Consider the following 72,089-nt stretch of genomic DNA (forward strand, 5'->3'; position numbering starts at 1 on the left):
AAGAAGATAGAATGGCAATTTTAGACTTGTTATAAAATAGAAGACTTAATGATAAAAAGTTAACTTCATTAACAAGTACTATTCCAAAAGCCAAAAAAACTAAAAATTTTGATTTTTTTTCTTGGGTTAAAATTTCAATTTAAAATCAAGGTTTGGTTTGAAAAATACTTTTCAATCTCAATGGTAAACACACACTTAGTTCGTCAATGAACTTGACAATTTTTTCAATTTAGTTTTTAAACTCTTTTTTTTATCTACATTAATCTTAGAACTTAGCATTTTTTTTTCTAATTTTGATCCGTGTGATGATATGTCATTTGATATTATCCACATCATCATCTAAAAATTATAACTTTTATAAAAAAAAAAATTTAAGTGATGTATGACACAATGTCAAATTGCCAAATCTTCATATGGACCAAAAATGAGAAAAGTTGTCAAATTTAGGGATTCATGTGTAAAAAAAGTTTAAGGACCAAATTGAGAAAAACTGTCAACTTCAGGGACTAAATGTTCCCTTATCCCTAATATTTATATTAAAACAGCCTTAATATTTCGTAAAAATAAAAACACTTCAGTAATATCAGCGACTTTTCCTTTTTTTTTTTTTCCTCTCCTTGGTCAAGAAAACAATGAACTCCCTCACATTCTCAGTTTCAGGCACAAAACAGACATTGAAGATCTCATCTTTTTCCCCCGTCTGAAAACAAATGCGTTACTCAAAGAAATCGAATTCAGCTTAAACCCTTTTGTTCTTTTTTTTTTTTTTTGGTCTCCAAAGCTATTTCTCTTTTGGTTCCTTTAGTAAGTTCAAGAACAGACAGGAAAACATCATTTCTTGTATATATTCATTAAACAAAAGCACGCTGCTTCATCTGTTAACTGGTTAGGGTTTCTTGTTATTGGAGGTCAAGTTCTTTGTGTTTCAGAGTTCTGTCATGATTCTTTTTTCCTGCTAAGGAAGAAGTTTCTGAATTATAAAGTTATGTTGTTTTCATTTTCCTCATTGAATTCCTTCGTCAATCATGCAGACTGAGCTGAAAGGATTGGAATTTAATGAGATTTCATGGAAGCAAAAACAACTTGCTAATTTGTGACATATCTTATTCTGGTCAGTTCTCATTTTCTTTAGCTCTATTATTACTTTTTGGTGTTGTGTTCATATACAATTTACTTGATAATTATTAGTTAAACTTTCAGATTTCCCCCTTTTTTTCTGTTTGTTAAAAATTCTATTTTGGGGGCTTTGGTTTTTCTTTTAGGACCTTTTTTTTTCTCTACTTACTCCAAATGCTGTTAAACTACTTTTCTGTAAAATCCTAAACATTTTCTCTTTTTCCCCTTATTTTTCTTCATAATGCTAGATGGGATAGTTTACTTTTCCCAGAAATAAAAAAAATAAAAAAGAGAAGAAGATATGAGTTGATATCAAGATGGAGATTATTTTTATTGTATCTTGATCCATGGTCATGATGGAAATAAAAAGAAATCTTAATTTATGGTCAGTAATTTTCTGGGTTGTAGCCAATACTTGATTCAGAAATCCTTAAATTTAGGGTCCTAATGACCAGTGAACAAGACTATCAATTAGCCAAAGACTTATCTTCTAAATGGTATTAAGGTGAAGCCTTTGTTATTGTTTTATTAAATTGGACTAAATTGTTTTGTTTCGTTTTTTCAGAAAAAAAAAAAAAAAAGGTTCAGTCATTCAATTACATTCAAGTATGAGTAGATCTTTAGAAACTTTCCAGAAAGCAAGATATTTTCATGTCTTGTCCTAGTTTTACTGCTGAGATGTTCTGCAGTTTTGTCTCTAGCTTGTTCTGCAAACACAAACACATATCCATGCAACTTTCTTTCCTAACATTTCTTCTGTTTATATAACCCTGCTGCTTATAGGTCTAATATGTTGGTTTTGAGCTTAATTGAGGTCAAGGAGTGGTATATATTGGGTTTCCAAGGCACATTATGCTAAAGTGAAATATAATACACACAATTACTGAAATGGAGGTTAAAGAAGCAGAGAGGATAGTCATAGCTAAACCAGTAGCTTCAAGGCCTACTTGCTCCAGTTTTAAGTCTTTCTCGGAGCTCCTTGCTGGGGCTATCAATGCCTCACCCCCTAATGCTTGCTCCGAAAACATAGTGCCTGCGATAAGGCCAAAGACGGTGAGGTTCAAGCCAGTAGTCAATCGTGCTCCATCTGCTATGATTTCTTCTCAGGTTTTCTCTTACTTCAACTGGATAGCTTTCTCATTGCAGGATCTTTCTACCTCTCATCTTTTACTTGTTTCACGATTTCAGGCAGAGCAGTCCGGAATAGGTATTTCTATCTCATCTGATAAGGTTTCAAAATCCAATGTCAAGCCTACCGTAGTGTACAAACCGCAGGCAAAGCTTGTATCAAAGGCAACTGTTTCTCTGTTAGCAAACATGGTAAAAATATTAACAATCAATGTCTAGCATTTTCTTTTGCTTTCTTGACTATTTGATTGCTCAGTTCTGTCCCATCAAATGCTCATGCCGTACTCATGGAGATGATTGGATTTTCTTTACAGGGAAACTTCAGTGCTAGCAACCAACAAAGACTGCAATCAAAGGAGGTACCAGTTGAGTATGCAAACTGGGAGAAAATGAGAGCCCAAGTTAGACCAAATCATCATCAGAATACTCCATCACAGGCAGAAACAGATCAGACAAGTGAACCTTCGAAGGTGGGATCTCAAAATATGGAGGAGGACCCAAAAGTATTACCTGCGGTGGCAAATAGCGATCGACCTTCTTATGATGGGTATAATTGGAGGAAATATGGACAAAAGCAAGTGAAAGGGAGCGAATATCCGCGAAGCTACTATAAGTGTACGCATCCGAATTGTCCTGTAAAGAAGAAAGTCGAAAGATCACTTGATGGCCAAATAGCTGAAATCGTTTACAAGGGTGAACACAATCATCCAAAGCCTCAGCCTCCAAAACGAAACTCGTCCCAAGGATTAGGATTTACTAGTGATGGAACCGGTCAAGATGCCAACAACTCCTTGTGGAGTAATAATCATAATGAGAGGAGCGAAGGTTCTGAAACTAGAGCTGAAAATCATAGTGAAGTCGGGTTGTCTGTGCTTCCGGCTTATCAAGTCAAAGCTTTGGCACCTTACGAACATGTTACCACCTGTGGAGCTTCTGAAAATTCCGTTGGTCTTAGTGGGGAATGTGAGGAAGCGAGCAAGGAGGGAGCAGATGTTGAATCTAAAAGTAAAAGAAGGTAAGAATAACATGATTTTCTTAAACCGAAAGCATTAAGAGAATCGAACTGAATTATGTTGAATAACCATGACCAGGAAAAATGAGAATCAATCAAGTGAAGTGGGCACCTTAGGGGAATGCATACAAGAACCTCGTGTGGTAGTGCAAAGTTGTACTGATTCTGAGATTATGGGGGACGGATTTCGATGGAGAAAATATGGGCAGAAGGTGGTGAAGGGAAATCCATATCCCAGGTTGAAATTCAGCTTTGTTGAAGTTATCCATCATATATATATATATATATATTTAAGTTTTAAGCCTTGTATTCTTACTGGTGATGGTAATTTCCCCTGCAGAAGTTACTACAGATGCACTAATGTAAAATGCAACGTGCGGAAGCATGTGGAAAGAGCATCAGACGATCCAAGAGCTTTCATTACAACATATGAAGGTAAACATAACCATGAGATGCCACTTAGAAACACAAATCATGTGACCGCCGCCTCAGATCCCGATTCCAACTCACCTGCAATCAAAGACAAGTGATGATGAGAGCTTCCAACTTCATATTCGGTTTCGTTAAAGGCTCTAATCGAGTACACTGAGGAGATTGACGACGGAGCTCACAATATATATAACAACTTTGTGCTACTAAAGCTGCTTGATGAAGGGCAGTTTTTCAGACTTCCTGCCTTCACCTTATTACATTCTTTTCTCTTTAATTAATTGTTTTCTCCATTATATAATAAGTAACAAACTTCAGTACTGTCGTGTTTCAGTTTTTCTACATCCTAAACTTTTGGGTTATTGTTATGCCAAGAATTTATGTAGATTATTATGATGCTATATATGTACATACTAATTTTTATTACAACAGCTACGCATGTCATAATCTCTTCAATTTATTTGATAAATTTTATTAAAAAATTTATATGATAGTTGGATTAAATTTATATTAAATTTAAATTTAATTGCAAAATATAAATGAGTATAATCAAAATTTAAAGCATAGTATTGATACAAATAAATATGTAGTCTTTATCTAATTTTATTTTTTTTCTACATGTATTTACAATGAATTATTTAAAATATAAATATTATAATATTTTAAAATAGAACTTTATTAATTAATTTGGAGTAAATAATATTTTAAAATTGTACTTAATTAATAAGATATATAAGATTTTACAGTCGTACTTACAATTATTTTTTATTATCAATCATTTATTTTAATGTGTTATATAATTTATTATTTTATACATAATATTGTTCACTTGTATTATAAATTATTTATTATTACTTTTATGCTTATGCTATTAATTGGTTATAAAATATTATTATTTACTACTATATTATAGAATTAATTATCACTTAAATTTCTAATTTAAAATATGCAACTTAAATGATTTAACCTACTAAATATTATATTGCAGATTAAATTATAGTTTTGATATTATAAAGGTTATGATACATAATTTATTCTTTTGCAATAAATCATGTACTATTATAGCATCTTTTCTAAAATTTTGTCAGCTACTATGTATATTGGTAAGACACCAATAAACCATATCTAAAGCCAACTGTATTGCATCCTTTAATTATTTTGCACCTTGTTAAAGTAATCTAGAGAAGTTGGTTAGGATCTGTTAAGTTGTTATGAAGGCTGTTAACAACAGTTATTTCCTTTCTTTCATTATAAACAATGAAGTTGATAAATGAAGAGGTAGCGTTTTTTTTCCCTCAAAGAAATCATTTTTTAGTTTCTGTTAAGTATTCTCTAAGTAATTCTTTCATAGTATCAGTCGCTTGAATTCTGGGGCCTTGTTTTTACTCTGTGCGTTCATAACGACTTCTGATTCTGCCTCTGCCTCTCGTGGTGGTTCGTCTTTCGTCAGTTCTAGGTTAATCCAATCTTTTCCTAGGCATGATACAGTCAAGTTGGATGAATCTAATTTTGTTCAATGGCAGCAGCATATAAGGTTGATTATTGAAGGTTATGAGTTGACTAGATTTATCGAAGGCACTTTACCAACTCTGCCGCGGTTTGTGCCGTCGCTAGAAGGCTCCTTAGTTCCGAATCCAGAGGCTTTGGCCTTTTTTCAACAAGACAAATTACTTGCGTCTTGGCTACTATTCACTATCAGTGGATCTCTATTATCGTGTTTTACAGATGCTAAAATTGCCTGTGATGTTTGGAGCACGACGACTCGTCTGTTCGCTACCGTTACCAGTGTAAAGTTGTCTCGCCTACGTCATGAGCTTCACTCCATCAAGAAAGGCCACATGACGATTAAAGAATATGTCACAAAGATTCAAAATACCTGTGCGTTGCCGTACAAATTTGGATCGCGAATTTCAGAGGCGGAGAAAGTGGAGATTATTTTGGCGAGGCTTTCATCGGAGTATAATGTCGTGCTCACACTTGCTTTGTTCTTATCTGAGCCATTTCTATGGAAAAAATTGGTAGATGTGTTATTAGAATATGAGACATATCTTACTTATGTGGTGCAGGAAACACCGATTCACGCTCATCTGGTGAAGGTCACTCAAGTGACGGCGGAACATGTTTGTGGTGGTCGCACTTCCACTGGTGGTCGTGGGAGGGGTTTTCGCCCACAAGTTCAAGGTTAAATTTGTGGCAGATTTGGCCACATGGCTCAACGATGTTTTTACCATTTTAATCACGAATATGATAATTCTCCTTTGGCGACAACTCTAGCACCAGTGACCGGTGCTACGTATGGTTCGACTACGGGGTTTGGTGTGCCTACGGTGAGTACTCACGGTGGTCCTGTTGGCTTCGTTTTTCCCTCGGCTGTTCATAGTCAAGTCGGGTCGTGTTTGCCAATAGCCTCATCGAGGTTTGGTCTAGGTGGTTGGTGGGGTTATGCTCATTCTCATGCGGCCACCCGAATAAAGATTTTTAGGGTTTTTACTAACTCTCCTACTGTATGGGATAATAATGCAGGCCATCATTTTGGGCCACTTGGAGGCGTTGCTGGGCCAGTTGGGGTAGGCCAAACTACTGGGCCATGTGCTGGTGCGGCTAGGCCGATTTCTCCAGGCTTTAGTTATGGGCTTCTGTCGTCAGATCAATAGGTTGGGCCTGTTCATGTTCCTACTGGGCAGCAGTAGGTTGGGCCTAGTCATGGTGGTACTAGGCAGTAGATTAGGCCTACTAATGTTGTAGCTAGGTTTTTTGGTCTATGCCACTATATTGGGTCGAATGTCAATTGTGTTGCTTTTTAGGGCCCTCTTTGATTTTGGCCAAGGCATTGGGTCATCCACTAGAAGTGTTCCTAAACCACGTAATGGGTCTCGATTACCGTGGTCCACAAAACTGAAGGCGCGTGTTATTCCTAGGCCAGTTCCTGATTTTTTTGTCCTTTACCCTGTATTAGATTACCTAGAATTCTCGATCTGCGTGTATTTAACTTCTCAAACACTAGTGGTTCTAATGTAAACACGGCCCAATTTGGGTCTAATTTTGATAATAGTGACTCATATATTCTTATGCCTGTAGGGACTTTATCGTGGTATCCTGATTAAGGTGCTATACATCATGTTTTCAAGGAAGCTTCTGCCTTGAATGTGTTCATTCCATACTCAGGTAATTCTTCTCTCTTAATGGGCGACGGGACTCCTGCAAAAATTTTATGTGTTGGGGATTCTGTCTTGCCTATGCATAATAAATTACTCTGTTTATCCAATGTGTTGTGTGTGTTGAATATACGAAAGAATTTGCTATCTGTTTCTAAATTTGCTAGAGAAAATAACGTGTTCTTTGAGTTTCATCTAACTCACTGTGTTATTAAGGACATACAGACTCAAAAATCTTACTGCGATGCCACATTCGTGATGGGCTTTATCAATTTTCCTTTGTTGCTCCTGTTTCGGTTGCTGAGTTTCCGTCTATTCACAACTCAATTCCTCTATCTACATCTAATGATTGCGCTGCATTTACCTTATGGCTCTATCGACTTGGGCATCCCTCTGATGTGATTGTAAAGTCTCTTTTGGATAAATGTCAGATTGTGCCATCTAAGAAAGTTTTTGATGTTTCGTGTATTGCTTGCAAAAAGAAGAAATTTCATAAATTTCCCTTTACAAAGTCTAATACTGAATATGTTGATCCATTTGTCTTGGTTGTCTCCGACCTATGGAGACCTGCGTCTGTTGTTCATAGCAATAATTGGTACTATGTTTCTTTTGTTGACATGTGTAGTCAGTTTACTTGGATATATCTTGTTTGTCATAAGTCACAAGCTATTAATTATTTCATTCATTTTCAGAAGATGGTCCGAACATAGTTTGGGAAGGAAATTAAATAATTTCGGAGTGATTGGAGTGGTGAGTTTCACGCTTTTTATAAAATTTTAGCAAATAATGGTGTTGCCGAATAGAATAGTATTGCCGAATAGAATGGTGTTGCTGAATGTAAGCATAGACACATTGTTGAGATAGGTCTTACTCTCTTGGCTCAAATGAATTTACCCATGAAATTTTAGGGTTATACTTTTTATTGTGTTGTTCATCTAATAAATAGGCTACTAACGCATGTGTTGAAAGGTCAGTTTCCTAATAAGGTTCTTTATGGGCAGGACCCGTCCTATGATCACTTGTATGTGTTTAGTTGTTGTTGTTTTCCATATCTACTTCTGTTTAATAATCATAAGCTAGAATTTATGATAAACTATAATTCATACATATTTTTATCCCATACTTAGCACATTTATGGATGATTTCTCCTTAGATTTGGTGAATTCAATGCTCCTAATCCTTTAATTTCATGTTTTATACTTAGGTGAGCATAAGAAAGTAAAAAGAGAGAGAAACTGGCTAAAAACGAAAAAAATAGGCCAATATGGGAAATCAACACGGCCTGGACTTCCTCACACGGGTAGACCACACGCCCGTGCCTATTTAACAGCCTTGACCACGGTCTGAAGTAATCGCATACGGGCGTGTCACACGGGCGTGTCCTTGTCAAGCTCAAGTATAGTCCTATTCGGAAAAGGCCACTTTTGAGGGCTCTTAGGCATTCTAAAGCCTATTTAAACACCTAAGGGGCACTTAGAAAAGGACACATGAAGTAGGAGGCAAGGAATTACTCAAGGAAAGCCGATTGATCCATCTTAGAAGCCGGATTCATCGTCAAGACTGAAGATCTCCCTTCAATTTCCTTTAGGAGTTTTGGGTTTTCTTCATGTTTTGTTATCTTTATTCTTTTGAGATGTTTTCTTTCATAATTATGAACTAAACCCCCTAAATACCTAAGGGGAATGAAACCTATGACGGGTCTTGTTATTATTTTCTGAATTGTATGATAAATATTTGACTTGTTCTTAATTATGTGTTCTTAATTCTTGTTTTAATATTCTAGGATATTGATTCAAGTTAATGCGTTTATTCAGAGGAGCAAAAGTCTCTGTCTAAGAGTAAATTTGTCGTAATTAAGCGGAGTTGATTGCACGCCTAGAAATAGGGTGACAAGATTTTGCCAGATTAGGGTGAAACCTAATAAGGTAGTCCATAGCTCGAGTTAATGCAACACTAAGGTGTTAATTAGAAAGAGTTTTCAATTAATCAACCTAAGGTTAGACATTATTAGTCTCGAGAGAGATAATAATACAACTTAGGGATTTCTGCGGATCAAGTCAAATGAATAAATCGTCTGATTCAAAGTTAAATAACAAATGAAGTCTAGGTGGATTTTTCCTTGAGTATTGTCTTAATCAATCGAGTTTTCCCAAAAGCTTTTCCCCAATTTTCTCTCTGTACACCCTTAGTTTAGTTAATTAGTTTAGATAAACAAATCCCTTAATTTTTAGGCTAGATAATAAAAAGAAAGTAATTACTAGTACTCTTGGTTCCTTTGGGTTCGACAATCCGGTCTTGCTAAAGCTATACTAATGTTCGATAGGTACACTTGCCTTCATCGTGATAATAGTTAGTTTCAAGAATGATTAATTATAATTTTTTTAAAACCTGTCGTGAATATCACGTATCAATTTCACTCTCAGCCGTGCACTTTTTGGGGTTAGTCGAATAGAATTTCACTTGTGTATTTAGTTATGTGAATTTTGACTTTAGGAAGTTGGTTTTCTTGGACATATAGTATAGTCTGAAGGCATCAGGGTAGATCTGAATAAAATTTCAACTACTGTTAACTGGAAACCGCTGAAAACTGTGTCTAAAGTCAGAAGTTTTATGGGATTAATCGGTCACTATTGGAGATTTGTACAAGGGTTTTAGATGATAGCTTTGTCAATGACATGGCTGTTACAGAAAGATGTGAAATTTGAGTGGTCTGATAAATGTCAGCAAAGTTTTGATCAGTTAAAAGCCTTGTTGACTAAAGCACCAGTTCTAGTTCAGCTTGAATCGGGTAAGGAATTTGTAATTTACAGTGATGCGTCATTGAATGGTTTAGGTTGTGTTTTGATGCAAGAAGGTAAAGTGATAGCCTATGCTTCAAGACAGCTAAAGCCACACTAAAAGAATTACCCGATACATGATTTAGAATTAGCAGCTATTGTTTTTATGCTAAAAATTTGTCGACATTATTTATTCAGTGAAAAGTGTCATATATTCACCGATCATAAAAGTTTAAAGTATCTGATGTTGCAAAAAGATTTAAATCCAAGACAACGCGAATTGTTAAAAGATTATGATCTAGTTATCGATTATCATCTTGAAAAAGTAAATGTGGTTACAGATGTTCTGAGTAGAAAGTATTTATTTGCTTTACAAGCAATAAATACCCGATTGTCATTGTCTGATTAGGGTTCAATTTTAGCTGAGTTAAAAGCTAAACCGATGTTTCTGCAACAGATCTACGAAGCTCAAAAAAGTGATAATGAGTTGCAAGCTAAATAGGTACAGTGTAAATCGACTTTTGATTCAGAATTTCAAATTAGACCTGATGATTGTCAGTTATTTTGAGGCAGAGTTTGTGTACCAAAGAATTAAAAACTTGTACAAAGAATTTTACATGAAGCTCATAATGGTACTATGTATGTTCATCCGATGAGTAATAAAATGTATAGTGATTTGAAAAAGATGTACTAGTGGTTATAAATGAAGCATGATATTTCTGAATTTGTATCTAGATGTTTAATATGTCAGCAAGTTAAAGCTGAACATCAGGTACCTTCAGGACTGTTATAGCTAGTGACGATACCGGAATGGAAATGGGAAAGAGTTACTATGGACTTTGTATCAGGGTTACCCCTATCTCTGAAAAAAAAAAGATGTCATTTGGGTAATCATTGATCGTTTGACAAAGGCTACACCCTTTATTCCGGTACTATAGGTTTCTCCCTGAACAAATTAGCAGAGTTATATGTTTCTAAGATTGTCAGGCTACATGGAGTGTCAGTTTCCATTATTTTAGATAGAGATCTGCGGTTCACATCCTTATTCTGGGAAAAGCTATAGGAAGCTCTGGGTACGCGGTTGTATTTTAGTACCATATTGCACCTTCAGACTGATGGCCAATCAGAGCATGTGATTCAAATTCTTTTCAAATTCTTAAAGATGTGCTTCGATACTGTTTACTCAAATTCAAAGGCAATTGGGAGAAATATCTTCCTTTAATCGAATTCGCATATAATAATACCTATCAATCATGTATTAAAATAACACTGTACGAAGCTCTGTATGGTCGTAAATGTAGAACTCTATTGTATTGGATTAAACTCAGTGAGAAAAAGATACATGGAATTGATTTGATTCGTGAAATCGAAGAAAAGGTGAAAGTGGTCCAAGATAGCTTGAAAGCAACTTCTGATCGTCAGAAAGCCTATGAGGATCTTAAACCGAAAGAAATAGAATTTGGAAAAAGTTCTTCGGTTTGTCTATAAAGGAAAACTGAGTTCATGATTTATCAGGACATATAAGATCATTGAGAGAATCGGACCTGTTGCGTACCGATTGGCATTACCGCCAAAGCTTGACAGAATTCACAATGTTTTTCACGTGTCTATGCTACAACAGTATCGGTCAGACCCTTCACATGTTATCTCTCTGACAGAAGTCGAGATTCAGCCTGGCATGACTCACAGTGAAGAACCGATCAAAATTTTGGCACGTGAGACGAAAGAATTGAGAAATAAAAAGGTAGATTTAGTAAAAGTTCTCTGGAAATGACACAGTATAGAAGAAGCTACTTGAAAACCTAAGAAAACAATGAGAAAGTAATATCCGAACCTCTTTACTAGTAAGATTTTCGAGGACGAAAATTCTTTAAGGGGAGAGAGTTGTAACAGCCCATTTTCAGTGAAAACAAAATAGTGGTTTTGAGACCACAAATCTGAGTCCAGAAGGAAAATTATTTTAATATTATTTCATTATCTGCATTATGATTGAAATATCGTATAAATTTTTTGTTAAGAAAATTTTACCTATTACATGTTTAATTGATAAAAGGACCAAATTACATAACATGTAAAAGTTGAATTCTAGTAGCTAAAGGGATGAAATAGCTATGGAATTCAACATTAAAGGTCCTTATATGGCAAATAGACCATTAATAGGAGTTAGTAGATAAGTATGATGACTCATTCATGGAAAATTAAATAAAGAAAAAGATGAAATTGGAAAGATAAAATAAATAAAGATGATAATTAATAAAAATCTAATATATCATCATTTATCATCATCTTTCCCAAATTAAAAACATGGAAACCTTAGTCATGAGAACTTGAGCTCTCGCAAACTTATTTGGCTCAAATAGGTATGTATCATTGTCCTGTTTTTAGTAATTTTTATATTTTCGAGATCGTAATAGCTTAATTTAGCTATCTCGGGGATTAATTGGTAAAGTTATCAAAGAACTAAGGTTTTACCATGGATAAGTATGCATGAATTACGAAGTTTTATGGTATAACATGAAAGGTTGTTGATAGATAAATAACTTTTGTAAAGTGAACTTTGATGAAATTGTGGTTTAGAGACTAAATTGAAAATATGTAAAATTTATGGAAAAATTCTAAATTTTATGAAATACATGGGCTGCTATAGTTATATGTGAAAATTGGCTAGGCTTGGAACAAGGATTAAATTGTGTATTTCATTTTCTGATCCTAGGAACGAAATTGTAATTAAATGAAAGTATAGGGGCAAAATAGTAATTTTGCTAAAGATGTGAATTGAAATGAATTTGAATATGAATTGATGTTAAATTCATTTATATAGATCCAAATATACCAAATACGAAGTTAGAACGAGGAAAAGAGAATGTATCATATTAGTAGATTACAAATACACGAACACTTGTCGAGGTAAGTTCATGTAACTAAATTTTGTATATTTATATGTTTAAATTGAATGTTGTATATGTGAATTGTGTAAATTCCATATATATGAAATTGATCACATATCCGATAATGCCCGACAAATATTAAGTCTCGTTTGAATAAATGAAATTCGATGGATATAGGGTTCTCGAATTGGTTGTGGTCCTGCATGTGTTGCGGACATACCACAGCTTGAAAAAGCATCCCATTATTAGCTCTCATGAGCTTCCCGTTATATGGTTCTTGCGAGCCTCCCGTTAATAGCTCTTCAGAGCATCTCGATTGGTTGTGATCTTGCATATGTTGTGGACACACTACAGCTCTTATGAACGTCCCAATATATGGCTCTTCGGAGCTTCCCGATTAAAGGATCTTTTATGAGCTTTCTAATATTGGCTCTTAAACCTTTCCATTATTGTCTCATATGAGCCTTCCCGTTAATGGCTCTTTGGAGCTTCCCGTTATATGGCTCATATGAGCTTTCTATTTTATGGCTCGAAAGAGCTTCACGTTTACATGTTTGCATGAGCATTCATGTATATGAATTGACGGATTATAGTTTTGTACACCTTGTGTGTACTTCCTGTGTATCCATCGATATTTTCAATGATTCAACGAGCAAAATCTTGACATGAGAAAAATACGAGTAGTAAATGAATCATTTCCCGTATAACCTTGAAATACATGGAATTGATATATGATAATACAAGATATAAGAAATTTATGAACATGGGAATTTGATATTTGATGAGTTCATTTATGTTTCTTGAAAATCATACAAAATACATGGTTAACTTGTTTGAAGAGGATATGTGTTTGGGCTATTGGCCAAATTGCTTTGGATGTATTTTGTGTACTTACCTTATATGTAATGAATGGTAAGTTAATTTTCTATTATACAAACTTACTAAGCTCTAAAGCTTACTCTGTTTATTTTCTCTTGTTTTATAGTACTTGGAAGCTCGTTAAGGTTGGAAGTTGGTCAGAGACACATCACACTATCCATCAGCCCATTTTGGTACAAATATAAAACTAATTTTGGTTATAATGGCATTTATAAGTTAATTGGCCAATGTTGGCAAGTAAATGTTTTGTTGAGATTAGACATTTGAATGGCTAGTGTTTGGTACATTTTGATGTATATATATATGTATGTAGTATCATAAATTGGGTGTATGTATGGATAAATGAATGAAAGTGAAATAAAGATGCATATGAGTATTAGGTAGATATGAAAATAAATTGCCACTTGAGGTGTCTAAAGGAACATTGGTTGAATGTGGTAATATGTCATGTTTAAGACATGATTTTGGCATGTTTTGAGTGCTTTGATATGGTTTGTAAATGTAAAATTTATTGTCATAGTTTGATGCCAAAATTTGGTGAGAAATTTGGCTTAGAAATGGTCTTATTTCGTCCACACGGGTAGAGACACGGGCGTGTGTCTCAGCCATGTGTGACACACGGCCTAGCACATGGGCATGTGTTCTGGCAGTGTGACCCTTGCATCTTAAAAATTTCAAAACAGAATGCTCAAAATTGATCACATGGCCTAGCACTTAGGCGCGAGACTTGGCTGTGTGACCCTTGCGCCTATTTAATGCAAGTTATTATGTTCACTCGGCCTAACACACGGACATATAACTTGGCCATGTGACCTAAGTCAGAGAGTTACACGGGTACGGACAAGGGCTGGGACATGGTTGTGTGCCCTATTTTGAATGCCCACACAACCTGAGACACGGGCATGTTTCTTGACTGTGTTTGCCACACGGCTTGGCCACACGGGCGTGTTTCTTGATCGTGTTTGCTACATGGCCCGGCCACACAGGCGTGTGTCCCCTGCACTTTAGGAAAATTTTGAGATTTCTGAAAAATTCTCTGAAAACCCAGTTTAGTCCTGACTTGTTTCTAATGAATGTTTTGGGCCTCGAGAGCTCTTGTAAGGGACTTTATGATTGATTCCTGATATGATTATATAAATGATATGAATTGTCTATATTTTAATCTGTAAATTTTGGCAATACTCCAAAACCATGTCCCGATAACAGATATGGATTAGGGTGTTACAAGCCCCCTGGATATGTGCAATATGGGTGAACGTTTAGTATGTCGTTTGTCAAAAGCTCTATATAGTCTACGTCAAGCACCAAGGGCATAGTTTGACAAGTTAAAACAATTTCTCCTCACCGCTGGTTTGCAATTGTCTAAATCTAATGCTTCTTTGTTTGCTCGGATAAGGAATACCTCCTGTACGTATGTGTTGGTATATGTGGATGATATAATTGTTATAGGAAGTGCTTTTACTAGTATTGACAACTTTGTTCATCATTTGCATAATGAGTTTTCCCTGAAGGATATAGGTGATCTGCATTATTTTTTGGGAATTGAAGTTACTCGATCGTCTACTGGGTGTCTTCATCTTTACCAATGAAATTATATTCTAAATCTACTTCATAGAAGCTCATTAGCTAATGCTAAGGCAGTTCACACTTCTATGATTAGTTCTTTCGTGATATCTAAAGATGAGGGTGATCGTCTAACTGATCCTACGGAATATCGCAGTCTTACTGGCGCTTTACAATATGTCGTGCTTACTCGTCTTGACATTGCGTTTGCGGTGAATCGCGTTTTTCAATTCATGCATGCTTCTACCAATGTTCATTTTGTTCATTGAAAAGGATATTACGTAGCACTATTTGACAGGCTATCTTTGGTTGGTTACACCAAAGCTAACTGGGGATTGGAGTTTAATGATAGACGTTCTACAATTGGCTATTGTGTTTACTTTGGGAATAAACCTGTCTCTTGGTGTTCTAAAAAGCAACAAGTCCTCTCTCGCTCTAAGGTTGAGGCTGAGTATAGAAGTCTGGCTGCGGCAACTAGTGAGCTCACATGGTTAATGTATTTACTGCATGAGTTACAGATTTGCTCTACTGATACTCCTACTCTTTGGTGTGACAATTCCAGTGTTGTTGTAGTTGCTGCCAATCCTGTCTTACATTCTAAGTTTAAACATGTTAAGCTGAATTTTTTCTTCGTTCGGGAAAGAGTGGCTGATCACTCTCTTATTGTTGGCGAAGTACCAACGTGTGATCAAGTTGCTGACATTCTCACTAAACCTCTGTCAGTTTCTGTTTTTGCTCGGTTTCGCAATCTTCTTCAAGTCTTACCTCTCTGGAAGATAGGTGAATGTTAAAGTAATCTGTTAAGAGAAGTTGGTTAAGATCTGTTAAGTTTTTATGTAGGCTGTTAACAACAGTTATTTCCTTTCTTTCATTCATATGTGTATATAAACAATGAAGTTGATAAATGAAGAGGTAGTGTTTTTTCCCTCAAAGAAATCATTCTTTAGTTTCTATTAAGTATTCTCTAAGTAATTTTTTCACACCTCACGCTTGGCAATATCAGCTGTGGATTTTAGCAGCTTCACTTAATACTTGGGACTCCATCTAGTGGTCCAATATATTGGGTAGGGTTAAAAAATTCTCTGGAAAAAAGCCTATTAAAGCTTTCAAGTAGACTAGGGTGCAGAATTTCAAGCTCTTACGACTTGTGAGATCATGGCCTTACCTGCACAGCTCACAACATATTAGCTATGCTAAGCCATTACATTCCAGCAACTGAAGGTGCTCTCCTTCAGAACGCCATCCTACCCTTCAAATTCAAGGCTAATGCCCTTGAAACTTCTGTGTATTCCACTAATCATTTGCCTACACCTATATCAAATCATAAGTCTCTTTATGAGCAAGTGTTTAAAACCAATACCCGTGATTGCATCCTTACGGTATTTACAAAAGATTTAATTTGACAGATTTGAATTAGGGTCGATTTGCATGGATAGTGAAATTGATTCCATTGAGATTGAAAATAACGGTAGTTATGATAACGGGGAGATTGAATATTATATAATATGCTGCTACACATTAGATTAATCTTCAAATCAATCAAATATACTTGGGTTCATATTGATACTTCATACAAATAGACCCCTCTCTTACCATTAATTTGCTAATATATTCATAAAACTACAAATAAACAACTAAAAACCAATACAGAAGTAGCAGCTCCCATGGCAGTGGAGGCACAAACTGAAAGGGCAACACAAAACCAGGGCTACCCATGACCAGGGTTCTCTCTGTCTTGGGTGCTTGAATTGGATTTACCCTCCATCGATTCCTCGGATTTGCCCTGCTATGTCAAATATCCCAAGTTTAAGGTATTCAAATAAAGGAATAGGAGATAGGCAAACAACATTTCCTAAACTCTGAAACCTAACAAAAAATGCTAGAACAATATTAAGCACCATTAACCTTATTTTAAAGAAAGAGATTGATATTTTCACGGAGTAAAACATGGAGAATTGGCGATGTAAATATTTACCTTGCTCTTGTCACGCCATTTAAGTCCGAATGACAGCAGTCCCTCAACCTTTCTTCTAGCACTATCTAGTTGAGTCCTACAAAAGCAAGCTATCTTTGTAAGACATCTAGAAACTTGTAGGAAATTCTCCATTAAGCAAACAACATTCATAACATGCATAAATAGTATCTCTAACTGCAGCATAGCATTATCCCGTTGTCGATTAGAGATTTAAATGTCATTAGAAATCTCAGCCTTAAAACTTAAAAAGGATGACTGTTTTCAACCATAATTTGCCACCGCTTTACAATCTTATTCCTGTCAGGAATGCACTTTTGAGATATCTTTACCTCCTGTTTCGAGGAAACACCGAAAAAGAAATCGAATGAAATGGATCATTCCATATCATGTTTTAGGATCTGTATAAAAGCATTTCAACCTGTTACCTTGATTGGAATCCTATAATAAAAGGACTTTGTGCCAACTTCTACAATTTAGTGAATAGTGATATATAGCTATTGTTTCTTATGCACATCTTAAGGGTCAAATCACATCATGCACACCTATGTTATTTGCATTTTATGTGGTCCATAATTCTCTTCATCAACATTAAGATGACTGAAAATTTTTCAAAACATTTTCAATACAAAGGAAGGATAAAGAATTGGAGGTATGGATCTTGATGTTTAGAGTGTTCGCCTTTTTTGTACATAAGTGAGTGAATGCTAAAAGAGAATGAAGCTCAAAGCGATTCTTACTGTGGAGGAGAGGGTACTTTAGTTAGGCCAGGTTCACTTTGCATGGTAGCCTCCAAAATTGATTCTGCCATAGCCACCCTATCCTCCATCAGAGCAATAGAAGCCATAGCTTTCTCGTATTTTTCCTGCAAATTACTTCCGATTGAGAATTGGTATAGTCGCAAAAGAAAAATCGACTTAAGGGATCTTGAATTTAATCTAAGCACGGAAAGGAAAATAGCAACCACTACGAGGCATCTTAAAGTGAATTGCAGAATTAAAGAACATAAGAATGGAACCAACATCAATTCCTATGGTGAAAGACTCGAAACAGTTCAGGAGAATACAACATATCAAGTAGAGGATAACATGAATACATGAACTATTTCGATAGCTTAACCAGTCATGAAGTTGTCAGTGGAACAATTTTCCTATTAGTAGCTTAAATAGAAAGAGTAGATTCCTACTTGGTGTATAATTGAATGTCTTTGAACTTGCCTTTCGGTTTTCACTCCTACATGAAAAGATATGAAATCTATGGTTTGACATTATCCGTGATAGCTAGGACATCAGGAACAGATAAGAACCTGAAGCACGATAACTGCGTTTCTCTCCTCGGCTGCATCTTGTTCTGCATGTTTACGAGCGTCTTCAGTTATTAGTTGCTCTTGCTCTAGCTGCATCAGAACCTGTAGCACGTGGAAGCTAAAAATCACTAATAACTTGTAATAGAATAAGAGCTAAGCCATAGTTCTAGGAAAAAAAAACATTGGCAAAATTATACCTTATGAACTGCAGCTTCCTGTTCTTTCTTATCGGCAAGACCTTGATGTAGATCAGCAACCTCTTGCTCCAACTCTTCAATCTACAACATTATTAACAAACTTTAAATCCTACAAGCAACTGGAGTAGCCCAAAGCTTACAGAAGAAGTATTGTCGTTGAGCAAATTATCTAGCAGGATATTGGTACAAATAAGTTTACCTATACCTTTGCACTCAATTCACGCCGGTTATCTTCTTTGACGAGTTCCACAAGTGCTGTCTCTAGCTCCTCAGCTCTGGAAAACAACAGGAACCGCAGTTACAAGTAAAAAAGATAAGTTGTAGAAGCATTTTAACAATATCATAGACAATTTATCCTATTTCTTGAAGCAGACCGCTATCTATAGTTCCACAAGACGCAGTTTCATCCATAGCTATAATGTATAAAGCAACTCCTTAAATGATGAGACGTTTATGATGGATAAAAAAGAAATTTCAAATGAAAGCCTAATAGCATCAAGAATCAGAAACCAAGGACTGTAGAATATACTAACCGGAGTACAGCAGCTCTTTTTTCCTCAAGCAACCTAAACAACTCAACCATCATCCGACCAACCTGAACATAAACTATTAATGATTGAAACTTCAAAGGAGTTGCACAGTGGTTATTGATATCCATAAATTAATCAAAAGTTAAACACTATTAGAAACCTAAAATGAGTTCAGTAAGTACAATTACAGCTGAGTCCGGGTAACTAGGTTTGAAATGCATTAATTAAAAGTACCCTCTCCTGAAGATCTAGTACGGAATCGACTTCCGTATCTGCACTTAGGCTAGAGAGCAATTCCTCCAGATATGATGAACTAGGCTCTGACTTAGATGCATCTCCATCAGCTGAATCTTTAGCCGACTTTCTTTCTTCCATCAACGATTCATGATCATGCTTAAAATTGTACAGCTTAGATGCAAGTCCTTTTGAATCTTTCCAAACCTGACGGCCTGTTTTTGTTCTTTCCTCAACAATTAGTAGCACATCTGGTCTATACTTTTCACTCAACTCGTATAATTTAGCATTAGTCACAGATAAAAACCCCATGCAGGAAGTCAAAACAAGTTGGCTGCTATCAAACGTTGAGCCAGCAAGGGATTGCAGCAAAGTGATGGCATCCCCGGCATCTTTAGTTGTAACTAACGCAGGACCTAGAGTAAAATGTCACATTACTAGATTGCTTTTTGAATTCACCATCCATATATAATGTTTCACATATTTCATAAATATAAAATCTCAATACCATATAACTCTATCAAAGCAAGGGCTGTTCGAAATAGCATAACACGATTTCCTTCGAATAGAATCACATCCCAAATGCGAAGAACTGGAGATAGAGGAATCCATTACAAGGTAAACACGATTTCTAACAGAGAGAGTGCATAAACATTTTGAATGAAGAAAGAATTAAATGGAACTCGCATTGCTACTTTAAATCTTACCACTTTCCCATGGAAGTATATTAATAAAAATGGAGAAAAACCAAGGTGCAGAAAGCCATGTCACCTGCACTCCCAAGTAATCCAGATGGCTGGCTGCACCAGAAGCATAGACCAAAAATTGAAAGTCACCCAAATTGTTTCACAAAATGCTTGTGAAGGTAATTAATAAATAAAAAGTTAAGAAGTAAACAACCCAATTTGGGAAATCTTTCACGCATCAACTCTTCAAACACAAGTTGATCAACCTATAAAATAGAAATATTTAGAATTACAAGTTTGTAAATTGGCAAATCACTTTAGAAATTCTGAAATATCATGGTAACCATGAAGATAAATGCTAAACATAAAAGAAACTAGACAAATTTTCTATCATCAGAAAAAAAAAAAATCCAAAACAAAATTAAAAACCTGAGATTCTATCATTTCCTCTGTATAGTACCCATCAAAGTAATCATCAATAATTCCCACCAAGGTCCTGAAATAAGTTGAAAGAAATCAGTCTTTAAAGATGACCTAGCTATTCTTGTACAACGATGAGTATATGCATATGTCTAACAGTTAGCCAAAAGTGGTTCTGCACACCCAATAATCAATCTAGGGTAAAATTTACCTATGTTACTATGACCCGAGTATGAGTGCTGTACAAGGGAATGCATTTGACATGAGTTTGTTTAATACGTTTTTCTAACTTTTTCGTTGTATTTGGAGTCATATTGCCATACTCATGTCTAAATACATGCCGGAGACAACATAGAAATTTACAACGTATTTCTAGATAGAAATAACAACTTTCAGAAAGCAATATAAAAGCTACTTGAACCTACCAAAATGCATTTTCCTCAGGCATCATAAGTAGCAATAATCCAGCAAAGAAATTCATCGCCTGCATGTATTTGATATGTAAAATCAAATGACAACAATAAGTTCAACAAGCGAAAACTAAATTATGAAAATGTTAATCACTTGCAAAAAGAGGTCATTAAGATCCATTCCAATCAAATTTATATCCTAGGAATTAGAAGCAGGGATTTAAATTGCAGGCCCAGCTGCGTTTTCGGTCGCATTGTGCTTGTCGCGGTTGCGGACATAACGGATGCTATTACGGTCATTGTGGGTATGCAGTCGTGAATTTTTTTAAAAATTCACACAACTTATTGTAAAACATAATAGCAATTCCGGCAGTAGCGGTTTCGGACGGTGCCGCTACCGCTATATAGCGGCCGCTATAGCGGTATCGGACCGCTATTTAAATCCCTGATCAGAAGGTAAAACCGACGAATTGAGTTTTATGCTAAAAGCTTCTATTGATTCTATTGAAAATAGGAATTCTGTTTCTTATCAATTCACTCAAGTATTTACATGGATATAAATACACAACTATGTTAAACTACTTAAGGAAATACAATCTTCACAATAAAATCCCAATAATTTAGCCTTAAGAAATCATATCAGTCTTGATTAACAAGCCTATTACCAATTGTGATAAATTCTGTTGTTGAGTCCTTTAGTGAACACATTAGCTATTTGCTCATTAGAGGCTACATAACTTAAGTCCAAGATTCCGGCAATCAATTTTTCTTTTATAAAGTGTCAATCAATTTTTATGTGCTTTGTTCGATCATGTTGTATTGGGTTTTGGGCTATATTGATGGCGACCTTATTGTCACAATATAAGGATAGTTTTCCTTTATTCAACAACTTCAATTCATCCATAACTTTCAATAACCATAGTAGCTCGCAAACACCTTAAGTCATAACTCTATATTCTGCCTCAACACTTGATCAAGCAACCACACTTTGCTTCTTGCTTCTCCAAGTGACTAAATTTCCCCCCACAAGTATGCAATATCCAAATGTAGACCTCCTATCATCTAGATATCCAACCCAATCTACATCTATAAAAGTTTCTATCTGTAGATGACCATGTTTGGAAAAGGGGAGACATTTTCTTGGGGCATACTTTAAGTAACATAGAATAAGAACGACAGCCTGCATGTGAGACTCACGAGGATTGTGTATAAATTGAGTACATATGTTATTTCAGGTCTAATGTGTGTGAGATAAATTAGTCTATCAACTAGTCTTTGATATCTCTCTTTATCCACTGACTCTTCTATTCCAGCTTGCAACTTATGATCGTTTTCTATAAGTGATTCTACAGGCTTGCATCTCATCATACCTGCCTTAGTCAAAAGATCTAGGATGTATTTTCTTTGAGAGATAAGATACCTTTATTTGGTATTGGTAACTTCAATTCCCAAGAAATATTGTAACTTTCTTAGATCTTTGATTTTAAAATTCTTGAGCCAAACACTATTTTAGTCGAGTCATTTCTTATTCATCGTCTCTTTTCATCACTATGTCATCAACATATACAATAAAGAGAGTGATCTTACCCTTATGATGTTTCATAAAAAGGGTATGATCAACATTGCTCTGTTGATAACCAAAAGTAATCATAGTTTTGCAAAATCTATCAAACATGCTCTGGGAGATTGTTTCAGTTCATACAAGGTTTTTTTCAATCTACGTACTTTCCCTTGAGTTTTTCCATTATCAAATTCAGAAGGAATCTCCATATATACTTCCTCTTCTAAGTCTCCATGTAGGAATGCATTCTTCACATCAAACTATTGTAGGTTCCAGTCAATATTGGCTACACAAGATAACAAAAAATTCTGATGGTGTTCATTTTTGCAACAAGGCCAAACATCTCTTGATAATCCACTCCATAAGTTTGAGTGAAACCTTTATTTTGGCTTTGAACCTTTCAATCGAACCATTAGACTTGTGTTTCAGAGTAAACACTCATTTCCAACCCACCAAATTCTTGTCTACTAGAGGAGTTACTGAAAGATTTCAAGAGAGCTTTGAATAAAATTGTACTTCTCTTATTAACTAAAGAATTGAACTTAAATAGAGAAAAAAAAGTCCTAATCTTAATTGGGAAAATAGTTCCCTTATTCTAATAAACTACTAAAACATAAAAAGAAAATAGTTCCCTTATTCTAGTAAACTACTAAAAGATAAAATAAAATATTTCTAGAATATGAATAAAACTTATCTATCCAAATAAGATTTATCTACCTAAATAAATTTAAAATATATACATATTTCAACACCTCCCTCAAGTTGGTGCATATATATCAATCATACCCAACTTGCTTACAAGAAAATCAAAGCTTGTCTTAGAGAGTCCTTTGGTGACTATGTCAAGAATCTGTTGTTTTGAAGGAACAAACGGCATGCACACTTGGCCTTCTTCAATCTTTTCCTTGATAAAGTGTCTATCAATCTCAACATGTTTAGTTCTCATCATGTTGCTTTGGGTTGTGAGCAATGCTAATGGCGACTTTGCTATCACAAGACAACTTCATTGGTGAAGTTATTGGTTTCTCACTCTTCCATAATTCTTTTTAACCAAACCATTTCACAAATTCCTTGAGCCATTGATCTAAAGTCACTCTGACTACTTCTTGCTACAATAGTTTGTTTTTGCTTCGCCAAGTCACAAGGTTTCCCAAACAAATGTACAGATCCCGATGTAGATCTTCATTCATTATTGAGCCTACCCAATCAGATCAGATAAGCTTTAATTCCTCTTTGTTCGGATTTCTTGAAGAATAAGCCCTTTCCTTGAACTCTTCAAGTATCTTAGAATTCAAACACCGCTTCTTCATGTTCCTCCATTTGGGGAGTGCATAAATTGACTCACTAAGCTTACTGCAAAAGCTATGTCTGGCCTTGTATGTGATAAGTAAATTAACTTACCAACTAATCTTTGGTACGCCTTTATCAACTAATCGACCTTCTTTATTTTCAAATTTTACATTTGGATCAATTGGTGTGTCACCGGCGGCAACCACTCATCCCAAACCTCTTTTAAAAGATCAATCACATATTTTTCTGGGAGACCACAAGACCCTTCTTTGATCGAGCAACTTCCATTCCAAGAAAGTATTTCAAAGGACCCAAGTCTTTGATCTCAAACTCCAATGCTAGATGCTCCTTGAGACGTCTTATTTCATCCATATCATCTCCTGTAAGAATGATATCATCGACATAAACTATAATAACAGCTATTCTACCTTTTTGTGAATGTCGATAGAACATTGTGTGATCAGCTTGCCCTTGTGAGTAACCTTGTTTTTTAACAACTTGAGTGAATCGTTCAAACCAAGCTTGAGGAGACTGCTTCAGACCGTATAAAGATTGCTTGAGTTTACATACTCGAGTTCCAAATTTTTCTTCAAAACTTGGAGGAGGATCCATGTAAACTTCTTCTTCAAGTTTGCCATTTAGCAAAGCATTCTTCACATCTAGTTGCTGTAAAGACCAATCAAGATTAACAGCAATTGATAAAAGAACTCTGACGGAATTTAATTTGGCCACTGGAGCAAATGCTTCAAGATAATCTATCCCGTATGTTTGAGTGTACCCTTTTGCTACAACCAGGCTTTGTATCTATCTAAAGATCCATCTGGTTTGAATTTGGTTGTGAACACCCATTTATAGCCCACTGGTTTTTTCCCTACAGGTAATTCCATTGTTTCCCATGTACCTATTTTTTCAAGAGCACGCATCTCCTCTAAAATAGCCTCCTTCCACTCAGGAACCTGTAAAGCATCTTTTACATTTTTTTGGTATTTGGACAGTATTGAGACACGAAACAAAGGTTGAGAATGTCGAATATAAGGCTTTATAGGATACAAATTTAGACATGGGATATTTGACAATATTTCTAACACCTTTTCTTTTGGCAATTGGAATATCTAAATCAGAAAATTCATTGGCTGGATTATGAGCTTTACGGGCTTTTGATGAATCTTGGGTCGGATTCTTGGTGATGAATTTGGTGGATTCCACTTTCTTGATTTCGATTTCTTCTTGAGTAAACAATTAACTCCTTTGTTTGTTCTTTATTTTCATGATCAGACTCTACACCTTCATCCTCCTTTTCATTAACATTAACATCATTAATTTTTGTGTTAATTATAAATTCACCTTCCCATTATTAGAATCCCTATGTTGTATATTCCTAGTCTCTTCTTGATCAACTATAGAATCTTCTTTAGTATAATTCCTCCTCAAGATTAGAATGAAAATAAGATTTTGTTTCAACAAATGTGACATCCATGGTAACTATAATCTTCCTATCAATTGGATCATAACATTTGTAACCCTTTTTATTAGAAGCATAACCAACAAAGACACATTTTTTTGCTCTAGGATCTAATTTACCTCGGTTGTGAAGATGAACAAAAAAACTACACCCAAAAACTCGGAGGGATAAATCTGTAATCAATTTAGAGTTAGGAAAGTTATCTTTAAAGAGACTAAAAGGAGTTCTATAATTTAGAATTTTACTGGGCATTCTATTAATAAGATATGTAGCTGTTAACAAGGCTTCGCCCCAAAGATAACATGGTACTTGACTAGTGAACATCAAGGCTCTAGTTACTTCCAAAAGATGTCGGTTTTTTCTTTCTACAATCCCATTTTGTTGTGGTGTATTTGTACAAGAACTTTGGTGGACTATTCCATGTTTGGTTAAGAAAATACCTAATTGGTCGCTAAAACATTCCCCACCATTGTCAGTTCGAAATACTTCTATTTTCACACCAAATTGTGTTTTCACCATAGCATAAAAAGACTGAAACACATTTTTAACTTCGGACTTATCTTTTAATAAAAACACCCAACAAAGTCGAATATGATCATCAATAAATGTGACAAACTAACGTTTTCCTGAAAAAGTCGAGACTCTTGAAGGTCTCCAAACATCATTATGAATTAACGAAAAAGGTTTGGAGGCTTTATATTTTTGAGGTGGAAAGAATGACCGATGATGTTTAGCCAATTCACAAAATTCACAATGATATGAAGAAGGACTTTTATTTTTAAATAGATTAGGTAACAAATATCTTAAATAATAAAAATTAGGATGTCCAAGCCTATAATGCCAAATCATAACCTTATCAAAATCGAAATGTAATTTAAACATAAAGTAGTTGTTGGTTGACTTAGATGGTCGTCTTCAAGAAAGTAAATTTCACCAAATTCTTTAGCATTGCCAATCATCCTCCCCGAGACCATGTCCCAAACTTACACATAGAGGAGTCAAATATAACATGACAATTTAAGGACTGGATAATTTATCAATCGATATGAGATTACAAGCTAGATTTGGCACATGTAAAACATCATGTAAAACCAAGGAAGATGAAATTTTAATAAGGTGCCTTTCCCGCTATTGCCGAGAAGGACCCATCTGCTACTTTGATCTTTTGTTTCTGCGCAAGGTGTGTAAGTTGAAAAAGAAAATGACCGCTTGTCATGTGATCACTAGCTCCGAATCAACTATCCATGTGTTTGTTTTACAAGGCTTGACACTTGAAAAATAGAAAAATCGAGACTGATTGGGCAAAGAGGAAGAAGGATTATTGGATGAGTTAGGAATAGAAGAATTCATCCGAAATTGTGGTGATTGAAAAAACTTGTATAGATGCTCTAATTGTTCCTTAGTGAATGGAGACCCTTCCAGAGAACTTTAGCCCTCATAATTTCCATTAGTTGTTTGGAAAGCTCTACTATCCCCTGATTTGAACCACGACCATTGCCATTCTTTTTCCTTCCATTTGTCGGTTTCCCATGAAGCTTCCAACACGTTTCACGAGTGTGCCAATATTTTTGCAAGTGATCGCACCAAGGTTTTTCTTTTTTCACTATCATCATTATTTTTAATAGTTACAAGAGCAGAATTATCATCATTAGCTTCAAACCCTGGCTTTAACATTACTTTTCTCCTTGTCTTCTCTCTTCTAACCTCAGAAAAAATCTCACGAAGTTTTGGAAGCGATTTTTTCCCTAGGATCCGAGATCTCACTTCATCAAATTCTTTATTTAAACCAAACCGTAAACAAATAAGCTCTTTCATTCTCTTCTTTTTCATAGCTTTTACACCATCTCCGAGACACTCCCATTCATCATTATAACACTGATCCAGTTCTTGCCAAAGAGACATCATCTCATTATAATAAAGAGTAACTTCTTTTTCCCTTGCCTAGCTTTCCACGCTTTTATTTTTAACTCAAAAATCGTGAAGCGTTTTCTAAATCAATAGGTGTCTTTCAAAGCGTCCCAAACATCTTTAGTAATTGGGAGAAAAGAAAAGGTTTACCTATGGAAGCTTCCATGGAATTAATAAGCCACGCATAATTACCATAGAATTTTTCGACCTCCACTTGCTCATCTTTGGATCACCCACCGTGGTTGCTCAACTTCTCCATTTAAATGACCTAGCTTGCCGCGCCCATCAATTGCTAATTTTACGATGCGACCATTCTAGATAATTCTTGCCATTCAACTTGTGAGATGTCGTTGAAAAGAAAGGTGAGACGCCTCGTCCCTTGAGTCATTGTACTCTCGGTAGTTGTTTCAACTGTAGAACTTTTTCCTCTGTTTGATTGTTGGATCTCTTATCTCCAAGTGAAGGTCGTTTTAACCAGATGTTACTAGAGATTTTAACCTAGCTCAGATGCCATGAAAGATTTCAAGAGAGCTTTGAATAAAATTGTACTTCTCTTATTAACTAAAGAATTGAACTTAAATAGAGAAAAAAGTCCTAATCCTAATTGGGAAAATAGTTCCCTTATTCTAATAAACTACTAAAACATAAAAAGAAAATAGTTCCCTTATTCTAGTAAACTACTAAAAGATAAAATAAAATATTTCTAGAATATGAATAAAACTTATCTATCCAAATAAGATTTATCTATCTAAATAAATTTAAAATATATACATATTTCAACAGTTACTAGCTCCCAAGTCTCATTCTTTGCCAGTGCCTTCATTTCTTCAACCATGGCTTCTTTTCAATCGGGATCTTCAAATGCTTCATGTGAATCCTATGGAATAGATGCAGAGGATAAAGACAAGGCAAAAGCTTTATAGGGAGGGAAAAATGAGTCATAAAAGATAAAATTTAGACATAGGGTGCCTAGTACAGGATCCAACACCTTTTCTTTGGGAAATAGGTTTATCTAAATCATTAGGTAACTCACCAAAAAAAGGAAGATTCTTGGCTGCATAATGGTTTATTTTGTTCTAAGCTTTTTTGAATACTTTTTTTTAAATTCGGTTTATTCAAACGCCCAACAATCTCCTTTTAAACAGTAGTCTCCACCTGAATAGTAGTTTCCCCTTGAACAATGGTGTTTTCTGGAATAAATTTTTTAATAGTTAATGAGTCACGTATCACTTCTTCTCTCTCATTGTTCTCCCCCTGAAGAGGTGATTGATTTGTATCGTAATAGGGCTTATTTTCTCTAAACGTTACATCCATACTAACGAAAGTTCTTCGTGAAGAAGAATGATAACACTTGTAACCTTTCTGTGTTGGAGAATACCCAATGAACACACATTTAAGGGCTCGTGAATCTAAGTTTTTTTCTTTTCGATAATGGACATAACAGGCACAACCAAATACCCTTAGAGGAACAGTATAATTATTTTTACCTTGTAAAGTTTCTAAAGGACTCTTGAAATTAATGGTTCTGAGTGGCATTATATTAATAAGGTAGGTGGCTACAAAAATTGCATCCCCCCAAAATGGTTTTGGAAGGTTCATGGTAAACATAAGAGATCTAGTGACTTCTAGAAAATGCATGTTTTTCCTTTCAGCAACCCCATTCTGTGAATTAGTACCGGGACAAATTGTTTGATGAATTATCCCATAAGACTCCAAATAAGTATCAAAATTGTACTCTACCATTTTCAATTCTTAAAAACTGTATCTTAGCGTCAAATTGAGTATACACCATTTTATGAAAAGATTGGAAGCATGTAAACACATCATTTTTCGATTTTAGCAAATACACCCAAGTCATCCTAGTACAACAATCAATAAAAGTAACAAACCATCGATTACCAAATAATGAGATATATCAAGTTGATCCCTAAACATCAGAATGAATAGTCATAAAAGGAGTATTACTTCTATTATTTCTCAAATGATAAGAATTCTTAGTGTGTTTAGCAAACTCGCAAGCTTCACAAAACAATGAATGAAACTAAGTCTTTGAAAATAAATTGGGATATAACTTTCTCATAACAAAAAATAATGGGTGTCCTAACTGCTTATGCCACTACATTATTTCTTGGTTGATAACTTTATTACCTCCAAAAAAAGCTTGAACAAATCTACTACTACCCTCCAACATATATAAGTCATTATGCAATCTATCACTGCCAATCTTCCTCCCTGTTTGAAGGTCATGGAATACACAATGATCAGGGAAAAACTCAATTTTCCAGTTTAAGGTATTAATGTTGACAGTAACAGATAAAATATTAACTGAAAAACAAGGGACATTTAGTATAAAGGATAGTTTAGTATCGAGTGTACAATTGACAAAACCTGGTCTAGTTACAAGAGTAAAAGACCCATCGGCTATCATAACATTATCTTTTGTTTGACTTGGGAAGTAGTTTAAAAAACTTTTAGATGAACCTATCATGTGTCTATTCGCACTAGAATCAATAATCCATGAGTCAGTATTAATGTAAGCATTAAAGGATTACCTGACTTTACAAAATTGGATGTTGGATTTGAGGAAGAGTCAAGTTAGGACAGGAGACATTTAAGGAGTTGAATTTCATCTAAAAAAAATGTTCCAGTGGATGCAGTTTCTTTAGATGACTCTGTAGTCTTAGACAAGTTTACTTGACCCTAATTTGACTTATTTTGTTTTCCTCCCCAGCCTCTTGTGAGTCGACCATGTAACTTCCAACACATGTCCCTAATATGTCGTGGCTTCCCACAATGATCGCATTGCAGATTTTCTTTATTAGGGTTACCAATTTTCTTTTGCTTTTAAGAGCCATTAACGCTCAACCTAACCTTCTTAGTTGTTGTTGTATAAAGCATAACACCTTTTTTTTACTTTCTTCTTGCTAGACATTGGAGTACGCTTCTTGTAATGACTCGGTTTCCAGTGGTGTCAGAAACTCTAATTTTGAAATGTCATTTTAGGAAATTATTTTTGTAAATATTATTATATAATATTTACGAGGCTATTATAGAAATATATTAAAGTTTGGTCTAATAATTTTGTTTAATTGATAGTTAATTAAGGTATAAGTGTAATGATCATAAAGTTAATGGTATCAAAAATATAGTTTTGAGACTCCATTTTCATAAACCGAGATCGTAAATATTTTTAATAAATGTTTATGGATTTATATTATAGGTGAATTGAAATTTGGATAGGTAAATTTGATGGATTGGTGATTAATTAAGGTACAAGGACTAAATTTTAAAAATGGTAAATTTGTAATTGCTATGAATTTTTATTAATTAGAAATGGAAAAAGGACGAAAGTGGTAATTATATCACTTTATTAATATAGTGGAAGATAGCTTTGTTAATTTATGAAGAAAAATATTATAAAATTAAGATTAATAATAAAACAAAATAAATATGAAATATAATGAACCATGGTGGAAAGAAAAGAGAACATTTCTATTCTTCCTTCCATTGATCGAACATCATTTTCTTGTATTTTTATGTTTTTTATATCGTGGGAACTTAATCTAGCTAGCTCATGTCTTAATTTATTAAACTGTTAAAGTTTTTAAATTTGTTATAATTGAGAATTAAAATTAAATTGATAGATCTTAAGCTTATAAGTGAAAAACGACTAGTTTGTAAAGTTTAATTGCTAGTTTTTTAACATAAGGACTAAAGTGCATAATTTGAAATTGGTGTATTATTTCTATAATTATTGATAATATAGGGTTTTATAAAGATGTAACTGAGATCGGTTTTGAAATCGAAGCTCAAATTTGAAAGTTATGACAAATTTGTTTTTTTAAGGACTAAATTGAATAAAATGAAAAACTTTAGAGGGCATCTGGATAATGAAATTGAATTAATATATGCATATAATAGGATGATATAAGATGTGTGGAATTGATAAATTTAATTGCATAATTGTTTGGATCGGAAATTGGACTAAATCAAAAATAATCGGGGAAAAGATAAAATTGTTGAATAGTCCTTAAAGTTTCAGCTTGTTTGCTTATTTAACTAGGGAAGTTCATATGATATGATTATATTTAAATAGTTGTATACTTGAATTATGGACTTGAGTATGTTTGATAGTAATTTGAATTATTTACAATTCGGTACAAAAAGTGAGATTGGACTAAATCGTAAAGAAATGATAAACTAGCTGATAAATTTAATATGATAAGTTTCAATTTGGGATATTTAATGAATTGATATTTGATTATGACTGATCGAATCGCATTGGTATGAATTTGATTGATTATTGATATAAAGGATTAAATTGAATAGTTTGCAAAATATTTATGACCTTGTAATTGAATATGGTTTGGATAAATTTTGATATTATACAGTTACTAAATCGTAAAAATAACACAAGATTGTCGAAAGAGAAAGAAAAGGTGAGAGTCAACGACGAGTGACGCTAACTTTCGATTTGTATTTCTATAACTCAAACTAATTATAGTTAATGAATATTCATGATATATTACATTATATAATATTAAGGTAAGCTATTGATAGAAATTGAGTTAAAATATGTTATGTTACATGATAAATTGATGAATTAATGTTGAAATAAGAATGATGGGATATAAATTGAATTATCTGATGAAGTTAGAAGTTGGTTACTCTATTAAATGCACATGTTTATATTTTGGGATATTTGATAGTACATTGCAATGTCAGATGAGATGCAAGTTGACTAAATCGAGTATTCGTTCTAAGAATCCGAGTCAGGTTGAGAGGATTTTATGAATGGGATTTGGCTATAGGATAAATTGGATATGTATTATGATAGTCTATAATAGAGTATGTACCTAGTGGAGTCATTTTAATATTTTGATATGTTTGAGATAGTTGAAATGGTATAAGGTTGAGTTGTGATGTATAAAATTGTGTATGCATATTAACAAATATGGTAAGTTAAACTTGGAGTTTTTAAATGGCTACTTTTGAATATGAGTGACCAAGCTTAAGTGTTGATATTGATGTAGTTGTTTGGTATGAAAATGTGATGGAACAATGTGAGTTAATAGTATGTTTGAATGTGACATAAGATGTTCAAGTATTTGAAATACTTGGTACAAAATGAGACATTTTACTTTGATGTTAAATTTGAATGATATAAGTATGGTGCATAGAAGTGGTTACTTTGGCATTGTGTTTATTAAAGGTTGAAGCATGAATAGTATATTTTGATTGTAAATTGGTGGAGTTTGGCATGTAAATATGAATGATGAACTATGTTTGCTTAGTTGATGAGTACATGGGTTTTTAAATTTAGAAATATGACAATTTCATTTAGAATTATTTGAATAATCTTATAGTTATTTAAATGGATGTTTTGGCTCATGTTTTGGTATGGCTTAATGTAAGTAAGATTGTATATTTGCTCAATAAGCAAGCTATTGATTCAGTTTGGTATTATGTAGGCATTAATGGTATGTTTTGCACCACACGGCATGTCCACACGACACACGGGGCGATGACACGGTCGTGTGTCTATTAGATAATAGGTAATAATAGAAAGACATGGTTCTCGATTGTCACACAAGCTGGCCACACACCCGTGTGAGTACTGTAGATATTGATCATTTAGTTTTTACACAAATTTAGTTTGTTTCACAGCCTAGCCATAGGATCATGTGACTTTTTTTTGAATATTTGCAATTTGACCCACAGTCTAGATATAAGGTCGTGTGACTCCAGTTCTACAAGGTTACAGCTTGTTACACGGCCTGAGTACACGACCATGTGACACCTAATCTGCACAATTGACCTTTTTTTGTAAAAGTTTCAAAATAGTCATTGTTCGATTCCGGGTCAATTCTAGAGCTTTCGTAACCTCAATTTTAAACTCGATTTTGTTTGCAAAGCATGATTTGTGTGAATGTATGTTTTTATTCAATGTTTAGTTGAAATTTTGATTTCATATTTCCTTATTATTGTTATCTTAATAATTGTAACATCCTACAGCTCGGGTCTGACAACCGAACTGGGTGAGAGGTGTTACAGTGAGTATATGTGTCACAAATGGTATGAGCTTAGATTAGGAATGGAATGGTTATATATTTGTCTTTGAATATGGCTACTTGGACACAAATTATAAATGGTTTAAAACTTTGTTATGCTAAGATGTTAGTAAACTTGATGAATTAATTACAATTGTATATGATTTTGTATAAAATACAATATCTAATAAGTTGTAGTATTTAAGCTTCTGTAAACTTTCACTAAACCTGGAAATGATTTTATATTAATTTGAATTAAGAAATTAGGTGATATTAAAAGTGGTAAATTGGAAAAATAGGACCGATAAGGGCATGCTTTGCTATGCTATGATTAAAAATGTTATTATAATAAGTTTGATGAAATGCCTATATATTTTAATGTTTGAAATGAGAAAGATTGTTGTTAGTTTTGCACACTTTTTATTTATATTGAAAATATAAAGCTTGGTAACTCTAAGTTATAAGAATAAGGTAGATATGAGTATATAGACATAAATGTTTATTTTATGTGGAATTGTTAATGTTAATTTACATACTTAAATTAAAGAAATACCACTAAGTATTTTACTTAGCGTACAGTTTATTCTCCCTGTGCACATATGAGATGAATTCGAGATTCTTGAACATCAACCTCAACACCCAATCCACAATCCTGACCTTAGTAATGTCCTTTGGTTTCCATCTTTATTTATATTTGGCATGTACATGATAAGTTAGGTTTTGTGGTAGTTAAATGATATTATAATTAAATATTATATCTTATAACCTAATAGTAATATATATATGATGGGATTGTTGTTTGTTATTAGGTACATATATGAATGAAATATAAATTTACTTTAGTATGATTAAGGAATGTATATTTGACTAATAATTATCATTTAAACTGTAGCTTAGACCCTGTGATTGGATCGAGTTTAGAGTGTTACACTTTCTTAAGAGAAGGAAAAGGAATTTTGTAACATCCCAAAAATCGAGGGTTAGTAGAATCGGGTTTGTGAATCGAGATAGAGTGGTCATGCCTTAATTTTTGATATTATCTATGCATTTTTAGGAAATAAATGAGGTGTTGGTTTGTTGGATAAGTGTTAGTGAAACATTCCTTGAAACCTAAGTTCAAATCCCTTCTCTCTCACCATTTTTATTATTTTGCTAATTTTACCTTAAACCCTAGCATGTGGCATGCCTTATTTTTAAAATAAATATTGCAAAATTATTTTAAGAATGAGGAAAAATCCTAATGATTAAAAGAAATATGATAAAGTATGGAAATTAAATGAGGTCCTAAGTTCGAATTCTTTCTCTTGTAAAATAATTAAATTTTGCAAAATCCCTTATTTTTTTAATGTATGTGCCATCCATACTCTTGAACCCTAAATATAAATACAATATTTTATTATATTTTCATGCCTTTAATTTAATTTTTCCCTACCCAGCCGTTCACCCTCTTCCTCTCATCTTTTCTTTTTAATTTTCTTTCTTTCTCTCATTGTTATCGTCGCCTATACCTCCCATTTTACCATCTCTTTCTTCTTATTTTTGCATCAAGATTGTGCACTACCTCCTTTACTCTATTTTTTTCATTTATCCTCATCTAAATCATCCCTAAATCTAAAATCTTGAACCCCAAGATCGATCTGAACATTTCCAAAAAAGTGTCATCGTCGTTTCTCTCAACTAGCTTGGGTAAGATCTCTTCTCTTCAATTTTTTTATTACTCTTGTCAATTAAAAATAAAAATTTATAGATCTAGAATTTGGGGGTTTTAAATGATTTCAAATGTATTTTTCCAAATTTTAATGTGATCTCAAACCTTTTAAATTCAGCCCCAATTTTGGCCACTATAGGTGGTGGTACGTGCGTCTATCTATAAGAAAATGGGTTGTTTTGTTTCTTGGTTCTTGCCCATATTTTTCCAGCATTAAATTGACTTATTGAATCCTCCTAATCAATATTTAATCACATGTTTAATTACAGAAAGACGTTCTTGATCAATTAGCCATTCGGATCTCACAATTCGGGAAGCGTAAGTGCAATTAAGGATAACTAGTTTGTTATTTCGACATAGTTGTTGGGTAAATGTTATGAATTGATTAAATGAAAGAATTTAATAATTAACTAGCTATTGATTTTCCAGTATATTATTGAATTAGATGCTGACCCAAAAGCCCCAAATCATCCGTAAAGGCGAAGAACGATTGTACGTACGGTTCGCATCGATACAATGTAAGGAATCTAATTATTTGGATTCATAAAATAGTTATAATTTTGACAATTGGTTTGAACTCATAAATGGATGTTTAGGGGCTGGTTTATGCAAATTGATTGAATTTATACTAAATTTTGGTTTAGATTCGTTTAAGAAATTATTAAGGAAAATTGGAAGATTCGCTAGTGTGCTACGAGGAAGCGAAAAATAAGGTGTGGGTCCTAAACTCACAAAATTGTTTGAAAATGTTAAATATCATGTTATATTTGATAAATTAACTTGCTAATATTGGCTTAATAGCCAAATTATTGATTTTGTAAGTGGCTGAACCAGGTATGATTTGAGCCTTAAAAGATTGACATGTTGGCAAAATTGTTAGTTTGATAGTATGAATATTTGATTGATTTTGTAATTGCATATTTGAATTATGAGATATGAAAATGTTTGACTGGATGATATAATGTGTTGGGATATTAAGCTTATGTATAATTTAAACGCATGAGATATTTTTTATATTGTGTACTGAAAAGAGTGCTATTTATGCACAATGAAAATCCGTAAAGTATATGAAATTGAACAATATTGATTGATACCTACACAATGGTAATTTGAAAGATTGGAACACTATTTCCATTTACTGAAAGTATGTGATTATTGAAGACATGCTAAGCATGTCAAATGAATGTAAAAAATATTGAGATATGATTATGTATGAGATTGTGTGACATATTGCATATGCATTGGGTTGGGATTTTGTAGTTGACGGAGGAGTTCCATAGAGTACCAGCAGCATATTAAGTCCACATTATTCGTAGTTAGTGCACTGCACCTGGAGTACCGAGGGGAATGGCGATTTATCGCATTTTTACTGGCAGAATTTTCTACATATTGTTATCGATAGTTTTAACCACAACGAGCTTAAGCCCATAATGTGTTGGCATTCGAATGATCGGTTTTGAGGAACTCGTGGTGTGTAGCAAATGGTATGGGTAGGGACCTTTTTTACATTACATCATATGCATGACATATTCGAATGTTATTGATTTATGCTACGTATTGTATTTTGTTGTATTGAATGATATCGAAATTAATTATTGTTACTCGAATGAATGATGACCCATGTTCATACACCGTTTGACATCAATATTGATAATGGCTATGTAATGATATGAAATTCCTATGATGGTTTGGTGTTCTTCTAATAAAGTTAATATGTTTCACTGTATTTGATATTTATGTTTTTTTAAATAATTGTTCGACTCGCACTGAGCTTTTCATAAGCTCACTCCCCAATAGTGTTTAACTTTTCAGGTGAACCTCGAAACTAGGATCGGACCCAGCATACGGAGAATCTCCTTGGACCTTAGACTATTCTTAATAAGTATTATTAAGTCTTTATCGATTTTGGTTTGTAATTTTTAATTATTTCTGGTTTATGGTTTGGTTACTTTTCTTTTAGGGATTTTTGCATGCATGGATTACTAAAGCATAATAATTGGATAATGCATGATATCGGGCTTAAGTAAAATTTGATATTATTCCCTAGTTTCTGTTGTATTGCAAATAAATCATTTTTTAAAAACAAATCGATAAGGCAACTAAGTTTCCAAAATGACTTGAAAAATAGTTTTTCCGCTGCATTAGTTTAACGTTGAGTTTTCTAAACAAGAAGAGTGACAAGCAAACGATTTTTCTAAAACAACACTATCAACAATAAAATGAATCCTAAGTATAAAGGACCTAATGAGTGAATGCTTTTAAGCTAACTCAAAGTACAACTATGGTTTTTCCTCTAAAATGAGTTTATTTAAGGTCTTCAAAAGTAACTTAAGTTAGCTTAGCCATTTCGGTGGCTAATGTAGCCTTTTCAATCTAAGCATAACTTCTAGGTTGGGTTTGGGAGGTTACAAATTTTTTTCGAGAACTTGAACCCAAATTTGATCATACTCGGTCTTTAACCCAGCTAGAAAGTTGTAAGCCCTCTCTTTTTCCACAAACTGTTGAAACTTCACTGCATCTCCAATATAGTTTGCTTGGAAGTCTTGGTAATAATCTAGCTCCTTCCATAAACCACTCAGTTCAAAAAAATATTGAGAAGTTGATATCTCACATTGCTTAGTGTTGGGAACTTTATTGCAGATTTCAAAAGTCTGAGCATTATTCCCAACTTGTGAGTAGGTAAGAGCAATTGCATTCCATATTTTTTCTGCAGAGTCAAGTAACAGGTATGTTTTGGAAAAAATGAGGTTGCATAGAGTTTATAAACCAAGACATAACAAGAGAATTATCTGAGTCCCACTGATCATAAGTTGAATCATTCACAGCAGGCTTTCTCGAATCACCAGTAATATACCCCTACAGTCCTCTAACTTTGATAAACAATAAGCATAATTGTGACCATGCAAGATAATTGCGCCCACCAAGTTTTACAGGATTGATTTGCAAAGAGGGATTATAATAATTTTTTTTTTGTTTATGCCATATTTTTCTCTATCTCTTTTTTTTTCTAAAAAAAAAGCAGCATGAGAGCCAATAACAGCAAGGGAGACTAGAGAATTACCAACAAAGTCAATGGTGGTGGTCAGAGAATCAAACTCGATGGATGTGAGCTACACACGCCAGTGCGTAGGCAAGTACACCAAAGGTGTGGGTGGCGTGTGAAGGCCATGTGTAAGGGGTTTGGTCATCGGATTTTAAGGTTAGCTTGTAACCCTGTTGAAGGGGCAGTGAGAGAAAAAATAGGCAAGAAAATAAAGAGTACCAAATTGGATTTTCTAGGGTTTGCAAGGGTTTGGAATTTCAAAAAAAAAAAAAAAAGGCTCCCTAAATATGGTTCTCAAGCTCTTGATACAATGTTGAAAATAGGAATTCTTTTTCTTATCCATTAACTCAAGTATTTACATGGATATATATACACAACTATGTTGAACTACTTAAGGAAATACAACCTTCACAATAAAATCCCAATACTTTAGACTTAAGAAATCATATCAACCTTTTCTATCCAAAAAAACAAAAGAAATGATATCAACCTTAATTAACAAGCCTGCCAATAGTCAATGGTCAACAAATTCTCCACTAGACGTTACCAACTTTAAGTTGCATAGTCATAGTTTAAAATTAAATCATCAGAGTTGTTCTTGACATCCCAAGACCTTTTTCAATCAAAAGAATTATGACTTCTTTGTGCTATGCTTATACAACATGACTTGGACATGGAAAATATAAGAATATTGGATAAAATTCTAGGTATAAATTAAAGAAAAGTTTCTTGGACAGATTCTAAAGAACATAAAAGGGCAAACTAAACGGAAATTCTAGATATAAATTAACGAAAAGGATGTAGATGGACAACTATGCAAAGTATAAGTTGGTTTCTACTGATAAAGGAAGAGAAAGTTATTATAATTAATCAATTACCTGACAGTACCCAACGGAGGGGTTATGCCGAGCATATGCTAAAAGTAAACGCCTCAAGGCATCCCTACCATTATCATTCAAAGTTGGATGACCTGGAAAAGTGCGCGGTAAATCCTGAAAACAAACAAACAAGTTAGCTTAAGGAGGAATGTAAAAGTCAAGATAAAGCAGAAGATGTAGCACCAAGTTGTTTAAAGGATTGAACAACAAAATCCTGGATCTAATGACCTTCTCAATTTGCTTTCTCCATCTTTTGAACACACTTGATGAGTTACTATGTTGATCATCATCATAGGTTTCATGAGCCACCAAATCCTCGTAATATCTTTCCACTCGTCGTGCCTTAACACCTACAAAGGCTTGCCATATCTACAAGGAACATATTATAGCAAACAATTCATTTTTTGACAAATACTATGATAATAACAAATAGGGAACTTTCAATCTTACCTCTCCTCTGAGATCCTTTGGCACTCCTCCAAGAACAAGGCTTTCCAGCTCTTCTTTCCAAGGAAAGGGTGGTTCTTGAGAAGCCTCGTTGTCTGCATTACTTTCTTCCCCGGTTGGGATTTCATTAACACGTACCTTTTCCTCAAACTCATCATCGGATTCTCCATCTGGAAATCTTGCCTCTTTTATTGATGGAAGATGGTCACGACTTTCATTCATATTCATATTTTCCGTATTCTTTCGCTTCTTAACCCTGGAACCCATCATATTCTCAATGACACAAATAGCTGGTCTAGTCTTGACCCATCTTTCAACCTTGCATGTCCTTGTTTCTTCTGCGAATTGCACCTCCTTTTCACTTTCAGTTGAATAAGCAGAAAAGGGCTCTTCTGTTTCACTTTCTGGCGAACCGACAAAATCAGGCTTTGCACTTGGAGTATCTCCTTCCCTATTTCTCTCTAAAGAAACCTTTTCATTTAACTCAGTGGCTTCAGTCCGTGATGTCTCTTTGCTTTCATGTAGAGAAGCAACTTCTTCTGTGACTTTAATAGCATTACTTTGGAATGCCTCCTTATATTGCACCTCAGAAGCAACTTCTTCTTTCAATTTTGTCGCCTCTTCATTTGCCTTAGCCGGTCCCGCATGCAATGTCTCTTTAGTTTTTGCCTCGGCAGGAGCTTTACTTTTTAGCTCAGTATCCCCAACCTGCGATGTTTTTCCATCATTCTCCTCGAAAAAGCTTGGTTCTATATGTCTTGCAAGCTGGTCAAAGAAGACTTTCCATATCTCCGATCTTTCCTTTTCCTCTTTCTGGCAAAGTAATTAATATATCAATAACCAAAATCAAGTAACCAACCATAAATACTATATTGAAATATTTTTTCATAAATTAATGCAACAGATCATTAGAATACAAAAATCAAACCTAGATGGGAATTTCTACCTTGTAGATATTAACATAGTGTCTATATGTTTGTATGTGTTGAGGTCTCACTGCAAATCCATAGGTGTCCCTGTTCACATTATTGAACTCATTTCCAAATGAAAATTAAACCAAAAAGAAAAAAAAACCATAAGATTAAGAACCTAACTTCAAACAATTTCAATGTCAAAATGAATAGAAATTTATACCAAAAAAATAATATAATTTATAAAAGAAAAAGCCAGAAACTTGCTTGGAATCACTTTCCAAAGAGCATCTGCTAAAACACTTACAATTCTACAACTGTCCATAACTTTCTTTTGTTTTAAATTAAACTCATTCAACATTTCACAATGGATTAAACCCCTTCACAACTCTTTGTTTACTATAGAAATTACAAAATCCAATCAAAAATAAACCAAAAACTCTACCTTTTCTAGCTCGAAAAAAAAAAAGAAAGAGAAAATTCAAAAGCACAATTGATGAAATAGTTAAAAAATATAAAACCCATAAATTGTCAAAGAAAAAAAGAAGAAGGAGAAATCAAGGTTTAAAAGACAAATGTAGAAACAAGAAAAATTCAAGTACCTCTTTGGTTCCACAGATTGAAAGAAAGTCAAGATAGATTCTGGCATTGCTGCTTTGAATGTTGATTCACAGCTAGAAATTTCTTTTTTCTAAATTATTTTTTGATTAATAAAATTGTGGGTTAATTTGTATGATTGGGAAGATCCAAGGATGTTTCTTGATTTTTTTTTCTTACAACTAAATTTTCAGGGCCTTTTTAAAAACAAAAAAGAAAAGAACAAAAATTCTTGAGTAAGCTCGATATTTGTTTTGGATTCTAGTTGTTACAATTAGAAAGCGGATAGACACGTGTGTTAATTTAGCGGGCTTTTTTGTTTCAAGCAACGTTAAAATCACCGATGAACTTGGATTGGTGACGACGTGGCAATGAGTTTGATGGATTTTTTATTGAAATAAATTAAAAAAAATTATATATCAAAATAGGTTATCAGCGGTATTATTTATTAAAATGAATTGTTTTTTTAGTCGCGTCTGTCAGGCGAGACTCTTTTTTTATATTAAAATATTTTTTTTTGTTTTTAAGTAAAATATTATTTTTTTATTTTTATTAAAAATATTTAAATTTATATACATGTAAAAATATGATCAACGAGTCAAAATACAGGTAAAAAATACTCAAAAATGGGTTGCGTCTGATAGGTAGGCACGAATGGCTCTGTTCTCCTCTTCCCCATACAAAGGCACACCCCCGACCGCCATCTCTGCTTGCTTTGCTTGCTGCATGCATGGCCCCTCGTTGTCGGGTCTTTGCATCTTTGAAAGAAATACATATATGTGTTGTCCCATCAAAAGGAAAAAGAAGATTGCAACTGAGAGACCTTATAAGCATGGTCCCCCAAGCCAAACACCACCCACCAGAAGAGAGAAAGAAAAGAGAGAAAGGAGAAGAAAAAATGAAGAAGAAGAAGAAAGAAAGAAGAAGAAAATGTAATGTATTATTTTAGTAAATATTTTTGTTTATAATTTAAAGAGTTTAATTAAGATGTTGTGAATTTTTTTGTTATTAATTATTATTTATAAATTATTTATGTTTAGTGTTTATGGTTTTAGGTTAATATTTTGTATGAATTTAGTTTTTTTATAATAATTTTAAAATTAATTTGTTAGTACTTTAGAATTATGTTATTAATTTTTGTGTTTGTAATTATTTTAAAATTAATTTATTAGTAATTTAGGATTAAGTTATAAATTGTTGCATTTAATTTAGTATTTGGTGAGTTTAAAACATATAAGCTTATAAAAAATTAAAAATCATTTCAAAATGAAAATGAACTTGGACAAATGTTTAAGCTCATTTAATTTTTAAGTTGCTGTTAAGTATTGGTATGTTAATAGTTGTTGTTAACTCATTTAATTTTTTTATATCAACTTGGATATCAATTTGTCCAAGTTTAATCATAATGAACTCTTTTCATAAATTTATATACTTTAAAATTATTTTTATAAAAAATGATTATAGAAAATTGAAGAATATAAATCAATTATTAACATACCAATACTTAACAGCAACTTAAAAAATTAAAAAATTGATAATAATACATCAATAGTATCAATTAAAAGCGTTTTCCAAAACTCATAATTAAGAAATATTTTGAACAATGGAGTAGAGTTTTGGGTGTGTGAAAAATATGGGATATGAATATTTATATCTACAATAACAAGTAGGATATGAATCTTGAATTCCATTTAATGCACAATTGATTCCAAGTATGAATTAAGATATTGACAAATGTATTTATTAAAATTATTTAAAATTTTAATTAAAAATTTAACACCCACAAATATCAATGTTGTGTTTAGTTTAGTATCTCGTGAATTTAAAATTAAGTTATAAATTATTTTAAGCTTAATTTTTAGTAATGTATTTTGTGAGTTTTAGTAACTTATATGACAAGTAAGTCTTCAAACATTTTTAAATCTATATAAATTGCTAATGTTTAGTTATGTGTTTTGTGATTTTTAGTAATGTATTTTTTAAAAATAATTTTATAGTTATTTTGTTAGTAATTTATGATTAGGTTATATAAATTGTTAGTGTTTCTAGTGTTTTGTATTTTTAATGTAATTTTTATATAATGTAATTTTATTTGATTTTTTATTTATTGACAATTTTATTGATTTATTAAAATGTTGATTAAATTTGTTGTTTTTTATAGGTTGTTTGTTTGAAAGAAACTAATCAAGTATGTTTCTATTTCTATTTTTATTTTTTTAATTGTATGTTTTATGTTTAGATAGTTTATATTAATTTTAATTATATTATTATTGTAATCGAACATAAATTTTTTTATTGTAGGTAAATTATGGGAAATTATTAAATATTTACCGTGTTTTGTTTCTAAATTTTGAAATAATTTATTGTATTTTTTGAAACAAATTAAATGAATTCATTTTTTAATTGAAGATTTGCAGCAAATGGATTCTTTGATTAATAATAATAATAATCGCATATCAAGTACTATTAATGATATGGTAATAAAATTTTTATTTGATACTCATGTTATTTGCGGAATTAAATTATATTGTATTAACTCTTTTGCTAATTTAATAGTGTCAAGGCCCGTACCGCGTATTGAGGGGCCGTGTTAATAGTGTAGGGTTTCTGCCAGATGAACGCCTAATACCATACTTGAAGTTAGCCAGGTTCGGATCAGCGGCATTGATCCAGACTTTTGATCTATGATACGACTTGATTTCCACTTTAGTAAAGCAATGACGTCCGGAGACCCACAAATTTCATTTGTCGTACGGGGAGTGCACCATCACTCTAGAGGATGTTGCACTACAGCTCGAGCTTCCCATCGACGAGAATGTGGTCATTGGCGTAAGTTCGATCTCTAGGTCGGCTACCCTTTGCTATGAATTACTTGAACACTCGCCAAGTGAGGGGAAATTTACCAATTTGAGGTTTTCATGGCTAAAGGTCAATTTTGAGCATTTGCCGAGAACTACCAATGAATAGGAGGTGATGCAGGCAGTTCGAGCTTACATTATGCACCTTATAGGGGGTGTATTTATGCCGGATACAAACGACAGTGCGGTCCACTTGATGTACTTACCTCTATTATCCAATTTGCATAACACCCGTTCATACAGTTGGGGTTCCTGTAACACCCCATACCCGAGTCCGTTACCGGAGTCGAACACAAGGTGCACACAAACTTGACTTAATCATTTCCACTGTCCATTTAAAAATTTCCAGACAAGCTGGTTACTGCATCACTGTCGCCTTAAAAATCATATCTTGAGTTTCAAAATTCGAAAATCAGTTTCGTAATTTTTCCCCAAAACTAGACTCATATGTCCATCTACAGATTTTTTTCTAAAATTTTTGGTCCGGCCAATTAGTACAGTTTATTAGTTAAAGTCTCCCATATTCCAGGGTTCGACTACACTGACCTTTATGCATTACGAATTGGATATCTTCCTATACAGGTCTTCAATACTGTTGCCGTTTGTTTCTATAGAAACTAGACTCAGAGAGGAATCTATACATATATGGAATGACTCCTAATTATCTCTGGTTAATTTACAATTAATTTCCAAAGTCGGAACAGGGGATCCAGAAACCGTTCTGGCCCTGTTTCACGAGAACTTTAATATCTCTTAACATATAACTCATATGACCGTTTTGTTTCTTCCATATGAAAGTAGATTCATCAAGGTTCATTTACATAATTTATTCACTATTTAATACCATTCCTACTATTTTTAGTGATTTTTCACATCCACATCACTGCTGCTGTCAGCATCTGCCTTTAAGGTAGGCTTTACCTATTTCATGATTTCCATGATTCAATTGGCCCTTTTTGCATACATAGCACAAAGTGTGATCATGATTAACCATTCCAATGGCTAATCGTTCAAAACAATTTCATACCTCATAATGATCAACATACAAACGATTATAGTACTATGCTAAAACGATATAAGCCATTTTCGCATGGCTATCCAAGTTTACACAAAACCGAAAGGTACATGACCTACAACAAAAGGGTAGTCCTATACATGCCATTTCAAAGTTCAACCAAAATTGTACCAAAATGGGGGCTTTGATAGTGTGGATGACTTCGACTTCGATGATCCCGAATCCGATAGCTAACGAGCAAAATCTATAAAAGAGAAACAGAGAAACGGAGTAAGCAATTTATGCTTAGTAAGTTTGAGCAAGGATTCCAGCACAACAAAAGCATAGCATTCATATAGCTAACGGATAATTTCGTATGCACAAATTCTCAATATCATACTTATTTCACATTCCAACCCCTATATTCGTATATAAGGGATCATCTTAGCCAAATACCGGAAGCTCATTACTTGGTGAGCGAACATCATTCAAGGAATCAACTAATTTCAAGCACATACGAACATACCTCATTGCTGGAATTTTCACAAGTGTATAAACTGAAATTTTTACAGCAAGATTGCTCGTTCTTGAATCACGTACCTTCGGAATTTAACCGGATATAACGACTCGCTCAAATGCCTTCGGGACAAAGCCCGGTTATAGTAACTCGCACGAATGCCTTCGGGACTTAACCCGGGTTTAGTAACTCGCACGAACGCCTTCGGATCTTAGTCCGGATATAGTCACTTAGCACAAAGCCTTCGGGACTTAGCCCGGACATCATTCAAATAGCCAAGCACAATTATCAATAAAACATGACACATTCGTATTTCATTTTCATTAGGAAAATTCAAACACAAGTCACTTATCACATTTGCAATTTCAGCTCAATAGCCACACACAAAGAGCATGATCTAATCAAATCATAATCTAAGTTCCATTACTCGAGAACTTACCTCGGCCGTGGTCGAACGATTTCGACGGCTATTCGACTACTTTTTCATTCCCTTTATCGAATTTAGCTCCTCTTTGCTCTTGAGCTTAATTTAACAAATAAATTGGTTTAATCATTTGAGCATCGAAAGGGGAATTCAAGGTACTTAGCCCACATATACATTAGACATTAGAGTCACATGTGCACGAAATCACGAATCGAGTTCAACACATTAGTTAGTACTCTCCTTAGCCAAATTTTCCAAGCCAATAATAGGCATCAATATGCTTGCCTCTAACCGAATGCATGCACACCAACTCCCCTCATGTGGCCGAATATGCATGTCCATGTTGAGGCCAATTATACACTTAATACCACACAAAAAACAGCATACATTTTACTAACTAACGCATTACATATTGTAGCTCAATACACATCTCTCATTCACTTCATAACCGAAACATCATCACAAGCAAATATACACCTTGAAATAGTATATATGTCATACCAATACATCATGTGCAAACATATATTCATATATATATGTTAGAGCCGAATCTCAAGTTGATGGTAACTAAACATGAACATAAATCCAAAACACAAATCTTACTTTCCATGCAATGAGCATAACTCATACTTATGGATGTACCATGGCCGAATACATCACAACACCAAAATTTTTTGTCATGATTAAACAAAGAACTTGATGTCTTACTCAAAAATACTAAAAAGAAAGTCCAAGAGCCATCAATCCACCATCACATATATCATTAGCAAGCTTCATATTTAACATGCAATGGTATTAACACAAAATCCACCTTGGCCAAATACCATCCCCATGATATAACAAAGATTTGAACCATGGGCTAATAAGAGCATCAAGTTAGCAACCAAAACATGCATGAATCTCATGGCACAACATCAAACATACCTTAATCTAGACACTAGTATGGCCAAGCCTCCTCCTAATCCTCTTCCAAACCAAGCATGAAGCAAAATTCCTTCCTTCTTCTTTTGTATTTTCGGCCAAAAAGAATGAGAAAAGATGAACAATTTTTTTTTCTTTGCTTTTCTTCAACTCACGGCAAAGGGGGGGTTCACTCACACACATTTTTTTTTTCATTCTTTATTACCCATACTTATTTGTTTATTTCTTTTCTCCCATGATGTACCAACATAACATGTCTAGGACATGTTTTGCCCATGATTCCTTGTCATGGCCGGCCACTAGAACTTGGGGGGGGGAAATTTGACATGCAAGTCCTCCCCTTTGACTACATGCACTATTAGGTCCTTATAGATTAGCCTATCACTTTTCAAAAGTGTCACACAAGTCCTACTAACTGAATTCACATGCAATCGGCTAAATCGAAGCTTGAAATTTTCACACATTCATAATTACATATTCTAGACAATAAATATTACGTTCAAACATTTCAGTGACTTGGTTTAGCGGTCCCAAAACCACTTCCCGACTAGGGTCAATTTTGGGCTGTCACAGTTCCACAGTGTTAGCCATGCTGTATCACGAACTTTGTCGGACGACAGATCCTTCTGCGATTGACATAGGCAGATGTCTCATATTGCTGCACTCGTGGGCACTTTACCGGATGTCATTCTTAGCATCCATTAGTCACCAATCATATATATTTCCACTCGTTAATAGGTGATAAATTTTTACTCGTTATAAGAATTAGTTGACTTTCTTCGGATTATATTGTTCTAACAATTTGTTTTCGTAGATAGAGCACTAATCCGGGTATCGGAAGGTCATACACGGTTCCGAGATACCATCTGATGATTGAGAATCATGTTGGAGAGGAGGTAAGTTTTTTTAATATAAACTTAATTTTATTATTTTATCTCACTCGACCCGCATTAATATAACAATGTTATTAATTATGTAACGCCCCTAACCCGTATCCGCTGCCAGAATAGGGTTTCGAAGCATTACTACCACTTGCAAATCACTAAAAAAAATTCACTTAAATACTTATCAATTCAATGCATCAATAAATATATTACCATTCAATCAATGGCTTGGCACTTGCCTAAGCATCAACAACAACACTTGTTAGTGTACTTACACATATTTCATATAAATTCTTATTTTCTCAATTTGTCATATTTGAATTTAATACTGTCTTAACTTACATATTTTCCTTATGTTAACATATAAAAGATAATCTCATTTGTACATGTCATGATACATATCATTCTCTTACCGTTTCTTTAATAACATATATCATTCATTTCATTATATCAACATTTCATGCACCATCATTTCCTTATATCTTAGGTATATTTATTTGGTAATGGTTCGTATTAAACTTAACATAATTTAAATTCCATGTACCTATACTTATTTCATTTATCTATCTTATAAATTATTTCATACAACTATTTTGTACATTTATTTCCATATGACCAATTCTCGTAAACATTTCACATTACCATTTTGTATAACCAATTCATTTAACCATTTGTTATATTACCTGAATATTAGTTGTTCAATGATATCTTGGCGTTTCTCCTCCACGATCTTATTTATCTTCGACATGATGCCATAGTGTCTTTCAACTATGGTCTTACTCATTTTCTGTCATGTTGCCATGGTATCGTTCAACCATGGTCTTATTCATTTCCCCGTCACGTTGCCATGGTATCTTTCAACCATGGTCTTACACATTTCATGTCACGTTGCCATGGTATCTTTCAACCATGGTCTTACACATTTCATATCAGGTTGCCATGGTATCTTTCAACCATGGTCTGGTCTTACACGTTTCATATCAGGTTGCCATGGTATCTTTCAACCATGGTCTTACACATTTCATATCAGGTTGCCATGGTATCTTTCAACCATGGTCTTACACATTTTCTATCTGAGAGCACACTCCGTGAACCTCATTCTTACAAGTGGGATTACCGGTCAGGCTAAATCCTCAGAATATAAACTCATAGAGTATTGTCGGGATTACCACCAAAGCTAAATCCCGCAACGACAATTACTCTAATGAGCTTGGATCCAATTACCAGTCCAAGCTAAATTCAGATCCTAATTGATTACCGTCCGGCTAAATCCATTTTACACATATTCTTCGGAGGGCTATATCAAGATAGGATCACCCGTCCTGCTAGATCCTTTTTACCGTCAATTCCTTTTCAAAGATCCATCAATTTTCCTTCCATTCAACAGGATTTATTTTCAAGTTATATCGAGTATTTACCAATATTTCATCAATTATCATAAATTGAATATTCAAATCATATTTTCATTACATAACCACATATTTCAAGTGTTTAAAAATACAATTCAAGTTACACAAACTTACCTCATTGATTGTTCGTGTTTATGATTTCATTATTCTGATATATTTTCTTTTCCATGATCAAGTCTCGTATTTGTGTCGTCCGGATCTTTATAAATAAATTTGATCATCATTTTCATTCATTTCATATTCTAATGCATTTAATTAATGCTCCAGGCAAAAATTATCATTTTGCCCCTAAACTTTTAATTAATGACGATTTCATCCTTAGGGTCAAGAAAATAAAATTCTTGCAATTTAATCCTTATTTCTAGCTATTATTATCATACATATCGATAACAGTCCATGAATTCTATAAAATATCAAAATTTTTCACAATTTCAACACTTTTCAATTTAATCCCTAAAACATGTTTTCCCCCGATCTTGAACTGAATTGATAATTTCGTTAAATTTTGTAATTTAAATAATAAAATAATCTATTTCATGCAATTTAGTCATTTCTAACATTTTTACAAAATTGCCCATAAAGTTTTACTTTTATTCAATTTAGTCCCTAAGCCTAAAACATGCAAATTAGCCATGCTAGATGAATATTCATACATATTTTCGTCCTCCTCCTCTCCATTCCACATCCTTAATTTATATAATATGCAACAAGTAACATTATCAATAATTTCACTATTTACTTATATGTACATTCAAAACTATCCATTTGCGTCATAGTCACTAAATTATTTATATATTAAGCTAAAGAACTCAAAATTAAGATCCGTTAATTTTTCCTGAAACTAGACTCACATGTCTTCTTACCATAAAATTTTCAGAATTTTTGGTTTAGCCAATTAGTACAGTTTATTCATTAAAGTCTCCCCTGTTTTGCTATTTGACAGTTCTGACCCCTCTTCACTAAAATTTAATTATCTCTTTAAACAGAATTCAAATGATGTTATAATTTGTTTCTTATAAAAATAGACTCATTAAGGAATTTAACTATATAAATTATGTAACAAAATTATTTTTTTTATAATTTTTAGTGATTTTTCCAAGTCAGAACAAGGGTTCTTGAAATCATTCTGAACTAGTCTCACAAAATATAAATATCTCGAATCTGAATTACTTTACTTTCTCTATTTATTTTATATAAAATAGACTCAATAATATTTAATTCCATATCACCCTTAGCTTCTAATTCAATTTCTATCGTTTTTGGTGATTTTTCAAATTTAGACTATTACTACTGTCTAAAACTACTTTAGTGCAACATATTGATTACCAAGTTTATAACACTCCTATTTCCATTTTCTACCATATTTCCCATTATTTTCTCTCATTTCCCTTCACTAATATATAAAAAACATGGAACCATATAAAAGAAAACTCTACATTAACATCAATTCCATGCTTTTTCAACAATATTAGACTTAAAAATATATTGAAATCTTAATGTTCTTACCTTTTCTTATTAACTTCAATCTTTAACTTGATTTTTCTCTCTCCTCCAACTTCTATTTCTTGAATCCAACTTGATATTCTTGCTCCCATCATATCCTTGCTATCTTTATCTCTTGATGGCTATGGAAATTCTTTCAATTTTTAGGTGAGAATAATGAATTTTTGGTGAAAAGACTAAATTGTAAAGAAAGAAAACTTCTTTTCTTCTTACTCTTTCTCACGTTGGTTTGCATGGAAAGGAAAGATGATGAAAATTCTTCATCTCTCTTTCCTTATATACTAAATAAATAATAATAAAATAATATTAAATATCTCATAAAATATTAATAAAATAATATTTATCTAATTAATTAATTTAAAATATCATCAACATAATCATTACATTCTAGAATTCTCTCTCTTACTAATTGACCATTTTTCCCTTCATGATCTTTTAGAATTCCATCCTTGAGTCATCATTTAATTTGGTAAAATTGCAATTTAGTCCCTCATAGTTCTTCACTTATTCAATTTGGTCCTAATTTATCCATTTTCCTTAGTTTCTAGATCATTCTACCCTTAAAATATTTACACTATTGGTCCTTCAACTTTTCATAATTACACTTTAACCCCTTAAGTTTTGAGTATTTACTCTTAGGCAACAAAACTTTTCTGACTTTTACAATTTAGTCTTTTCCTGAATCAAGATATCATAATTTACTTCCCAATGTTGCCATAACTCAAAACTTCTCTTTTTATCACTTTATTTCCTTATTTTATTATATCAAGGATAATATATTACTATAAAGATTTTCGGGGTATTACAAATTGTGCAGTTCATTTGGATGTCGTATTCTATTCCAGAAATTATGGCGGTTATTCCCTCATCTGCCCACGTCTACTCAAACCTATGGTGCATTAGAACACCCGTTATCAATTTTCAGGTAGTGGAGTGGTATCATGGCGATAGAGTACTCCAGCAATTCTGTTGCATACAGTATATCCCAACACTGCCAGTACGATTGGGGGAGATCCATGGGATAAGCAGGAGGGGGAAGTATGGAAATAATTGGCGAGAAGTGCATGAAAAATATATTACGATGTGGAACAATTGATTGGGGAGGGTACCTTAGATGGATCGTGCTTTGGATCTGCAGCCCTCGTTAGCGTACATACAGTGGTACTGTGAGATAGGGAAACCATTTTTGTTTGGTAGGCGGTCGATGGTAGCCCCTCCGCATACAACACGAATTGGGCAACCCCTTCCAGATCCGCATCATGCACCAGAGCCAGAGACAGAGCCAGAGCCAGAGCTAGAGCCGGAACTACACTCTGGAGATAGTTCTTATCATCCAGAATTAAGGGGCGATGACTATTTCTCGAGCTCGTCAGGCCACGGATATCATTCAGAGTTTGATAACTTCAGCCCACTACCACCTCAGTACTCCAGTCATCCTGGCTCGTATCCACCTCAGTACTCAGCTCCTTTCGACCTGTATCTACTGTCGTTGTAACACCCCTTACCTGAGTCCGAGGCCGGGACTGAATACGAGACATTACGAAACTTAAATACATGCATTCCAACATTTACAAATCATAAAAACTTGATTAAATTTAAAACTTTTCAAACTTTGTCTAGAATTCCTTATTAAGGGCCTACGAGGCCCAAAGCAAACTTTAAGGACGATTTAGAACCAAACCAGGTCCTTTAAAGCACTCTAGAAATTGACCCTTGAAACAGGGGCACATGCCCATGTGGAAGGGGCAACAAGCCCGTGTGGCCTTCTTGACATGGCCGTGTTAAAGGCTTGTGCAGTTCACACAGCCTAAACATATCGGGACATGCCCGTGTCCTTAACTCGTGTGGAATTAATTCTTAATTCGAACCTACAGGGTTTTCACACAGCCTGGCATACGCTCGTGTCTATGGCCCAGGTCCCTCACATGGCCATGACACGCCCGTGTCTCGGCCCGTGTTCAAAAACCTTGACATTCTATTTCTGACGTCAGCAACCATTTAGGGGCACACAGCCAAGGTACACGCCCATGTGTTAGGTCGTGTGGTGAATTTAATTTCACATTTAAGGTGCAAACTTCACACGGCTAAGACACAAGGCTGTGTATCTGCCCGTGTGTTTAATACCATGCATACTGACTTGAAATTTTAAGGTGTAGGGGACACACGGCTAGACAACACGCCCATGGGGCTGACCGTGTGTCGCACATGGCCTAGACACACTCTCGTGTGTCTACCCGTGTGAACAAAAAAAGGCTATCTACCAAGCCTTTTTGCCACCATTATTTGCACCAACCTACACAACAACAAATATCTCCAATTCACACAGCAATATAAGATTAAATCAACCACAACATGACAATTAAATGCAAACCTCATAACACTTTAACAACCAAACATGCACTTGATCATTCATACATTTTGTTGATCTAGGGAAGCATCATCATTTGCAATTATCAATAATGAATATTAACCATTAACCATGGCGTTATACAAAAAGAAGGTTTTCGTCTTAAGCCAACACAACTGGTTAGCTTAATAATATGACACATAACAAAAAGACTCAATCCCTATTCATGCTATACTCAAGATAATAAAACTAACTATACCAAAAGCTTCGAGTGATAGTGTGAGTGATGCCTCCGACGTTCTTTGATCTACGGGCTAACTTGGCGACATTACAAGAAAATGAAAAGGAAAAGGGTAAGCACAAAGCTTAGTAAGTTGCATGTAAATATTGAAATAACAGCCATGTTACCATATGTGATCATACTCCCAATGTATCATAACTCGCACAAAGAGTAAATGTTCACAACACAACTTACTCATGTTCATTCCTCGCTATTCATACAAAAATATAGAGTTCACATAGCATCAATTTCATATGAGTACCTGTACCACTCACAACAAGGTCATAAATGCTATCATTTTGACATAAATCGTAAATTTCTCGTTGAACCATTTGGAATACTACAAGATAATCACTAAGTCTCAAACATAGGGTACGATGCCGACGCCATATTCCAAACATGGTTTTACACTGGCTCTCACATCTAAGTCGATGTCATGTCCCAGACAGGTCTTACACTCACTTTCATACGTCAAGGCCGATGCCATGTCCCAGACAAGTCTTACACTGGTTCTCACTTATCTGTGTCAATGCCATGTCTCAGACAGGTCTTACACTAACATACCTCAAGCCGATGCCATGTCCCAAACAGGTCTTACACTGACTCTCATCTATCAGTGCCGATGCCATGTCCCAGACAGGTCTTACACTAGCACACACATCACCCAAATGTCATGGCATTGATATTTAAATTATTCCTAAGATTCAATCGGGAGTCTCTACTACATCGATTCTCATCATGCACATTCACAGCAATAGTCCATAATTTATGCCGTATTAATTATACAATACATAAATACAGATAAGTTACATTATTTACATACAACTTACCTCGGTACACAAAATGTAGACGACTAATTGTATTTAATCCACTTGCTTGGCTTTTCCCCAGTCTAGGTCCGGATTGCATATTTCTTGATCTATAATAATAAAATTTTACCCATTTAATCATCACATTAATAAAAACATACTACAATTCACAATTCGACAAAATAATCGTTTTGCCCTTCGACTTTACAAAAATTACGATTTTTCCCTCAGGCTCGTAAATTAATTTTTATCGAGTTTCCCCATTAACCAAGCCTAGCTGAACTATTTTTATACCTATAAAAACTTACAATTTCTAACATTTCACACAATTACACCTATTTTACAAGCTTTACAAAATAGCTCATTTAGGTGTTTTCATGAAAACCAATTTCACAAAAGTTGTTTATTTAACAACCATGATTCATATTCTTCCATGAAAATTCAGCAAACAACATGAACACTCTCATGGAAAATCCCTAGTGTCTCAACCACTTTGCAAAATAGTCCCCCCATTAGTTAGCTTAAGCGATAAGGGCTCCAAAAGTACAAAAATCAGTAAGAAAGACCACCAAAATCACTTACTTGCAAGGGTGAAGAGTTGCTAAAATTTCAAGCTTACAAAACCCTTATTTTGCTGAAAGGAGAGGAGGAAGATGAAAGGTGACATCCTTTTCTCTTTATTTTATTTTATTTCAAGTTAAATTAGTTACCAAATTTCACCTAACCTTTGACCATTTCATTTTCTTTATCCCTATGGCCAGCCACCCTTATTAGAATGGGTCTATTTGCCCTTTAAAGACCCTTAATTATGATTCTCTAGCTATTTAACACCATTTGCTAGAAAAATAAAACTTTTCTCCTTTATGCAATTTAGTCTTTTTTCGCAATTAAACTCACAATTGCTAAGATTGATTCACCAAAATTTTCATGCACTTATATAATCATGCTACAACATATAAAATGATATTAAAAATAATTTCTCTGACCTCGGGTTAGTGGTTCTAAAACCACTATTCTGACTAGGCCCAAAATCAGGCTGTTACAATTCTTCCCTTAGGGATTTTCATCCCCAAAAATCTTACCGGGGAAAAGATTCGGGCATTGGTCTCTCATAGTTTCCTCGGGTTCCCAAGTTATTTCTTCGACTCCATGTCTATGCCACAAAACTTTCATGAGTGCTACGCTCTTGTTCCTCAATTGCTTAACCTCTCGAGTCAAAATCTTAACTGGCTCCTAGTCATAAGTCATATTTGAACGAATCTCAACCTCTGCTGACGAAAGAGCGTGCGAAGGATCCGAACAATAACGGCGCAACATCGACACATGAAAAACATTGTGGATCTACTCTAACTTGAATGGCAAGGCAAGTCGATATGCTACCGGTCCAATTTTCTCAGTCACCTCATAAGGTCCAATAAACCACAGACTTAATTTTCCTTTCTTATCGAATTGAAGAACTTTCTTCTATGGGGACACTTTTAGAAATACCTTATCACCGACTTGAAACTCAATTTCTTTTTGTTTTAAATCAGAATAGGATTTCTATTTATCCGAAGCCGCTTTCAAGCAATCTCGAATTACATTTACTTTTTCTTTGATTTCTCTGACTAAATCGACCCCATGAACCTGACCTTTTCTAAGTTCGGTCCAATATAAGGGCGTTCGACACTTACGTCCATACAAAGCCTCATAAGGCGCCATTTTTAGACTAGACTAATAACTATTGTTGTAGGCAAATTTGAACAGCGGTAAATACCTTTCCCAACTGCCTTGAAACTCGAGAATACAACACTGTAACATGACTTCTAGAATCTAAATTACTTTTTTTGACTGACCATCAATTTGCAGGTGAAAAGTAGTGCTGAAATTTAATTTCGTCCCTAACGCCTCTTGTAACTTCTTCCAGTACCGTAAGGTAAATCTCGGATCTCTATCCGAAATAATCGACAAGCGCACTTCGTGAAGTCTCATGATCTCAAAAACATACAAATCAGCAAATTTCTCAAGGGAGTAGTCGATACGCACCGGTATAAAATGTGCCGACTTGGTAAACCTATCAACAACAACCCAAACGGCATCCTTTTTCTTTAGTGTTAAAGGTAACCCTGACACGAAATCCATAGTTACTCGGTTTTATTTCCACTCGAGGATCATTATGGGTTGAAGCAAACTCGAAGGTACTTGGTGTTTTGCCTTTACTTGCTGACAAACTAGACCCTTAGAAATGAACTCTGAAATGTCACTTTTCATTCCCAACCACCAATACATTTTCTTCATGTTATTATACAATTTAACACTACCCAGATGGGTAGATAAGCAACCACTATGTGCCTCACGTAAAATCCTTAAAATAAGCTCACCGTCTTTAGGTACACATACCCTATCTTGGAACATCAAACAGCCGTTGGTACCAATCCGAAAGTTCGATTTATTGTTCATCTTGCCCTGAGTCATTTTAGCTTGTAAATCCTTATCACCCTTCTGAGCTTCACAAATCTCTTGTAGGAACGTTGGTCTAGCTCTTAATTCTGCCAAAACTGAACCATCATCAGCCACAGACAACTAAGTATTCATGGCCCTCAAGGCGAATAATGACTTTTTACTCAGAGTGTCGGTAACTACATTCGCCTTTCCCTGATGGTAGTCGATTATCAACTCATAATCTTTTATCAACTCTAACCATCGCTGCTGCCGTAAGTTCAACTCTTTTTGAGTCATCAAATACTTGAGACTTTTATGGTCGGTGAACACTCGACATTTTTCACAATACAAATGGTGTCTCCATATTTTCAATGCGAACACAATAGCAGCCAACTCTAAATCGTGCGTCGAGTAGTTTTTCTCGTGTGGCTTCAATTGTCTGGAGGCGTAGGCTACAACCTTACCTTCTTGTATGAGCACGCACCCCAATCCATTCAAGGAGGCGTCGCTATATACCACAAATTCCTTTCCCGGTTCCGGTTGTACTAAAACTGGGGCTTCGGTCAATAAAGCCTTTAATGTCTCAAAACTTTGTCAGCACTTATCTGTCCATTCGAACTTGACCTCTTTATGTATCAACCTCGTCATCGGAGTAGCTATCATAGAGAATCCTTTAACGAATCATCGGTAGTACCCCACTAAGCCTAGGAAGCTTCTAATCTCTAATACATTCCTTGGTAGTTTCCACTCAACAATAGTCGAGATCTTACTCGGATCAACTCTAAGTCCATCACTCGATACAATGTGTCCTTGGAATCTGACCTCTCGGAGCAAAAACTCACTTTTACTAAACTTGGCATACAACTGCTTATCCCTTAAGGTCTGCAAAAGAGTTCTCAAATGCTCTGCATGCTCTCTTTCATCACGAGAATAAATTAATATGTCATCGATAAAGACCACAACGAACTTATCTAAATACAGTCGAAAAATGTGGTTCATTAAATCCATGAACACCGCAGGGGCATTTGTTAAACCAAAGGGCGTGACAAGAAACTCATAATGACCATACCTTGTCCGAAAAGCAGTTTTAGGCACATCTTGCTCCTTTAGCCTGAGCTGATAATAACCGGACCTTAGGTCAATCTTTAAAAACACAGTGGCTCCTTTCAATTGGCCAAATAGATTGTCGATCTTGGCAAAGGATACTTGTTCTTCACAGTCACCTTGTTGAGCTGTCTAACATTATCGACCCGTCTTTTTTTCACAAAAAGTACCGGAGCACCCTACGGAGAATAAGTCGGTCTCGCAAAACCCTTATCTGTTAACTCTTGCAGCTGCACTTTCAACTCCTTTAACCCCATCAGAGCCATCTTATACGGAGCAATCGAGATAGGTGCTGCAATAGGGACTAACTCAATACCAAACTCAACTTTCCTAGTTGGGGACAATCCGAGCAATTCTTCCAGAAACACATCCGGATACTTACATACCAGTGGTACTGACTCGATCTTCACTTTGGATACTTAAGTATTTAACACAAAAGTGAGATAAGCTTCGCGCCATTTTCTCAAATATCTTTCCGCAGACAAAGACGATATTACTACAGGCAAGCTATCCGCTTCACCTGATTCAACCCGAAGAACATCTCCACTTTCACATTTCAACTCGATAACTTTTCGTCCACAATCCACTACAACACCATGAGAAGTTAACCAGTCCATACCAAGGATTACATCGAATTCATCAAACGGCAATAACATAAGGTTAACCGAAAAATAATGACCTCTAATTGTCAAGGGATAGTCTCTGCATACTTGGTTTACTAACATATGTTTGCCTAACGAGTTAGACACTTTTACCGCAATTTCAGTGGACTCGACTAGCATATTCATATTAGGTATCAATTTCATACAAAGAATGGGTAGACTTCGGATCAATCAAAGCAACAACAGGTGTATTATGGATAGAAAAGGTACCCGTAATCACATGGAGAGACGCAGCCTCTTCATGGGCCTGAATAGTATAAGTCCTTGTAGGTGCTCTACCCTCGGACCTCATAGTAGCATCCTAGGTGCACCTCTACTGCTAGCCCCACTTTTTGGGTTCTTATATGGTCTACCTCTCGAAGGAGCGTTACCCGATCTCACACCGTGATCCTTATATTTCTCGACCATCTCTAGACAACTATGAATAAAATGGTCCAGCAACCCACATTTGAAACAACCTCTTTCATTACCTTGGCACTTACCGAAATGACGTCTACCGCACTGTGAACATTCTGGTCTGTTAGATCGAGCACTACCAACACACGCGATAGAAGTGGTTTGAGCTTTAGACACTGCATGCTGCTTATTCTTGTTTCTGCTCGAGAATCCTACTGACGGTTTGATCGAACAGGAAACTCTCTCGATCTCTTGGATGAAGTCTGGTGTGATTTCCCCATCTGTCTTTTCTTTGAGTCACAAAACTCGATATCAGCTCTTCTCTTCTATTTGGCCAATTCTTCGGCCTTGCAAGCTCTCTCAACAAGTACCACAAACTCTCTCAACCCTAAGATGCCAACTAATAGACGGATGTCTTCATTTAGACCATCTTCAAACCTCTTGCACATGGTGGCTTCTGTAGATACACACTATTGTGCATATTTGCTAAGCCTCACAAACTCACGCTCGTACTCCGTCACTATCATACAGCCTTACTTCAGCTCAAGGAATTCTTTCCTTTTTTAATCAATAAACCTTTGGCTAATATACTTTTTACAGAACTCTTCCTGGAAGAATTCCCAAGTTACTCTCTCTCTCGGTACCACTGACACGAGAGTATTCCATCATTGGTAGGTCGAGTTTCGTAGAAGTGATACTATACACTTTGTGCACTCCTCCAGCATGCACGATAACTCATCAAATACTCTGATGGTATTTTCTAACCAGAACTCTGCTCTCTCCAGTTCATCATCAACACTAGCCCGAAATTCTTAAGCCCCATACTTTCAGATTCTGTCCACTTGAGGTTTCTCTCTCCTAACCATTTTTACTCCATGAGGAGCTATAGGGGCAACCTGTGGGATCGAATGAGGTAGAGAAAGTGGAGTGTTCGGATTCGCACGAACGAACCCTGAGTACCAAGCATCCATCATACAGAGGTAAGCTTCTCTAGCCCCTCTAACCAGACTCATCGTCATAGGCTCATTTTCAACTGCCGCAGTCCCTTCAGCGGGAGCTGGTGCATTACTTTCCACATCATCTGCCATAGCTCTGTCGGGATCTATTTACTATATAAAAACATGATTTATATTCGTTAGGAGTCGTCACACTATCGATATACAACTATGGCATATATAGAAAGATACGTACTCACACAAGGTTAGTCCTAGAATCGACTAAACCATAGCTCTGATATCACTAAATGTAACACCCCTTACCCGAGTCTGAGGCCCGAACTGAGTACTAGGCATTAAAAAACTTAAACACATGTATTCCAAAATTTATAAATCATAAAAGCTTGATTAAATTTAAAACTTTTCAAAATTTATCTAGAATTCCTTCGAGCCTACGAGGCCCAAAACAAGCTCTAAGGACGATTCGGAACCAAACTGGGTCTTTTAAAGAACTCTGGAACTCTTGAAACAAGGGCACACGCCCATGTAGAAGGGGCGACACGTCCGTGTGGCCTTTTTGACATGGCCGTGTTAAAGGCTCATGTAGTTTACAAACACATCGGGATATGCCTATGTCTCTAACCTGTGTGGAATTAATTCCTAATTCGAACCTACAAGGGTTTTCACATGACCTGGCACACGTCCGTGTTCATGGCCCGTGTCCCTCACACGACCATCCATTACACGCCCATGTCCAAAAATCTTCACATTCTGTTTCTGATGTCAGCAACTATTTAGGGGCACACGACCAAGGCACGCGCCTGTGTGTTAGGCCGTGTGGTGAATTTAATTCCACATTTAAGGTGCAGACTTCACAAGGCTGAGACACACGGCCGTGTCTCTACCCGTGTGTTTACTACCATACATACTAACTTGAAATTTTAAGATGCAGGGGACACAATGCCAGACAACACGCCCATAGGGCTGACCATGTGTTGCACACGGCCTAGACACATGTTCGTGTGTCTACCCATGTGAACAAAACAAGGCTATCTACCAAGCCTTTTTGCCACCTTTATTTGCACCAACCTACACAACAACAAATATCTCTAATTCACACAGCAATATAAGACTAAATCAACCACAACATGACAATTAAATGCAAACCTCATGACACTTTAACAACCAAACATGTACTTGATCATTCATACATTTTGTTCATCTAGGGAAGTATCATCATTTACAATTAACCATTAAACCATGGCCTTACACAAAAAGAAGGTTTTTGTCCTAAACCAACATAATTGGTTAGCTTAACAATATAACACATAATAAAAAAACTCAATCCCTATACATGCCATATTCAAGATAATAAAACTAACTATACCAAAAGCTTCGAGTGATAGTATGAGGGATACCTCCGACGTTCTTTGATCCACGGGCTAATTTGGAAGCACTACAAGAAAATGAAAAGGAAGATGGTAAGCACAAAGCTTAGTAAGTTGCATGTAAATATCGAAATAACAACCATGTTACCACATGTGATCATACTCCCAATGTATCATAACTCACACAAAGAGTAAATGTTCATAACACAATTTATTCATGTTCATTCCTCACTATTCATACAACAAAAAAGAGCTCACATAACATCAATTTCATATAAGTACCTGTACCACTCACAATAAGGTCTTAAGTGCTATCATTTTGACATAAACCGTAAATTTCCCATTGAACCATTTGGAATACTACAAGATAATCACTAAGTCTCAAACATAGGGTACGATGCTGACGCCATGTTCCAAACATGGTCTTACACTGGCTCTCACATCTAAGTCGATGCCATGTCCCAGACAGGTCTTACACTGACTTTTATACGTCAAGGTCGATGCCATGTCCCAGATAGGTCTTACACTGGCTCTCACTTATTTGTGTCGATGTCATGTCCCAGACAGGTCTTACACTAGCTTGCATATCTTGAGGCTGATACCGTGTCCCAGACAGGTCTTACACTGACTTTCATCTATCAGTGCCGATGCCATGTCCCAGACAGGTCTTACACTAGCACACACATCACCCAAATGTCATGGCATGGATATCTAAATTATTCCTAAGATTCAACCGGGAGTCTCTACTACATCAATTCTCATCATGCACATTCACAGTAATAGTCTACAGTTTATGCCGTATTAATTATACAATACATAAATACAAATAAGTTATATTATTTACGTACAATTTACCTCGGTACACAAAATGTAGGCGACTAATTATATTTAATCCGCTTGCTTGGCTCTTCCTTGGTCTAGGTCTGGATTACGTATTTCTTAATCTATAATAATAAAATTTCACCCATTTAATCATCATATTAATAAAAAACATACTACAATTCGCAATTCAAAAAAATAACCGTTTTGCCCTTAGATTTAATAAAAATTATGATTTTGCCCTTAAGCTCGTAAATCAATTTTTATCGAGTTTCCTTATTAACCAAGCCTAGCCGAACTCTTTTTATACCTATAGCAACTTACAATTTCTAACATTTCACACAATTACACCTATTTTACAAGCTTTACAAAATAGCCCATTTAGGTGTTTTCATGAAAGCCCCTTTCACAAAAGTTGTTTATTTAACAACCATGATTCATTTTCTTCCATGAAAATTTAGCAAAAAACATGAACACTCTTATGGAAAATCCCTAGTCTCTAAACCATTTTCCAAAATAGTCCTCCCATTAGTTAGCTTAAGCTATAAGGGCTCCAAAAGTACAAAAATCATTAAGACAGACCACCAAAATCACTTACTTGCAAGGGTGAAGAGTTGCTAAAATTTCAAGCTTCCAAAACCCTTATTTTGCTAAAAAATTTGGTGGAAAGGAGGAAGATGAAAAGTGATATCCTTTTCTCTTTGTTTTATTTTATTTCAAGTCAAATTAGTCACCAAATTTTACCTAACCTTTGACCATTTCGTTTTCTTTGTCTCTATGGTAGGCCACCCTTATTAAAATGGGTCTATTTACCTTTTAAAGACCCTTAATTATGATTCTCTAGCTTTTTAACACCATTTTCTAGTAAAACAAAACTTTTCCCTTTTATGCGATTTACTCTTTTTTCGCAATTAAGCTCAAAATCGCTAAAATTAATTCACCAAAATTTTCATGCACTTATATAATCATGCTACAACACATAAAATGATATTAAAAATAATTTCTCTGACCTCAGTTAGTGGTTCTGAAACCACCATTCTGACTAGGCCCAAAATCTAGCTGTTACAGCCGTACTCCACTCCTCCCTGCTCAAGTTCATCGATGGCGTTTGAGACATATGATTTTTCATCTATGTTCCACACATCGCCACATACGGATGAAGAGAATGTTGATTACTGCAATCACCCGCAACGTAAACATCGAGCTCCACAAAAATATACCCCTAGAACGACACCATCCAACCATCAATTTTAGAGGGTTTTGTAATTTAAATAACTTCATATTTATGTAATGAATTTTTTGGCATTTTATTTATTAATTTAATATTTTTTTGCAATTTAAATAGTCAACTTTGTATTTATGTAATGACTTTTTTGCTATTTTATTTATCAATTTTATGGTTTTTTTTTATTTTGAAATTTAAATAAATAAACTTTATACTAACTATGTAAGTCAAATTAGATTAACTGTAACAAATTGTAGACAAATTTGTGATTCAATCCTCTCAACATGTAATGAACTACATTTCAATTTCTACCCGATTGCGACGATTGTCTAATATGGTAGTTTCGGAGCGGGCATTTACTCCGATTATGACTGGCTAATCTGTATACGCCACACAGCTTCCCGTCAGATTTCTCCCTAATATCCATTTCCTTATGGATTCTAGATGATTGCAGATGACCTTTCGGGTTCCTACGTAACCCTTTGTCTAGGACAAGCTCAAAGGTCGTTGGAGGTACCTCCCAGGTATATAGGTCAAGAAGCACGGGGAACTCGTTCTTCCATACACGCAACGTGGGTTCGAGGGTGTATACTTTATCGATAAATTATTCTACATTGAGCAAGACTTTAGCACAAGCTGCCACGACATGTGCACATGGATAATGAAGTGTTTGAAACCTCCTACAATCGCACTGTCTATTTCGAAGATCAACTCCGTAGGACCTAGGTGGCATACCTAGTTGATGACTGATGGTTTCAATAACTCAAAACATTTTATTACGTCATGAATATACTTCTACAGTCATCGACCTCGCCATCTGACAGTTTGCAGTAATTGCATCCCTGACATCTTCTACAAACACATGTCCCACCTCTATCTGGTTCACTTGTTGCTGACTCATTCTTGGCATCAAGGAAGCCAACCTATAAAATGTAGCTGAGAAGACAGATAAAATCGGAAGATGTCGTGTTTTCAACAACACAGTGTTGATCCCCTCCACCAAGTTTGTGGTCATTTGACCATAACAAAAGCCCTCGTCAAAACTTTGAGCCCATTGCCATAGCTCCATAGTACCCAACTACTGTCGAAAAGATGTGTTCGTTTGACCCTCCATGTCACTCTCAAGTCGAGTCATTCTTTGGTGGAAAATGTGTGGCTCTAACTCATGCGTTGCATATGTATTAAGAAAAGATAAGTTACAGTATTGCCCTAAAACATTAAAACTTATATTGAAAAGATAAGGTAATCCTTTACCCATTCTCACAACTTGTCTCTTCCAATCTGTATTCTTATAATCTCGCTGGAAGTTAGCCGCAATATAACAGATGTAGTAAACGGATCTCCATGGCACACCGGAACGCCTAATGGCGGCAATTAATCCTTCCCCTCTATCGGAGATAATGCAAATATTATCGTTGCTAATAACATACCTTTGTAGATTGGTAAGGAAGAATTTCCACGATTCCATGTTCTCTTTATCAATATGGCAAATGCTATCGGGAGCACGTTCCTGTTGCTGTCTTGAGCAACCGCAAGAAGTAGGATCTGTGTATATTTTCCATATAGCCAGGTCCCATCTACTTGCAAAAACGGCTTGCAATGAGGAAATGTGTGCACACATGGATTAAACGTCCAAAACATCCGATAGAAAATTCTTTTTCCCGATTGCAGTTGGTCATCAGGCCTGTAATAAGGTCGTGTCTATAACTCAATGACAGTCCCCGCCACGTACTCCCTCATAGCGGCTATCGATCCCTGTAGCTTATTGTACGATGCATCAAAATCTCTGTACAATTGTTCCATTACCATTTGTTTAGCTATCCATGTCTTTCGGTATTATACTCGATACTAGAATCGTGCCTGCATTTCGACAATCAGAACCGAAACTTTAATGGTCGGCATGTCTTTCACCATTGTTATGATGCACGTACAAATAGTTTTGGAATCAAGTTTTCGATGATCTTTTGTCATACGTGTTGAAGTACATGTGTGAGGCCCAACAAATTTCCGTATCTTCCACATTCGCGACTTCTGGATAAATGCAGCTCGTATCTGTCAATTGCAACCTTCCGTTGACTTCCAACATTCTCCAATATATAATGTCGGTTTAGACACTATAACTTTGTAGTCTTCTGATATATTCATGCTATACCGTTTAATGGCAAATACGCATTCTTCCTTACTTTCGAATCTTTGGCCCACGAACAACTTCTCAGTATCAGAATATACGGTCATCCGATGAGCAGGTAGTATTTCAGGATACTCCAGAAACTCGACTGCGTGCACCGCATCGGGGTTTATCCGAGACATGTGTACCCCAAAATTATTGTGTATCACAATATGACGAATCTGGTTTCTGACTGAAGACGCCTTAATGTTTCCATCCTCATTCACGCCTTCGTCGTCAATATCATCCGGGACCTCGTCCATGTCGGGATCACTCTCACTATAGACTTCGTGATTAGAAGGATCACTACTATGGTATACATCATCACCAACCACATCAGTCTTCGGTGCAGCATTAAGATCAATTTCGATCCCGTGTATAGTTGATTGACTATCAACATATGATATCAGAACCACCATACACGGCTCTTAAGCTCCATCTTCTTCACCTAATGGAGTGGGATCTTCAGTTGCCTCCACACCAGCTAACTCAGCAAATAACTGAATCGGTGCATTTTGGTTGCTCCGAGTCCCACAATAAAGAGCGACCATTGTCTCCACATCTTTATCATCTATAAGTTCCATTTCAGTGAATTTTATAGGATCTGTCGAATCTGGAAACTTGTAGAAAAGTTTCGAGATCCTTCTCCCACAACGTCTATAAAATTTTTCACTAATTTTTTCCTTCATATCATCAAACGAGATATTTCTATTAAATCTCATTGCTACTTGTTTGCGGCATTCAAATATATATCCCACGGTTGTTGTCAAAATTTTTCCATCGAAATAAACACATACGAAAAACTGATTCTCCATCTTCAATACTAGATCTGTTAAAAAATTTTCAAAATTCTCAAAATAGTTTCGAATAGCAAAAAAATTACATAAAATTTTTAATGCAAATTTTTTCATTCAGAAGTTGACAAAATTAATAACCTAACAAAATAGCTTTCAAATAATAAAATTACTAACAAAACTTTACATTCTATTTAAAAAGAAATAAACTAAAATAAATTATTCCTTTGTTTTTTTCTTCCCTATCTTCTTATTTCCGTTCTGCTAAATTTTGTGTCTGTTGCTCTGCTAAATTTTGTGTCTGTGCTCATTTGATTTTCGGGGTATATATACAGAAAAAATTAAGCAGCAGATGCTCCTGTGGGCCCTACCATTCGCGCCTCGGCACAACTTGTTGCATCTGTCAGATAGGCTCAACTAGTCGCGCCTCTAAGAAAGGCTCAACCTAGATTCGTATCTATACACGGGTCATACTAATCCGAAAAAAATTAATATTTTATTTAAAAGAAAAAATATTTTTAATATAAAAAAAAGGTGTCGTACCTGTCAGATAGGCGGGACTAAAAAGAAACATACCATTTTGGTAAATAATCCAGCTGACAACCTATTTTAGTATTTAATTTTTTTAATATATTTAAGTAAATACCTGAGTTTGATGTTCAATCTGTGAGTCGCAGGCGAGTATGGTTGAGTTTGATTAAGTAAGGTTAACTTAATGGGCTCCACAAGAATTGTTTCTTCTAGATCTATATGGATAGTTAGTCTTTCAATCCACATCATCATGTATTATGTCCCTCTCGTTGATAGAACTCACACCCTAACTTTACAAAACTCTTTCTTTCCTTTTTAACATTCTTTAAAAATATTTGCTTAAACTAAAACTAGGTTATCATTCAAAATTTTTAGTATTGTCTATTTCATTTCATTTTATTATTATTTTTGAATAATTTTATTATAAATTCTGATTATATCTGCTCTTTTTAACACAATGTATAAAATTACCCATAGCCCGTACCCAACCCCATAAATAGGAGTATATTGTACTTCAGCTCACTCGAACCCACATCCTCCTACATTAACAACAATGCCCATATCAATCAAGCTGAGTCTCAATCAGCTTATTACATTTTATTTTATCCAATCTAGTCATTGATAACAAGTAGAGAAAAAATATCAACAAATTGCAAAATTAAGGAGTACCAAATTATATTCATTTTTTGTTTTAGTTGGCTAATTAACCTTTTAAAACCATATCTTATTTTTTATTTAATATTTTAAGCATAAAATAATTTATATTATTTTGGTATTCAGTTATAGGCTTAATTCACTATTTGAACTCTAAAGTATACCCGTTTTCTTACTTTAGTACTTAAATTTTTTATCTCAATTTAGTACTAAAGTATTAATTTCCTCTACTTTTAGTCTATTTTGTAATGGCTGTTAAAAAATCTATTTGGTAATTTTGGCCAACGGAAAGTACCATGTTGTATATTTTGACCAATAAAAAAAACCACATGATAATTAGATTTATTTAAAATAAAAATATTAAATTTAAATTAAAATATAAATTTATAATATTAAATATTTAAATATTAAAAAGACTATTTATTTTGATAGATCTATGGTCGATGTTGACTGGCTGAGTGACACCATTAAAACACACTTGTTCTTTTTATTTTTTAATGTTATATATATTATATTGATTATAAATCTAAAAAATATATAATATATATAACTTTGTTAAAAGTTTAAAATAATTTTTTATAAAATTTTAAAATATATAATTAAAAATTTTAAAATTTCAAAATAATATATAAAAATTAATTTAAATTTATAAAAATTATATTTTAAAATTTTATAAAAATATTTTAAACTTTTTAAAAAATTATATATGTTATATATGTTTTTTACATTTATAATCAATATAACATATAATATTTTAAAAGATTTAAAAAAGGACACATGATGTGCTCTAATAACGTCATATGGCGATAAATGTTGGTCAATAGCCCATCAACAATCGATCAAAGTTAAAAATGTTTTTAGCATTTAAATATTTAATATTATATTTTTAATTTTTTTTTTAAATTAATTGTTTTTATTTTAAATAAACTTAATTGTCACATAGCGCTTTCATATTGGCCAAGGTTGTTTAATGGATTTTTTAACTGTCATTACAATTGGACCAAAAAATAGAACAAACTAATACGGTAGATACTAAATTGGGACAGAAAAATTAAATATTAAAATAAAAATAGATATACTTTAGGGTCAAATCGTGAATTAAGCCTTAATTATGTTGATATATATTTAAATTTCATAAGATATATATAATAATAGATTTTAAAATTGAAAAACTAATCAACTTAGACTCTAAATTTTAAATATTAGAGTTTAAGCACAACTCATATTTTAAGCAAATATAAATTTTACACAAACTTTTTTATTACAATATTAAAGTTAATGATGAAATAACATAATTTGAACTTATACCAAATAAATATTTAACAAAAATTTTAAATATGCTTTCTATTCAAATAAAACACTTGCACTCATTTATTTTATACTTAATATTTATATGCATGTATCAAAAATATTCAAACCCTACTAAATATTCAAGATATCATTTTATTATTTAAAATGATATTATCAATTAGGTTATTATATTTATATATTTAAAAACAATATTTGTACTAAATTTAAAATTGATCCAACTAATCAACCAAAAAAAAAAAAAAAAATCTCAATCTGTACAAACCGAATTTAGCAAGGCCGGCAGCTCTCATAAGGGAAAATATCGCAACGCTTTCCCATTTATCGCAAAGAAAAAGATACGGCGAGCCTCTTCCTCGGCCCTTCTATATTCTTTCACGTAACCCTACTTACCTACCAACCAGCCAACCAGCCAACTAATCCGATGGCAGCCACCACCCAGAAACCCGTCGCCGTCGCAACCTCCACCCCCACCCCCACGACTCCTGCATCCGTCACTCTCGCCGCCATTTCATCTGCAGAACCAAACCCTAAGAAGATCGTGTCATCCTCCTCGGATAAGTCTGATCCTCCTAATGCTGAAGGATCTCTGAAGGAGAGTGGGGGTTCGAAGACCACCGGGACTACTGTGGGCTCGGTCGTCGGGGATGAAAGCGGTCCCGTTAACGATATCCAGAAGAAGATTCGCCGAGCTGAGCGGTTCGGCGTACCTGTACAGTTGTCCGAGCAAGAGAAGCGTAATTCTAGGGCCGAGAGGTGAATTCTTCAATTTTCCCCCTTTTTTTTTTGTTTTAGGTATTATTTATGTTTTTCCTTTTGGTTTGTACCTAGTTGACGAACATCTCTGAAGGGAAAATTTTCTTTTTCGATTTATTTCTAAAAAAGGACTATTCTGATGTTATTGTTTAAACGCGATTGTCGATTCATTGTGCGCTGAGAAGTATAGATTAACACTCTTGAGTTTGTTTATTGTTTTGATTGTTTGGAATCTCTTAGCAGTGCATAATTTTCTAATTTATTCTCTTTCTTTGATCAATCTATCCGTTTGTTCTCTAGAAATTAGTCTAACCCCTTTGTAATCTTACCTAGTTGCCTTGATAAGCATGCCTGTGTTTTTGGCTCATTATAATGTTCTGTTGGGTTTTCATTTAATTTTTTATGGTAAAGGTTTAGTAACAGTAGTTGTGGATGTTGAACCCCATTCCTTGAGTTTTCTTTGTGTTTGTTGATTTGTGAACCAAACATGTCTCAGGTTTGGCACTGCACCCAGGCCAAAGGGATCAGAAGCATCGAAGCAATCAGAGGAGGTGAAGAGGAAGGCTAGAGCTGAGAGGTTTTTTGTCCATACCACCTTTACCCAATGATGATATTACTCGGAGTTGCATTTAATCTATTTATTAATTCTTTTTGTGGGTTCTCAGGTTTGGGCTTGCTGTACCCTCTACAACTGTTGATGAGGAAGAGAAAAGGAAAGCTCGTCTTGCCCGATTTGCACCATATTCCAAACCTGACACCATTGAAGGAGAAAAAAGAAAAGCAAGGGCAATCAGGTACATTCCAATGCTAAAGAACTGCTTCTTACATTGTTAGAGATCTATAAATGCCTATAGAAATCACTATTGACAAAGGTTTATGCATGTTGAGGTTGGAATTTGATTTTTTTTCCTCTGGTCTTTCCAGGTTTTCTGATCCCCTGTCAACTTCTTTAGCACAGGTAAATCACAAGGGGAATATTGAACCAGTAAGGGTTTAGTTTAGATGTTTCTCTGGCAAAGTTGTTGGATCATAGAAAATCCAGTGTTTTAAGGTGTATACATTTTTTTACAGGAGGCTCCTGTTGCTGGAAAGGCTGTTGGAGGACTCTAAATAGAAATTACCATAGTTAGAAGGTATCTTTGGAGATATGCATTGCTTTAATCATGTATATATCTGCGTCTGTGTCAGAAATATACTTGTTTAAATATGTCTATATCAGTTAACTTAGAGGTCGCATTATTATTTTCTTTTCCTTTTCAGGTCTAGTGTCCTAACAGCTTGTGATTCGCTTAGCAGCTTCCTTACAATGTTTTATTTCTAACATCAAAATTTAAGATGCAATACTCTATCTCCAGATGAATTTCTAAAGAATTGGCAATGTTCTTTTGGCAGTTTGGAAGGCGTTTTACAGTGTCTATTCATTTGGTGAGGCCGATTGGAATCAACAACCACCTGGAGTGTTAACCTCCCTTAAATCTTACAAAAAGCATTAGAAATTCTGGAGTAATGGCTATAAATTTTCTACTTTCCCGGTTAGATAATTTAGTTGAGAAAGTATGGGGGTGGTTATTAGATTCATCCTAACAATTAATGAGTTTATTTATTTGCTGTTGTAACAATTGGGCAGCATCTTATACTGTTTTAAGTTGCATAATATGATCAAGTGTGAGACAGCAGTAGTATTCAAAATTGAGTCCGACATCCATTTCCATAGTTAAAATAGCAAATGGCTTCTTAGGAATTCTTGAGCTCTGTTTCTCATTTCCTAATCTCTAGATGAAAAGATATTTGCATCCTTTTTTCTGCTTTTAATATGTTGGACAATTGATGAACTTAGATGCCTTCAAGCAAACATGGATAACTTGTTTTCTGCATTTAGATTAAAAAGTTATTAGAAAGGCTGCAGTGTGGGAGTTTATCAGGAGGCTTATCTATAGACAAATTAGATTGTTATTGTTCATTCGGTCTGTCATCTTCTTGTTTTTGTTCCTTCTAAAATAGAGTTGACCCAGTTTTTTAAAAAGAAATAAAAACCAATTTTCAGGTATGTGCATGAGCATGCATGTTAATTCACCCGATGGTTGCAGGACTGCATGCATTTGTTTGCATGTTTGTATGCATATGTTTGCTCTGTGATGAGACTGCTGGCTGAAATGGCATTAATTCAACTTAGCTAGTATCTTCCCAATATAAATTGTCCATGCAATGTTGTTAGGATATTTTACAAGTGCTGTTCACAGCATGATCATTAGAGAAATGATGAAAATTGGGAATGGTTTGATAATATGAAAATTGCTTTTGTGGGTAATATTTTCAATAGATGATGAGCTTTATGGGATCCATAAGTGAAAAACTCACTGAGCTTGTTACTTGAGGATCTCAGGATCAGTGATTAGTATTTGAGACGAGTGAACACTCCCCTTTTAAGGTGATTGCTAGCTTCCGTAGGTCTCACCAGGTGAATGAATTTGGGTAAGCTCTACAAGGTAATTTGTGGTGGAAGTGAATGCCGTTCAATGTTCACTCATGTAATATTTTGTTTTTATTAAAATTACTAGCTTCTTTGTGGTTGGATATGTTTGCATGGAAGGCCGGATAACCATGATTGGTTCCTTATATATGTTGATAATATTTTAGTTAATTTTACTTCCTAGTCAAATTTGTTCTCAAAGTTGGTGTAAAAACTGTAAATGGGAATTCATCTAAATCTTGTATTGGGTTCTAAGGTACCAAAACAACTTTTTTCTACTTAGGATTATATGCTCTGTTAAATTTCATTTCATGTATATCATATTTCAAGAGTTTGTGTCGTATTTTTATTTGTTTGCGTTAAATGTGTATAGAATGACTAATTTACTCAACTCTATAGTGGTATCGTACAAGGGTTAAAACTAAAGGGTGGGGATCGCCTAAATATTTTAACTAGTTTTCACCAATTTGCATGGTGTGGCAATCAACTTATGACCTAATATTACCAAACATAAGGGAAAAAAACATAAAATCTTTATCGTGAGCTTTATTATTATTATTTGAGAAGACAAATCGGTTCTTCACAAAGAAAGTACATAGGGATTTGCACATAGTTGATCCATTGGTTAAATTTCAAATTACCCTCAATACCTAATGAGAATAACAAAACTACCACAAACACTCTTTCAATAGATTCTCCAAGACAAAACATAATTTTATCATCATAAGAATCTATTTAAATAATCTTCCATATTAATCTCTTAAAATCAACATGTAAATTTGTGAAAGATACGGATAAAAGATAAATACAAGTCTTATCCACAAAATTCTAAGTAAACCACAATCTTTTTAATGGTTTCAATATCCATCATGACTTTGTGGCTAGATATAACATGTCCTCTAAGCCCATTTGCTTGTGATGTTCACACACATTAAAAAAATCCATGTAAAAAACGT

At 34.5% G+C, this 72,089-nt stretch overlaps 3 protein-coding genes across 5 annotated transcripts; 2 read left to right on the plus strand and 1 right to left on the minus strand.

The window, feature by feature from the left end:
- Positions 1-565: 565 nt before the first annotated feature.
- Positions 566-4,114, plus strand: LOC108460792 (WRKY transcription factor 44). 2 transcript variants are annotated; one of them, XM_017760445.2, is made up of 7 exons: positions 566-908; positions 1,032-1,111; positions 1,900-2,223; positions 2,305-2,436; positions 2,559-3,259; positions 3,336-3,494; positions 3,597-4,114. In XM_017760445.2, the coding sequence occupies exons 3-7, from the start codon at positions 2,005-2,007 to the stop codon at positions 3,784-3,786; spliced, it is 1,401 nt and encodes a 466-aa protein (XP_017615934.1). In that variant the 5' UTR covers positions 566-908; positions 1,032-1,111; positions 1,900-2,004; the 3' UTR covers positions 3,787-4,114. The 2 variants fall into 2 exon arrangements, with proteins under 2 accessions (XP_017615934.1, XP_017615935.1); XM_017760446.2 differs by having other exon boundaries at positions 566-885.
- A 12,305-nt stretch (positions 4,115-16,419) lies between these two features.
- On the minus strand, positions 16,420-40,823 carry LOC108457890 (uncharacterized). The gene is made up of 18 exons (XM_017757087.2): positions 40,563-40,823; positions 39,996-40,065; positions 39,053-39,862; positions 38,831-38,971; positions 38,603-38,716; positions 20,718-20,776; positions 20,302-20,368; positions 20,087-20,138; positions 19,894-19,986; positions 19,695-19,778; positions 19,187-19,602; positions 18,956-19,017; positions 18,628-18,697; positions 18,423-18,503; positions 18,226-18,327; positions 17,660-17,784; positions 16,923-16,998; positions 16,420-16,730 (listed from the first exon to the last, which is right to left on the minus strand). The coding sequence occupies exons 1-18, from the start codon at positions 40,607-40,609 to the stop codon at positions 16,656-16,658; spliced, it is 2,544 nt and encodes an 847-aa protein (XP_017612576.2). The 5' UTR covers positions 40,610-40,823; the 3' UTR covers positions 16,420-16,655.
- Positions 40,824-68,090: 27,267 nt separating this feature from the next.
- Positions 68,091-70,352, plus strand: LOC108460807 (protein MODIFIER OF SNC1 11). Of its 2 annotated transcripts, none has more exons than XM_017760467.2 (6): positions 68,091-68,663; positions 69,160-69,240; positions 69,329-69,457; positions 69,588-69,648; positions 69,735-69,796; positions 70,056-70,352. In XM_017760467.2, exons 1-5 carry the CDS (start codon positions 68,332-68,334, stop codon positions 69,771-69,773), a joined length of 642 nt encoding a protein of 213 aa, XP_017615956.1. In that variant the 5' UTR covers positions 68,091-68,331; the 3' UTR covers positions 69,774-69,796; positions 70,056-70,352. The 2 variants fall into 2 exon arrangements, with proteins under 2 accessions (XP_017615956.1, XP_017615958.1); XM_017760469.2 differs by having other exon boundaries at positions 69,588-69,621.
- The last annotated feature ends 1,737 nt before the right edge of the window (positions 70,353-72,089 follow it).

Source organism: Gossypium arboreum, chromosome 4 (genome assembly GCF_025698485.1).
Source record: "Gossypium arboreum isolate Shixiya-1 chromosome 4, ASM2569848v2, whole genome shotgun sequence".
Classification (NCBI taxonomy): Eukaryota; Viridiplantae; Streptophyta; class Magnoliopsida; order Malvales; family Malvaceae; genus Gossypium; species Gossypium arboreum.

Bases quoted from the DNA above. Each gene is read 5' to 3' on its own strand.
- LOC108457890 (XM_017757087.2), bottom strand. From the start codon at position 40,609: ATGCCAGAATCTATCTTGACTTTCTTTCAATCTGTGGAACCAAAGAG. The intron at 19,779-19,893 runs GTAAGATTTAAA...CTCTATCTCCAG, and splicing joins TATACTTCCATGGGAAAGTG to TTCTTCGCATTTGGGATGTG. The intron at 17,785-18,225 runs GTTCTTATCTGT...AGTAATTTGCAG, and splicing joins ACGCAGTTATCGTGCTTCAG to GAAAAATACGAGAAAGCTAT.
- LOC108460807 (XM_017760467.2), top strand. From the start codon at position 68,332: ATGGCAGCCACCACCCAGAAACCCGTCGCCGTCGCAACCTCCACCCCC. The intron at 68,664-69,159 runs GTGAATTCTTCA...AACATGTCTCAG, and splicing joins CGTAATTCTAGGGCCGAGAG to GTTTGGCACTGCACCCAGGC. The intron at 69,458-69,587 runs GTACATTCCAAT...TGGTCTTTCCAG, and splicing joins AGAAAAGCAAGGGCAATCAG to GTTTTCTGATCCCCTGTCAA.
- LOC108460792 (XM_017760445.2), top strand. From the start codon at position 2,005: ATGGAGGTTAAAGAAGCAGAGAGGATAGTCATAGCTAAACCAGTAGCT. The intron at 2,224-2,304 runs GTTTTCTCTTAC...TCACGATTTCAG, and splicing joins CTGCTATGATTTCTTCTCAG to GCAGAGCAGTCCGGAATAGG. The intron at 3,495-3,596 runs GTTGAAATTCAG...TTTCCCCTGCAG, and splicing joins AAGGGAAATCCATATCCCAG to AAGTTACTACAGATGCACTA.